At 42.3% G+C, this 72089-nt stretch overlaps 1 protein-coding gene across 4 annotated transcripts; it reads left to right on the top strand.

Moving 5' to 3' along the window:
* The first annotated feature begins 35131 nt into the window (after positions 1 to 35131).
* On the top strand, positions 35132 to 68687 carry fgf11b (fibroblast growth factor 11b). 4 transcript variants are annotated; one of them, XM_085363503.1, is made up of 8 exons: positions 35132 to 35385; positions 40340 to 40346; positions 42221 to 42246; positions 49996 to 50010; positions 54950 to 55060; positions 56168 to 56271; positions 68257 to 68455; positions 68551 to 68687. In XM_085363503.1, exons 1-8 carry the CDS (start codon positions 35193 to 35195, stop codon positions 68685 to 68687), a joined length of 792 nt encoding a protein of 263 aa, XP_085219629.1. In that variant the 5' UTR covers positions 35132 to 35192. The 4 variants fall into 4 exon arrangements, with proteins under 4 accessions (XP_085219629.1, XP_085219630.1, XP_085219628.1 ...); XM_085363504.1 differs by lacking the exons at positions 40340 to 40346; positions 42221 to 42246; positions 49996 to 50010 and adding exons at positions 37668 to 37681; positions 48999 to 49015; positions 54760 to 54776; XM_085363502.1 differs by lacking the exons at positions 40340 to 40346; positions 42221 to 42246; positions 49996 to 50010.
* The last annotated feature ends 3402 nt before the right edge of the window (positions 68688 to 72089 follow it).

The raw sequence follows: 72089 nt of genomic DNA, 5'->3' as shown, positions 1-72089 counted from the left end.
GCAAATGTACAGCTGAGTCTGTTGCTGTCGAGTTATTTTTTGCTAAACCCATGGTTCATGTGGCTAACAGTACATCCACACAGCATTTCAGCTATGTTTAGTGCAAGTCTGACACTTGCATTTTAGTCTAGGTAAACCCACCCAGGTAAAGAGTTGATTTTTCACTTGCAATATAAACTCTTAAACTCAGCTCATTTTTACCATCTATGATAACGTCACTAATAGGTTTCTTACTACTTTCCAGATTCCTCCCACTTCACAGGATTGTCAAGTAAATTTTCTTAATACAGCCAAGTCTTACATTTCTTTAGTGTGGACATTGCTCAGCTGGTTGACACAGAGATAAATAAACATGGTGGATTTAAGTGTCAGTGAGAGTCAGTCAGGAGATTTACATCCACACATCAGTCTCATCTGATAAGCTGACATAAATATCCAGTACACTCATCACCCACTTGTGCCAGTGTGAGAGAGTAACATGTTTGGAGAACACTGCTGTGTGTCTAATAGCGTGAGTGAAAGGTATCATGTTAATATTTTAAACACAGGCAGTGTCAGTGCTGTTGAGAGACAGGCTTAATTTTGTGACAGATGAGGGGTTAGGGGTAAACAAGGCTTTGGCTGTCCTCCATGGGAACTGAGAGGACAGAGTTGGTGGATTAAATCTCAGTTTTGGCCGAGAAGCATCTTGCCTGTGGCGGCATGTATGCAAATCCATGAGCTGATTACCGAAGGCATTTGCATCAGGCACAATATGCTGGTTCACTGTGCAATCTCAGCAATGAAATTTCACATTTTAGCTCAGAAATACATGTATAATGTCTGATTAATCCAACAGGATTGGAGAGAAAATTCAGTTGTTGCCACAAAAGCGCGTTTTCCATCGGCAGGTTAAAGCACAGGTGTTAATTAGTCTGCATTTGAAACCGTTTGGAACACAACAGTGGGTCACTGACTTGCTCTGTTGCCTCGCAGCAAGCTGTTTCCTCAGAGGTGAGAATGTGACTGTGATGGTGTTAATCTGTTTTAGCCTTGTGATGGACAGGCATCCAGCCCAGGGCATGCTAGGATAAGCTGTTGCCCTCTGTGAGGTAAAGGTAAGGTAGGGTTTCAAAATTTTACAACGCAGCACTATAACTGATTTATCCATCCATCCATCCATCCATCCATTCATCCATCCATCCATCTTCATCCGCTTTGTCCGGGGCCGGGTCGCGGGGGCAGCAGCCTAAGCAAAGAGGCCCAGACCTCCCTCTCCCCAGCCACCTCCTCCAGCTTATCCGGGGGAATACCAAGGCGTTCCCAGGCCAGCCGAGAGATATAATCTCTCCAGCGTGTCCTGGGTCTGCCCCGGGGCCTCCTCCCGGTGGGACATGCCTGGAACACCTCACCCAGGAGGCGCCCAGGGGGCATCTTTGTCAGATGCCCGAACCACCTCAGCTGGCTCCTTTCGATTTATCCAATTTTTTTTTTAAAAGGACCAGAATTGCACAAGTGGAAGTGGCACAAGCCTCCTATGAATTTATACATGTACAGTTGAGTTCAAATCATGCCCTGGCGTGTACCTCACTGCTTCTAAAGCCGGATTTAAATTTGGTTCACGTGAGATAAACAGCAGGCTCTGACCCCTTAAATTAAACTTATCAAGACTACTCCTGTGCAGTGCCCATTTCTGAACACAGCACATAGAGTAGAGCACATGAGGTCAGGCTGCTGAGAGTGCATTTTAAACTAAATAAAGTTGGCATGTATAATCATAAATACTTATCAAACCCAGCAAAATTAAGCGCCACATAAAAAACCCTTACCTTATATGATGAATATATGCCCTTCCTCAAATTTGTTACTGGGCATTCAAAAAGAAATATCCATAAAAAACAATAGATGTTTTCTTTAACTTTTAAGCGTCCTCTTGTGTGTTAGTTAATTGTGCTACACAGGTGGGGCAGTGCTTGTTCACTGGCTTGCTTGGTGCAGCAAATAAAAAAAATGTTTTTCCCCGGTCTCTATGTGTGTGTGACGGTGCATGTGTGCTTGTCTTCATATCACAGCAGGTGATTAATTATCATATGCCGGAGGATTTCCATTAGAACTGTCATGCTTTTTGCACGTCTTGGTGTTAGATGTTAGATTTTCAGTTTTTCAAAGCCCAGTGGCAAAATTCATGGGGACGGATGATGGTAAAGAAGGGATAGATCCTATCTAGAACATCTTCTATCAAATAAGTAATTTGCTGTTAACTTACAAAAGTTGTAAAAGCCCATAGAAAGTGAAATACAGAAATCTACACCTCATTATTTATGGTCACTCTTGGCATGACCATGTCCTGCATCAGCCTTTTTTTTTTTTTTTTTTAAACAAATATAAGATCCCATGGCATTGCCTCTGGCTGGGGCATATGCGGGGCATGACTTGTGCTAAGTTGATAATAACAAAGATCTGCATGGTCTGCTCACAATAGCGCAAGCAAGCCCCCAGCAAGAGACTTGACTGCAATATCCATTAATCCACTGCAGTTTCCCACTGGTTCAAAGGCTGTCTTGCAGCGGAGCTCTACAACATCAAAGAGAGCTCTCTTATGAAGGGTAGCAGTAAAATGTGAAACTCAGCTATCTACCAAGCTGCAGAAGATTGTTTGGAATCCACCAAGAGATGCAATTACAGCTGGTTTTGATTGAAATGACCTCTGCATGCAAAGGGTGAAGATGCTTTCGTTCTGCTCATAGCCCTCTAATGATGTCAGCAGTAATTTCAGCATTAATTTAACGGTACAACTGCCTCTCATTGAATGTGACATACGGTTGGTGATTAGTCCGAAACAAGTCTTTATATTAAGGGCCATCAGTCAAACAATACTGTTTGGTCTGGGTCTAAACAGAGCGCGTTGTGTGTGACGTCTTCTTTTGCTCGTGCGGGCCGCTTTGAGGGCCGCGAACGGTTCACACTAGAGCGCGTTTGCTGTCACATTTTATTTGTAGTGTGAACAACCAGACAAAAAAATCGGATTTGATCAAAAAATCGAAACTGAGCATTAAGACCTGCAGTGTGAACGTAGCCTTACTGTAGATTATCTGGTTGTTGGGTTGTGTACCAAAGTCATCAACAGTGAACTTGCAGTGTGCCCTCTGGTGGACAAGCTATGCAGCGTCAGTATTCAGGTTTGAAGGGTGTTTTTCCTTTACTTTTGTTATTTCATTGATCTTTCATTATAAAAGCTCACACTGATAAATCGGCAAATAGCCAATATTGGCCGATAATACTAATCAAATTTAAAGCACAGCTGTTATCTCTAACAATATGATTGTTATAAAATAGCAAGACCATCTGCAGACACTTTTCTGTAAGGAAAACGTTAACTATTTCAGCTGGTCTGTCTGACATCCCTCACACTCAGCACATTGAGAATCATGCTTTAGTTGGTGTTTGTGTGAGCTTAAGCTTGGTGATAGGACACTGTGAAAATGCTATGCTTTTTTTTTTTTTTTTTAACAGAGAGCAGTTTATAATTTGTTCTAATGACTCAACATAGCTGGAATTGTGTGCATTTAAGCCATAAATGTTCTCCACCTGTGAGTCATGCAGGCTCTTTCCACATCAGTGTTCTCCCCGATGATCCATACTCATATACCTTAAGAGAAATCTATCTGCAGTGTTTACTTTAAATAGCTTACATATCTTGCAATACATTATGTGGAGTATATGTTGCTGTCTTACTTTAATGTCTATTTGGCTATTGAGCAGAAATTAATTGATGTCTCAAACTTGAAATTGAACAAACATCATGATTCAATAATGATTTGTTTTATTCTCTACATTCATCTAATCTCTATCTCGAATCATTATCCTAAAAAAATATGCAGTTTATGCTGACACCTTATAAATGTGGTGCTGTCAGTCTAATTTAGTACAGTTCATACTATCCATTTTTTAGATCATTCTTGTCTCTTTAACGATCAGACACAATCATTTTCCTCTTAGTTTTATCTCTTTCTATCATTGCAATGCCCTTAAACTGTTATCTGTACATCTGTAAAGGTCATGCTTGTTTCATGGATGTTTTTGACATTTCAAGCATTTTACAGCTTTGTTACTATATATATATATATATATATATATATATAGAAAAGCTTTTTGTACCGTGTTTGCTAAATATGGAATATAAATTGCTTTAACTTTGAAGATAGATGACGCTTGATAAAACGAAGTACTAACTTATTGAGAGATAGGGTACAGATAAGTGGGGAAAGTGAGAAAACACTGCTTACCTCCCCCACCTGCATTACCACGCTGAGGTAGCTTTTAGCTGTTCTCATCTGCTGCAATAAAGTTACTCACTGGTGAGCAGATAAGTCTAGCTGTGCTGGACAGCCTCCAGGTGTAAAAGTGTGCAACTGCATGAGTGTGAGCGTTGTTGCTCTAATATGCAGGTATATAAAAGATTAAAAACTTAATAAGACATCTACTTTATGCCTCCACCTTGCATCGCTTTTCTCCACTCCACCCAAGGAATATCAAAAGTAGCACAAGAAATAATTACATCAGAATGGAAGGCTTTAAGTGGATTTGTTTGATGGCTGCTGTGACCACCGGATAAGTGTGACAGATGAGGCACACAGAGGCTGGAAATAGACTGTATCGTGACTCTAAACAGAAAGCTATACACCTTGGACAGAGATCAAGGTTGGAAAAGGAAACTCAGAGCAAGATTACACTGAAAAAGGCTGTGGCATGGTTAAGATAATGTATTAAAATAGGGTTCAGTGAAATAGCTCTTGTTGAAGGAAAATCTAACTTAGTTGGTGTCCGGGATTTTGTAAAGCTTTTCCTTTCTGTAATTTTAGCTTCTCAGAAGTTAAAATACTTACCTTCTTTCGCATATGGCATCGCATTTCATCATGTTACTGTCACAATTGGTTCAGACATCCCAAACCTTATAGAGCCATTGCAAAAAACATTTTCCCTGTGATTCTGTAGCAGGAGCTGAGAAAAAAAATCACAAAGCGGAAAAAGCTAAGAATAGGGTTTTCGGAACTTCAGCAATGAGTGATACTGGTGCAATAATGGATGTGTAATGTTTTCCACTGTGTTTGAGCATATTAATACCGCATCTTTAGGGCCATTTGTGCAAGTGCAAAAAATCTCACACTGACATTAATACTTTCATTAATACTTTCAGGTTTACTAAGATGTGTGGAACTAATGTTAAGCCCAAAACCAGTGCATCTGTATTTGTAGGAATAAATACACAAAATGTAGGGAGGGGCGTTTTTAAATGAAACATAAAAACTGATTTACTTAAGTTTACTGTGTACTTCAAATTTCACTATTAATTAAAGCCCCTAAAATGTGTGACTTTTGCAACACTCCCAATGGCAACAAGAACAAGTAGTTGTTCTCGTTGCCATTGGGAGTGTTAAAATATGTGGAAGGTCAATGCAAGACGTTATCAGAGCAGCTCCTAAGTGGAACAAGGAACTGCTCAAAGGTCTGAATACAGGGCTTGATCTGTGGCTTTGTTTTACAAAACATCAGGTGTTTAGTCCTCAATAGTGGTATTTTTTGTAACAAAGTAGAACTTAACAAGTACCAAAGGGAAAATATAAGATGCATACTTATTAAGATAACCTTTATTAGTCCCACACATGGGAAATTTGTTTTGTCACAGCAGGAAGTGGACAGTGCAAAAGTTATGTAGCAAAAATTAGAATATAATAAGAATAAATACCATATACAGTAGAATAAGATAGAATAAAATATACAATAGGATAAAAATAGAATACAAATTCTATATACAACTGAGTAAAAATACAACGATGCCAGAAAAAGAGTATTGCACTTAGTGTTATTGCACATGTGTGGATATGTGTGTTTGATCAGTTGGAGTCTTTGTTGTACAGTCTGACAGCAGTGGGGAGGAAAGACCTGCAGAATCTTTCACCGTGGGTGCCGCAGCCTGCCACTGAAGGAGCTGCTCAGTGCTGTCAGAGTTTCCTGCATGGGGTGGGAGATGTTGTCCAACAGGGATGACAGCTTAGCCACCATTCTCCTGTCACTCACCACCTCCACTGGGTCCAGAGGGCATCCTAGAACAGAGCTGGCCCTTCTGATCAGCCTGTTCAGTCTCTTCCTGTCACCAGCAGAGATGCTGCCACCCCAGCAGACCACACCGTAAAAGATAGTAGAAGCCACCACAGAGTCATAGAAGGTCTTCAAGAGTGGGCCCTCCACTCCAAATGACCTGAGTCTCCGCAGCAGGTACAGCCTGCTCTGCCCTTTCCTGTAGAGGGCGTCTGAATTATGAGTCCAGTCCAGTTTGTTGTTCAGATGAACACCAAGGTACCTTGGTGTCAGTGATGAGGCCGACTATTGCAGAGTCATCAGAGAACTTCTGCAGGAAGCACTGGGTGGAGTTGTGGGAGAAGTCTGCAGTGTAGATGGTGAAGAGGAACTGAGCCAGAACCGTTCCCTGTGGGGCCCCCGTACTGCAGACGACCCTGTCTGACACACAGCCCTGAGTTCTCACATACTGTGGTCGGTCGGTGAGGTAGTCCAAAATCCAGGTAGTGCGGTGATGGTCCACTCCTGAGTTCTCCAGCTTGTCCTTCAGGACCGTGGGAAGAATGGTGTTGAAGGCACCGGAGAAATCAAAGAACATGAGTTGATATGTCAGAGATGTCAGATGTCGGCCTGTAGCTGTTGAGATCCTTGGGGCGTGAAGTCTTTGGCACTGGTACAACACAGGAGGTTTTCCAGAGCTGTGGGACTCTCCCCAGCCTCAGGCTCAGGTTGAAGAGGTGCTCCATCACTCCACACAGTTGATCTGTGCAGGACTTGACGACCCTTGAGCTGATGCCATCTGGACCCGCTGTCTTCTTGGATTTAATCCTCCTCAGTTCCCTCCTAACCTGGGTGGTTGAGAGAGACAGGCTGGAGCCTTGTGTTGACCGTGTATTGGATGCTGTTGTTGGGGGTTGGGGAGGAGTGAGCAGGGTGAGTAGAGGAGGTGTGAAGTGTCTGAGGTGTCAGAGGTGGAACAGCAGCAGTGGGGGTGGGTGAGTCTGCAGCCGGTGTTGAAGACTGCCTCATGGATGAATCAAATCTGGTGAAGAAATGATTCAGTTCATTTGCCCACCTCACATCCCTCCCAGGCAGAGAGTTCTGATGTTTGTGGCCTGAGATGGTTCTGAGGCCTCTCCAGACTTTGCCAACATTGTTTTGCTGAAGCTGGTTCTCCATCTTCTGCCTGTAGCTGTCCTTCCCATTCCTTATCAGTCCCCTCAGCTCTCTCTGCACCCTTTTCAACTCCTCTTTGTCTTTGGATTTGAAGGCCCTCCTCTTCTGCTTGAGGACAGCTTTAATTTCTGGGGTAATCCAAGGTTTGTTGTTGGAGAAACACCGCACAGTCCTGGTAGGTATGGTGTTATCCACACAGAAATGAATATAGTCAGTAATGCATGTAGTAAGGCTGTTGATGTCCTCTCCATGGTCGTCACAGATCACCTCCCACACAGTCAACTCAAAACAATCCTTAAGAGCCTCCTCGCTCTCCTCAAACCATCTCTATACTGTGCGGGTGGCTGGTGGCTCCCTGCACACTAAGGGCTCATACACAGGGACAAGGTGCACCAGGTTGTGGTCAGATCTGCCCAGGGGAGGGAGAGGTGATGAACTGTATGCCTCTTCAGCATTGGCATACAGTAAGTCCAGTGTTCTATTGTCTCTGGTTGGGCATTCCACTTGGATGTATTACAAGTTATTTTTATAGTGAGAAGAGATTAGTCAATAATGAAAATGGCAGCGGGTACAGAATACTTCGTGTGTCTTTACCAGTGTTGGGTAAGTTACTTTAAAATAGTAACTTAGTTACATTACTAGTTACTTCTCTCAAAAGTAACTCAGTTACTTCAAGTTACTCGTTACTTTCAAAGTAACTAGTTACTAGGGAAAGTAACTTTGGTTTTACTCAGAATTCTCTTGTTAATGTGTTGCTTCCATAACTTTGCCAGTCTTCTAGCTTGCTTACTTGCCACAAGTGCACTGTGCCACCTACCAATAGAAAGGAAAAGATAATGTGCATATTTCCACGAGAGAAATCCCACGCCTGGACCGTCATTGACTGCTGCCATGATTCTAGCCTACGTCACAGCGTCATGTGCACCTTTTACATCCAACACAAAAACTGCAGTCGTGGTGCTTTCGATTGTACTCAGAACTCGGAAATTCTGCCTTCTGAATAGGAAGATGTAGGCAACACCAGACTGCAGATGAGCTGCATACAGGGCTGGACTGGGACAGAAAATTGGCCCGGGCATTTTGACTAGAGACTGGCCCACGATTATAGGAAAAATCATAAAGCCTTTGAATGAAAATAAACACTGTTGTGACAGTGATGTACACTGTTTTGATGGTATATATGCATTAATCTGTAACACCTGTCCCACGGTCTATTGAGAGGGGCCCTGGGTTCCTGTTGTTACTTTCCTATTGATACTCCCTTTTTAATGCTTATGGTATTAAATATGCAATAAAACTACACTATACGGAAATAAATCACACACAAACAGGTCAATTATAAAGTTAACTCCACTTTAGTGAATGCTGAACTAACAACACAAAGAAAATAAGTAAAGTCAATGAAGTTTGTTAAACAATGATAAGGTATCTACCTCAACAGAAACAAAACAATCAAATAATATTGTGGGCCCACACGCACTCTCACCAAACACACACACACACCTCAAGTGCTACAGTCTTTCTGCTAGCAAACCCCTCGTTGCAGGCCTGAGTCGTGGCTCGGGTGCGTTGGGACCTAAAACAATATGGTCGCTTCACTTGTTGCCAAGCAGTAAAAATAAAAAGCACGTGCAAACAACAGTACTCACACCTCCAGGCAGTTCAAAGGGATAGCGGGGAAACTGGGTCACGGCTACCAGCAGGCCGCGGCAGCAGCACTCACAGTCGTCCTTTCCACGTGCTCCCACGTGAACACATAACTTCAGCACACCAGCAGAAGGGACCTCTCTGACACGCCAGCAAGACGTCCGTCTCCTCCTACTGAATCACACAACTCCGCTAAATGCCAGTTCACATGCGATAACATTCAATCTTAGCATTAGCATAAGAAATAAAAACAGAGCAGAACAAGAGCTTAGCGAATATGCTAGGCTACGCTAGCGGCTATGTTAGCAGTTGTGCTAGCGGCTGTGTTAGCGCTAATCCGTTTTACACAATAACATTGGGTACAAGTGTCAGACAAAATCCACATTTACCTCACAGTAGGGTACAACAGTTCTCGACTCCAGTTAACTATCCGTCAACCCGAAAATGCGTCTGTCGCCCTTCTATGAACTCTGCGTTCACTCGACACTGTTCAGCTCTCGTCTCTCTCGCTTCCTGCAGAGTGCACACGGCTCCCCACTTACTCCCACCCCTCTACCTGAGACTACTTCAGGGTTCACTGGAGCTGTAGTACATATCAATACCATATCAAAAATAATGACATAAACCTCAAAATACAAATAAAAAGGTTGTGCATTTAACTGACACACATCACATACTTTGCAGGCATTTGTATACATTCTTGAACACATTAAACATTTGCAATTAACTATCAATATTAATGAACAAATTGAAATAATGAGCTACTTATATAGCCAGGGCTACACCCTCCCCCTTCTGAATGTCTGAATGTCCCCATCAGACCTATTTTCATTAGGCCAGTTAAAATCTCACTAAAGAGTACTGGCTAGTGCATTAACATTTAGGAGTCAGGGTCGTAGCAAATCTGAATTACCATACCTCGGTAACTAATAGTCACAGGTCTGTCAGTGGGCCTTCCAAGTTCATCATAACTGAGGCGCAAAACAGGTCTCACTCTCCTTTTTGTTTGGAGGTCATAGGGTGAGTCAGCACCCCCAACTGAGATACTAGGTGTAGGAACATCTCTGTCCTCCAGCTCTTCAGCCCCCACCAAGTCTTGGTGTTGCTGTGAACTTTCCTCCGTCTGATCTACTACTACTGAGAGTTCTTCCCCCTGTTCCTCCACCTCGGACAATTCATGAACACTGGGATGATCACTTTCCATATGGTCAGGAAGGCTCACAACCTCCTCACGTCGAGGTTCAACACTGTCGCGAAAGGCTAAAGGAGGTTCATAGTAGACACACTGTTCTTCAGACTCTGAGGACCAATCATCTTCACTCAGATGCTCCAAATTTTGTGTCTGACTTTCATCTTCACACCTTACTTGCTGTGCCCTGGTCCTTGGTCTCTTTGGTCGCGCTGTCTTTTCTGATGGAGCAGACATCCTGACCATGTAACCAATGGGCAGCAGGTGATCCCTATGCACGGTCCTCACAATACCAGTTCCTCTCTCTGGTTTTACACGATACACAGGGAGATTGGGTAACTTGGCGATCACTATGTAAGGTAGTGAGTTCCATCTGTCTTGTAGTTTGTGCTTTCCTGTGAGGCCCAGATTCCGAACCAGCACCCGATCACCTTCCTCAAGTGTCTGATTCCGAACTCTCGCATCATACAGTCTCTTGTTTCGTTCATTGTTCCTGGAAGCTGCATCAGCGGCTAGCTGGTAAGCTTTTTGAAGTTCTTTTCTCATGTTAGCCACATACTGGTGGTGCTTTAAGTCATTTTCTTCATCTGACCCCACACCAAAACACAGGTCAATGGGTAGTCGTGCCTCTCTTCCAAACATGAGGAAGTAGGGCGAGTATCCTGTGGCATCATTTCTAGTGGTGTTGTAAGCATGTACTAGCTGGCTTATATGCTGGCTCCACTTAGGCTTTTTAGCTGAATCCAGGGTGCCCAACATTGCCAGCAAAGTACGGTTGAAACGCTCAGGCTGCGGGTCACCCTGAGGGTGGTAAGGTGACGTTCGGGACTTACGAATGCCCAGCAGGGTCAATAGCTCCTTAATGAGCTTGCTCTCAAAATCTCTACCCTGGTCTGAGTGAATGCGAGCCGGCAATCCATAATGCACAAAGAACTTTTCAAAAAGGACTTTGGCGACAGTCAGTGCTTTCTGATCTTTTGTGGGAAATGCTTGAGCATACCTGGTGTAATGATCAGTGACAACCAGCACATTAGCTATGCCTTTAGAGTCTGGCTCAATAGAAAGAAAGTCTATGCAGACCAGGTCTAGAGGGCCATTACTGGTAATGGGGGAGCTTTCTGTGGGATGGACTTCCTAGCTACACACCTTCCACAGTTCTGTATGTATGTTGCAACTTCAGATGCCACTCTGGGCCAGTAAAACCGGTCTTTAATGAGTTCTGTAGTTCGTTCTGTGCCCAGGTGAACCAGCATCATCATGCACTGATTTTAGTACCATTGGCCGATACTTAGCAGGCAAGACGATCTGACTCACTTCTCGACCAGAGGGTCTTGTGGTGACTCTGTACAGAAGGCCACGCTTAACCTTTAACTTGGATTTTTCTCGCATCAGCAACACAACATCTGGGTTTGGATGCGTGGAAGCTGAAACACTTTGGTTTCTCTCAACCTGAGGTTTCACCACACCTATAACTGGATCAGAGTCTTGGGCTTCTGACAGTTCTTTCAGGCTTTGCTGTTCCAGCGGGCCCACTTCTATCTGAGTGAAGTTTGCATATAAAGCTGGAATGGCGTCTGGCGAAACACCCAGCTGGTCAACAAATCTGGTGGTGTGTTTTTGAAAACCATCTGTAGTGATCCGACGACACAAAGCTTTTACCCCAGAAGGTGGGATATCCACCCATCCATCTGTTGTGTCTTGCGGACTCCTGGACAGTGAGTCGGCATCCACATTTTCACGGCCGGGCTTATATTGAATGCTAAAATCATAGGTGGAGAGTGCTGCTAGCCACCGATGACCTGTCGCGTTCAACCTGGCAGTGGTCAGGACGTAGTTGAGTGGGTTATTATCAGTTCTCACTGTGAACTTATCCCCATAAAGGTAGTCATGGAACTTTTCCACTACTGCCCATTTCAGAGCCAAAAACTCCAGTTGGTGAACTGGGTAGTTCCGTTCTGCATGACTCAACTTGCGGCTGGCAAACGCTACCGGGCGGAGTCCTTCTGGGTACTCTTGGTTCAGGACTGCTCCTAGACCATCCAAACTTGCATCAACATGTAGGATGTATGGTTTGGCTGGATCAGCAAATGCCAAGACTGGAGCATGTGTGAGCTTGTAAACAATGCTCTGAAAGGCGTCATCACAAGCTGGGGTCCACCGTTCACCAAAAGGCTCGGCAACTCGAAAGAAGCTATTTTGCTTTCCTTTAGTGACACCCTTTTTGCTACCCTGTGCAGGAGGATATCCCTTGGTCAGTTCTGTCAAAGGGCGGACTATGGCGGAGTAGTTCTTGATGAACCGCCGGTAGTATCCACAAAATCCGAGAAAAGATCTTAGGGATTTCAGATCAGTGGGTTTCTTCCAGTGAGTCACCGCACTCACTTTCTCAGGATCAGTGGCAACTCCAGAGGCAGAGACAATGTGTCCCAAGAACTTCACCTGGGGTTGGCAAAATTGGCATTTGTCAATGGAGACTTTGAGGCCACATTCCTCCAGCCGGTCCAGGACTTTAAGTAACCGTTCCTCGTGCTCCTCCAGTGTCCTGCCAAACACAATAAGGTCATCCAGATACACAAGGACTTGAATCAGGTTCATGTCTCCAACAGCTCTCTCCAGGGCAGCACGGTGGCACGGTGGTTAGCACTGTTGCCGCACAGCAAGAAGGTCCTGAGTTCAATTCCAACATCAGGCCGGGGTCTTTCTGTGTGGAGTTTGCATGTTCTCCCCGTGTTTGCGTGGGTTCTCTCCGGGTACTCCGGCTTCCTCCCACCGTCCAAAGACATGCAGCTTGTGGGGATAGGTTAATTGATTAATCCAAATTGTCAACTAGGTGTGAATGTGCGAGTGAATGTGAGTGTGAATGGTTGTCTGTCCCTGTGTGTTAGCCCTGCGACAGACTGGCGACCTGTCCAGGGTGTACCCTGCCTCTCGCCCTATGACAGCTGGGATAGGCTCCAGCACCCCCCGCGACCCTGAAAAGGATAAGCGGAAGCGAATGGATGGACTTTGAGGCCACATTCCTCCAGCCGGTCCAGGACTTTAAGTAACCGTTCCTCGTGCTCCTCCAGTGTCCTGCCAAACACAATAAGGTCATCCAGATACACAAGGACTTGAATCAGGTTCATGTCTCCAACAGCTCTCTCCATTAACCTTTGAAAGGTTGCGGGTACGCCAGTGATGCCTTGAGGCATCCTCTCAAACTGGAAAAACCCAAGAGGACAGATAAAAGCTGTTTTCTCTTTATCAGCCTCAGACATCTCCACTTGGTAATATCCACTTCTCAGGTCCAGTACAGAAAACCACTTGCTTCCTGTCAGACAATCCAGTGCATCATCTATGCGTGGCATAGTGTACTGGTCTGGGATGGTTCTGGAGTTCAGTAGACGGTAATCAATACACATCCGCACCTTGCCATTCTTCTTCCTGACTTTGACAATCGGGGAAGCATACGGACTGCGTGACTCTTTGATTATGCCGGCTGCTAGCAGTTCTTGTAGATGGCGTCGGACATCTTCAATGTCAGCAGGTGCGATTCTGCGAGATCTCTCCCTGAATGGTCGAGGGTCTCTCAGCCTTATGTGGTGAGTGACACCTTTGGCTAAGCCGACGTCCCACTCCTCCAGGGAAAAAACATCCGCTCTGTTTGATAACTTTGCTGCTAACCTGGCTTTCCACTCTTCAGGGATAGGAGAATCTCCAAAGTCAAACAGTTCAGGGTTAATAGACCTTTCTTGGGCGGAGGTCTTTGTTAACTCAGTGACAGTGTCCATCAAGTACACCTGAGCTAGCACTGTACCAGTGGGGACAATAGTCTCTCTTTGGGACTCGTTTCTTAGCAGAAGTGTGAAACTGTTAGTGTCCATCTCAGAAGATGGTAGTACTACAGGTGGAACCAACACTCCAGCTGGGAGGTTTGTAGATTCGCCCACCTCCACCATTAGAATACTTTTGTCTAATGGCTGCTGTTGTTCCACCTTGCAAACTGCATACTGTACTGCACAAGGAGGGATAGTGATTGGCCCGGGGCCTTGCCACTTCACATGACCCACCACGCCTGTTTGTTGGCTAATGAGTGATGAGGGCAGTTCTGAGGAGAGACTATTTATCCTCAGTGAGTGAATCTCATCTTTCCCTCCTACCTCTTCACAATCTCTCAGCAGAGAATGCAGTTTCTGGGAGTTAGTGCCAATGATGACAGGAACCAGGTCTGGGCTCTTTGGATCTGGACACACCAAGGCCAAGACAGTGACTGTCTCTACAGCTTCCTTTGAGTTGGGGGGAAAACCCACCTCAACTGCCACATACCCCTTGTATGGGTAGTTGGAATCACTCAGTCCCCATATGGCGAGATCTTTTAAAGGAAGAATGGGCACATTGGGGATGAAACGGGAATACCAGCTCTCAAATATAATGGTGACTCGAGAGCCGCTGTCAAGGAGAGCTTTACATGGTTGTCCTTCTATGGTCACATCGGTCATCATGGACGGGCCAACCAATCCTTCTGGGAGTCCATCCTGTGAGGATGTGTGCACGGAACTTTTCCGGATGGAACCGACCTGTGTGGGCTCAGAAGCGCCACCTGTAGCTCCTTTTCCCCCTTTGCTCCTACGAAGGGCTCCGAGTAGCCTCTGAATTACTTTGGCAGTGTTTTCAGGAGCCATGCAGTGGGTGGCAATATGGCCATTCTCCCCACACCGGTAACAGAAGTAACTTTCTGAATCTTTTGCAGCATATGGTCTGTTTACCTTGCTTCGTCTGGCCCTCCCATCTCTCTTTGTTGAGTCAGTTTGGGTTGAACCCTGTGACACTGCCATAACAGTCAGCTGGTGTTGTAACTGTTGAACTTGCTGCTTTAACTGTTGGACTTCATTCTCCGCGCCAGTCTCAGCAACTTTCTTGGTTTGTTTCAACATTAGCTCGGCATCTGAGCGCTTGCTTGTTAACTCTTTAAGCTCAGAGCGTAACTCTTTGATCTCGGCTTTGAGCTCTTGAACCTCTGTCGATTTGGCTTTTGTCTCTTCACTAACTTTCACTTGTCTAACTGTGGTATTTGACTCATGCCTCACTCTTGCATGGTCTTCTTCTTCTCGAATCTCACTGAGCAGCTTCAGGAAAGCGGGTGGCTCTTCCTTTCTTTCTCTGAGTCTTAGCTGCAGTAACATTATCTCTGACTCAGTTGCACCCCGTATAAGCTGGTCAATACGTGCACGGTCGACTCGATGGCTAGGGAGACCCCCTCTTTGCACTACTTTGGTCAGAGAGCGTTCCAATCTTCTCAGGAAGTCTGACAGCTTTTCTCCTCGCTGTTGACCCAGGCTCCTGAAGGCGAGGTACAAGTCTTCACCTGACTCCAGGGATCCAAATGCACTTTCTAGAGACTCTACATAGCTCTCCGGGCTAGCATCAGGGTTATCTCGTCGTACAGCTTGGATGATCTCCAATGCCGGTCCCTTTAGGCTCTCAACTACTCTCCTTCGCTTCTCTCTCTCAGAGCAGTCACACTCTTCAATCATCAGGCGAGCCTGCTCAACCCAGCTATCCAGGCTCTCTTCACCTGCTGGAGTGGGAGAGTGGCCAGAGAATATCCGCAGACGTCGAGATGCAGTATTCTCACCGGTAGGTCGCATAGTTTTCGCTAACAGGTCTCCGACTGCCCGAATGATGGATTCAGGGGAGTTTTCCTGTGGGGTTTCAGTAGACAGCAAGGCACTAACATCATCAATTGTTTTGCCTTCTTCTACCATTAGTTTCTTAAGCTTGGCTGAGAAGTCATCAACTGACCTCACAGATTCAGTGAGGAGGGAAATCTTCCAGACAGGACCTCCATTCAATGGCTGTACATGTGGTGGTATGCGGTCTGGCTGAGTAGCTTGACGGCATTCACACAGCACAAGGTTATTGCCTGTCTGGGTGTCTCTTAGTCTATCTCTCACTTTTACTCTTCCAAAAGCTTTCACTGACTGAGCTGTCTCTTCAATGTCTGATAAGTTAAAATCAGAAGGAACATCATGCAGTACAAAAGCCCGGTTTGGGTCTATACCTGCTTTACTGCACCAGCTACTAAGCTCGGGTGCAATTTGAGACTCTTTTCGAGTAGTCATCATACAAACCCTAATGCTGGTGTGCTAGGCTGTGAAAATCTGTAAACAAAATACTCCTTTAAAGAACAAACTAGAAAAGTTAAGCACGGGAGCATCCCAGCGGTGCCTCCATAATTGTGTAACACCTGTCCCACGTTCTATTGAGAGGGGCCCTGGGTTCCTGTTGTTACTTTCCTATTGATATTCCCTTTTTAATGCTTATGGTATTAAATATGCAATAAAACTACACTATATGGAAATAAATCACACACAAACAGGTCAATTATAAAGTTAACTCCACTTTAGTGAATGCTGAACTAACAACACAAAGAAAATAAGTAAAGTCAATGAAGTTTGTTAAACAATGATAAGGTATCTACCTCAACAGAAACAAAACAATCAAATAATATTGTGGGCCCACACGCACTCTCACCAAACACACACACACACCTCAAGTGCTACAGTCTTTCTGCTAGCAAACCCCTCGTTGCAGGCCTGAGTCGTGGCTCGGGTGCGTTGGGACCTAAAACAATATGGTCGCTTCACTTGTTGCCAAGCAGTAAAAATAAAAAGCACGTGCAAACAACAGTACTCACACATCCAGGCAGTTCAAAGGGATAGCGGGGAAACTGGGTCACGGCTACCAGCAGGCCGCGGCAGCAGCACTCCTTTCCATGTGCTCCCACGTGAACACATAACTTCAGCACACCAGCAGAAGGGACCTCTCTGACACGCCAGCAAGACGTCCGTCTCCTCCTACTGAATCACACAACTCCGCTAAATGCCAGTTCACATGCGATAACATTCAATCTTAGCATTAGCTTAAGAAATAAAAACAGAGCAGAACAAGAGCTTAGCGAATATGCTAGGCTACGCTAGCGGCTATGTTAGCAGTTGTGCTAGCGGCTGTGTTAGCGCTAATCCGTTTTACACAATAACATTGGGTACAAGTGTCAGACAAAATCCACATTTACCTCACAGTAGGGTACAACAGTTCTCGACTCCAGTTAACTATCCGTCAACCCGAAAATGCGTCTGTCGCCCTTCTATGAACTCTGCGTTCACTCGACACTGTTCAGCTCTCGTCTCTCTCGCTTCCTGCAGAGTGCACACGGCTCCCCACTTACTCCCACCCCTCTACCTGAGACTACTTCAGGGTTCACTGGAGCTGTAGTACATATCAATACCATATCAAAAATAATGACATAAACCTCAAAATACAAATAAAAAGGTTGTGCATTTAACTGACACACATCACATACTTTGCAGGCATTTGTATACATTCTTGAACACATTAAACATTTGCAATTAACTATCAATATTAATGAACAAATTGAAATAATGAGCTACTTATATAGCCAGGGCTACAAATCTATCAATCGTTTGTTGTAAGACTCAGATAATTATTTTTTTAAAAGTGAGACATTTTAAATGAGAATAAGAAAGAAAAGTATTTATTTGTGCCCCCCCTTTCCCTGTTAATGCCCTACATGCCCCCCTGGCAAAACTTCCCTAGATCCGCCCCTGCACAGTTACCAGCTGTCAGCTACCTAAAAAAGGATCCTGGTGTTATTTGTCTCTCAGAAACAGTTCATAACTTCCCTTCAACTCACTCATGTCACCTAAAAGTTAAACCTGTTTCTCCATCACCTGTTCAGCTCTGATGATCCAGTAAGGACATCTCCTGGTTTCATCTTCATGTTTCCCTCTCACCACATAACCAAACCATATCATGACCAGCAGCTTTTTTGCAGCTGTGGCTCCAGCAAACATCAGCTGATACTAGAAATTAATATTAAATAAATTCTAACAATAGCTGATCAAGCTTAAACGTGCTGCTGTTGTTTAGCGCGACATCCGCTGGTTTCCTCTTTCGGCGCAAAGTGGGCGATAAACAAACAAGAGAGCCGATCAGCTGATCATTGATCAGTTTTCATGATTGAAGTAGAAACGGGAGAGGGAGGGGGGAGAATGAAAGAAGAAGAGGCAGCTGTGCAGCGTAAAGACACAGAATAACTCCATCTTTGTGCCTTTTTCATTGTAGCTGAATTACGGGACAAACTGTTCCTTTTCACCTCAATAAGAAACGCGTAATATTTTCTCTGAATACCAGACGGGACGGTTGGCAACTCTAATAACTTATGAACAAAATAAAGTTCAACATCATTAACTTCATAGCACCACCCAGCTGTATAGAAACTCTGTCATGCTAGCTAGCACGCAGTACGGAAAAAGTCAGAATAACGAAAATAAACTCCACCTAAACTTGGTTCATATCTGACCCAGAGAGACTGCAGGTCATAACTTCTTACCTGAAGTTCAGTTCACACTTGGACCGGCGGCCGCCTCGGGTCTCTTTTCCTTCTGCGTCCCTTTTCCTTCATCCACCTGCTGGCCTCCACCACTTGCTAATGTTACTGAATCTGTGGAAGCTCCGCGATAGCCACCACACGAAGTAACGAGTAACGACCCTATCTAAATCCCAGTAACGACTAACGCGTTCCTGATTTTGGCATAATAACTAGTTACCGTGCTCGTTACCACAATAATAACGTAGTTACTGTAACGCGTTACTTAATAACGCATTAGTCCCAACACTGGTCTTTACTTAGCAGTAGAGATGGACCGATCCGATATTACGTATCGGTATCGGTCCGATACTGACCTAAATTACTGGATCGGATATCGGAGAAAAATAAAAAATGCAATCCGATCCATTAAATATCACGAAAGTACCTCACAAAACTTGCAACACGCCGTAACTCACCTCAGAACGTTAGCACGTCGGAGCAGTATGCATCACGTGATAGAGCGGCTGTGGCATGCGGGACCTGTCGGTGGTCTGGATAGCATTTGGAGCTTCGCTAGCAACCCGGCATTTCATCTCCGACAAAGTTATCCCCGAGAGAAGTAAAGCAAGTGTGTAAGTCCATCTCTGAATGTTTGTAAAGCATTCCTGCGTTAAGCTTAACAAGCGACTGCCTCTTCTTGCTGCTACTTCAATCATGAAACTGCTTAATGATCAGCTGATCGGCTTTTCTGTCGCGAGTCCGTGTCTCTTGTTTGTTTTTGGCCCACTTTGCACCAGAAAGAGGAAACCAGCGGCTGAACAACAGCAGCACGTTTAAGCTTGATCAGCTGTTGTTAGAATTTATTTATTATTACTTTCTACTCGAGGATCTTTTTCTACGTAGCTGACGCTGGTAACTGTGCAGGGGCGGATCTAGCAAAGTTTAGCCAGGGGGGCTGATAGGGCATTAACAGGGAAAAGGGGGCACAAAGACATACTTTTCTTTCTTATTCTCATTTAAAATGTCTAGCTTTTAATAAATAATTATCCGAATCTTACACCCAAAGTTTTAATTTGATGTAAAATGAATAGAAGTCAATTACTGTATATAGTGACTATTAAGTCTAATATATATATACCCTAGTAAGCTATAGTACTTTTTCCTTTGGGAAGGTACCATCTGTGCAGTCTGCAATTTTGTTGAAGAAAGATGTTGAATCTATTTAATATTTCTTGAAAAATAATTGATTTCTGTGCATTTTTTTTCACACTGCATCAAATTAAGGTTGATTACGTCGATTAAGCATCATGAGGTGGAGCGTGAGGGGTGGTTCCCTATTTTTTATTTATTTATTTTTGTTGTTGCTGGGAGTTGGAACCCTATTAGTTAGGTTGCTTAATATTTACGCTAAGTACTCTTTAAAATACCAGAATAGGGAGGATGGTGTAGGTTTAAGTTTATTAGATTGATCAGTATTGCTGAACTATGAAATTTTTTTTTTTTGCATACAGGTATAACAGAATAGCTTTAGTGTAGTTGTTGTTTTAAACTTGAGTATGAACTTATACAAAATGCAGCAAGATATTTAAAAAAACAGTCTTGTTGATTAAAAAACACTATATCGGATTCATATTGGTATCGGCAGATATCCAAATTTATGATATCGGTATCGGTATCGGACATAAAAAAGTGGTATCGTGCCATCTCTACTTAGCAGCCAGCACATACAGAGCTCTGCAACATCAAAAATCATCTTCATGTTTTTTGAATTTCTCTGTTACCAGATCTATTGCATAAAATATTTTCAAAATACACATTATTTTGAATTTTATCTCAAAATATGTCATCTGCTGAATGTCAGTCAGAACAAGAAGCACTCTGAGAGCAGAAGGCTAAACTCACTTTTAGAAGTTGGTTGTTTAAGTAGTAGTTAAGTAGTTTTTTTTTTGTTTGTTTGTTTGTTTTTTTTGCCTGTCCCGTTTGGCTCTTTTGCCATCAGAATTATTGTCTAAAGGCAAAGAAAGATGCCCAACGGATTTACTTTACCAAATTGACCATCCCAGCCTTGCCGTAATGGTCCATTTGATTCACCTTCTATTGTTTATTTTATTTTCACTTGCTGAATACGGGACAGACTTGACTGAGGGAAAGAAGGGGAGAAAGAAAGAGGGAAAGAGAAACAGCTGAGAAGAGGGACGGGGGAGAAGGGCAAAAAACAAAAACCAACAGAATGGACAGAAAAAAAAAAGAAAAAAAATGCATATATTGATCACCCGGATCACCTGTTGAGAAAGAAAAAAGAGAACAAGCAGAAGAGAACAAGAGTAATAGAATAAACAACATCACAATGATATATGGGAATATGACAGTAAATACTAAATATTAAACATTATTGTGCAGCACATAAGATCAACAGAACACAGTGTGCTTTGAGGAAGGAGCCAAAAAGGGTGTAGTTTGTGGGTGTGATCACCCGTGTGTACACCTGTGAGCATGGACGCGCTTGTTTTTTTAAAAGGTTCCTTCATGTAATGATCTGCTAGAGGGTGTGGGGGGGCCACAGCCCCGTCCTCCAGGGCATGAAGCAGGTATGGAGGAGATCAAAACTCCAGACATCCAGAGGCCCTCAGAACACAAGAGACCAAGGAAGACCAACAGAGGGGCAGCCGCGCCACTGTCCCAGAAAGAGCTGAGGAGAGTCCCAGATGAGGGCTCACTCAGCAGCCGCGGAGCAGAAGCCAGGGGGAGTTGCAGTGACGCGCCCGTGAGCTCTGCCGGCAGCCAGCTGCGCCTGAGTGACCGAGCCCTAGGCCGAGAGGCCGGGGGCACCCCACCTCCGAAGTGGCCCGAGCGAGCCCCGGGCTCCAGGCCCCGATAAGCGGCCGCCAAGGAGTGAGCCGGTGTGTACCTGGACGCCCATCCCCAGAGACAAAGAACCACCAACGCACCGATGTCTGAGGGAGTCCGCCACTGGCAGGGGAAGTGGTGGTGGGGGGAGATAGGCCTCCAAACCTTGGAGGGCCTGAGATGTCCCCAGAGAGGTGGCGTCTGATACCCAACCTGACATATAGACACAGACATACAGGCACAAACATCCATTCCCACCCTCATGCTCTCATATGCACTTACTCCACAGAGAGTGATATTATACCCCTCTTGTCAAACTGACAGGTCATGAATTATTCATGAGCTCCGGAAGTAATTACTTCCGGAGCTCCGGAAGTAGGAAGTAATTAAGGAAGTAATAAAAATATGATATTCATAAAAATATGATATTCCTAAAAAAAAAATCATGTTCTTTGATGATCACATTACATGTATCACATTTTTTAAAGCATAACGTAGGGTGTTCACAAAAACAGTTTTATGATTACTTTTTCCACAGTGCTTGTATGCCTCTTGCAAAACTATGTACTTATCACCATATGACATAATAACTCACGATTATGCAAGACCAGCCATGAAATGTCCGTCGCTTCATTACAATCATTTGTCCCCGCTGCTGCCCTCAGACCCAGTCTTCTGTACTGTGGGGTAAAATTGCTTTTTTGGTGGTTCATAAAAAATATCTCAAAAAGCGATGTTAGTGAGGGGACCAGAAACACTGGGTTGCAGAGCAGTTGGTAAGGACTTGTATATTTCTGGAGAGTCTGCAAAAGCTGTCTTGCTCGTGCTCCTGATTGGATATGTGGAGCCCGGCTCTGATATCTCACTGGTGGCAGCTAAAGGTAGGCATGCCTTGGAGGCGGAGTTGGTCTCGGGCGCAATCTTTCAAACGAGCCTCACGGCATTTCAGGCAACCTCAGGCCGGAAACAACATCCGGTCACTCGCGGTCAAAATCCACGCAGAGCTGGTGTTTCGCAGGGATCAGGTTAACACATCTGGGTCTAAAAATATAAAGAAAAACAAAAAGAGTTTTAAAACACGCAAACTAGCAAAATATCAAAGGAGCATAACATAACAATAATAAGATGATATGAGATACCTGATGAGGCCATGATAGGTGATGTAGACATGTAATGTATAAACTTTTACGGGAGTTAAAAGTGGAGCTTATATATATTTTAAAGTGTATTGTACGTGGGATAGGCTCCAGCGCACCGCGCGAGCCTGAAAAAAGGATAAGTGGAGGCGAATGGATGGATGGATGGTGTATTGTACCTGTTACAAACCATTGTGATATTTATTTATTTTTTTAAATGAAAGGATTGACAGAATGGTAAAAAGGAAAATGCAAAAATGTAGTTAGAGAGGAAGATTAACACTTACCGAATGATATGCGGATAAGGAAAGAGACGCAAGTTGCTGTTGAAATCGGCCGCTCCCTATGCGAACTCGCAAGCAGTCTGAGCGGTTCCAGTTGTTGATATGGCTGAAGGCAGGGGTCTTCTGGGAGCTCGGGGGTAGTCTTAACCTGAGCGGGAGATCATAAAAATCGGACCTGGAGCGGATTGGCTAACCGGGGTGCGAAGGGAGCGGTGCAATAGTTATGTGATTGGCAGCGGGGCGAAGTAAGGGGGGGAGTTGGTCTCCGGCGCAAATTTCGAACGAGGTAAGCAGCGCATTCGGGAGCAGAGCGGGGAGCGAACAAGCAGGAAAAAATTGTGCTCTGCAAGAAGTTGTGGATCGGAGATTAAGAGCGAGGTAGAACTTAGAGTGTGCGTTGAATTTTAGAGGTTGCTAGTAAGAGGGAAGTTTTTGAAGAAAAAAGACTAAGGATTTTCCCTGTTATCGAATATAAGGTTTTGGGAATAGAGGGGTAGCTAACAAGTTATTCTAGGGATTTGGAGAAATCGCGGAGAAATTTCTTTTAAAAGGAGTTTTGGCTTTGTTTGGCTGAGCATGAAGGGAGCCGCGGGGCGCTGAATTTGAGAAAAAAGACTAAGGATTTTTTCAGGATTTCCCCTGTTATCGAATATAAGGTTTTGGGAATAGAGGGGGTACCCTAACAAGTTATTGTAGGGTTTTGGAGAAAACGCGGAGGGTTTTTTAAGGAGTTTTCCCTGCTTATGTTTCTAAGGAGGGTTAGGGTTAGGGGATCGCGAGTTTTTTCTGAGTATCAAATCAAATCACTTTTATTGTCACATCAGTATGAGTTTTATTCTAAATCTACAAATGCATATAAATCGAAATAAAGTTTTCCCCCAAGGCATGCAGCATGTGTTTGTGGCCATACTGAACGTTACAAAAGCACAAGTTTAACTAAACAATTTTAATATGGTTTAATACATTTTTAAACACATGAGCACGGAGCCCGAGAGAGCACGGTCCGGAGACACGGGGGCGCCCCCGCGCGCCCAGACACACAGCCTCGGGCGCGCGCGCGCGCGCACACACACACTGACCCGCCACCAGATGGCGTTTTTTGAGCATAAAAAAATAAAAACAATTTAATTGCTTAAAGAAATAAAAGAATGCTATTTTGATATATAAGAAACTTTCTAAATAATCAATTATATTTTTATGAATATCATATTTTTATTACTTCCTTAATTACTTCCTACTTCCGGAGCTCATGAATAATACATGACCTGTCAGTTTGACAAGAGGGGTATAATATCACTCTCTCTCCACACTCAACCAACGTGGATTCCAGACCGCAGTCGGACGGCCAACTCCTCCTCCTAGCCCCCCCGCTCCAGCAGGCCGCAGAGAATGAGGGTGAGAGTAGACTCCAAACCTCCCTCCACCCGCTCATTGTAGTGTTGATGCATGTGTGTTCTAAGGTGCATTTAAAACCCAGGAGGGCATGGAGCTACCTGCCAGAGAGCAGCAGGTAAGCGCATGGTCCCTCCTGCTAGCCCTCAATGTCTACGTGTATTTAAAATTGAGAGGTCTGCAACGACGCCAGGGGTGAGGTGTACACCCTGATGGTAATTTGGAAACCGTGTATCGTGCCCACCCCCAAGATCCTATATGTATGTGTAATGAGAGTCTGAGTAATGTGAATGTCCAAGTTGTGGGATAAAATTGAGGCAGAGGCAGCCAGAAGGGGACGGGGGGGGGGGGGGGGGGGGGTAGCCTCCTCTGCACCCTGGTGACATACCCCTACTCCAAGGCCCTGCTTGTGTGGGTGGTTGTGCTGGAGCGGGAAGAGGGAGGCAGCTGGAGATGGGGAGGGAAGGAAGGGAGGGGCAAGTGACCCCTCCCTGGGGCCAGCTCCCCCGCTGACCCCAGTAGGCACCCCCATACTCCGCGACCCGCCAGGGAAAGGGGGCCCAGGCCCATCCAGACCGGGGCCCAGTGCAGCAGCGCCTCCCGGCCCCACAGAGCCCGGGACAGTCCACCCAACCCCACCACAGAGAAAACTGCACCCACCCCACCATCCACTCATCTTCCAGACCACATAAGACAATAGACACCCAGGCTGAGATCTTCCTCCACCTCTCCTGCATCTCCCCCTCCTGCAGAGAGAGTTCCTGAAGAACGGAAAGCTCCTGCAAGATGTGACAATCTCCCCCACCAGTTGAAGAGCCCCCCAGGTGGCTCGACGCACCGGCTGCACCCTGCGCCAGGGCTGGGCCCCCATGCACCCACCTGCCCACAACCCCGGCAACACACCAACCAGGACCCAAGCCCCCGAGGCTTGGCCAGGGCCCCAGCCCAGAGACGGAGCGCCCCCAGAACCTCACGCCCATCCCGGACCCACCCAGGGGCAGCCAGGCTACCAGGTCAGTAAGTTAAGTCAGTAGTTAAGTAGTTGAGTAGTTTAGTTGGTAGTTAGTTAGACAGTAATTAATAGCTGTAGCTTCACATGGCATAGAAAAAGAAAATACTTAAAATTTGCACATGTACACATGTGGCACAACAACAGTAACTTCATTAACTTACAAGCTGATCAAACTCTGTTGTAAAAACTGTTTTTCATCCCACAAGTTCACAATTATACACAGATTTCAGGTTTATTCAGCAAACTTGTTTCTAATGAAGCAGCCCTTCTGTGGGTAACTCTGGCATTCTGGGATGATTCATCAGTCTCAAACAGTTCCATCAGTTTCTAATAGAAGAGTTCACCCTCATATCAGAACACAGCAATTCTCCTTCAGGTGCCACTCATTGATCTGAACTGTCATGCTGTTTAGTGCTTCAAACCTGCACTTACACTGTTATTTTGATAAGTACACCACTTTCTCCTTCATCAAGTCGGCTCATTTTAAAATTTTAATAAGATTCATCATGTGGGGTTCTTGAATATTGCAAAAAAGGCAACCCATAAAAATTCTCAAGATATTTCATTCTTAACCAAAGTGCTGGAACGATATAGCCATCCCCGGAGTTACTAATGCACTTAGCATTTTCCTGCCATATTTCCTTATTGTTATTTTTTGCATTCTTAGAAATACAGTTATAAAGAAAAGGTATTTTCAGTTGATTAAGGAGGTGGGGTTCGTGCTCTTCACACTATGTCTGTAAGCAGCTGATATAGCTCTGGCTCCATGTGTGTTTGGACAAAATGTTCAAGAACCATATTAAGTTGTAGATCACCCACATCTTGGCAACCTTCAGAGCCCAACACAAATCATTGAAGTTATCAGTGTAGCAGAAGGAAGTAGATAAGGAGGGTAGAAATATGCTTCAACTTCATCAGCATAGCAAGTCAGTGAAAACATTGGATGGCATGTCTAAGATGAGCAAAATATGCTTCTTCCTATGAGACATAAATACATTAATTAATATGTACTCTGTGATTTTTATACACCCCATGTCTGCCTGCTTGGTGCTTCATGGCTCACGATGCAGTGTGGTTTGGGCATTATTACTCTTGAGGACTTGCTTATTAATACCATAAGTATGATTAGAAAAAAACAACATCAACAACAAAAACATGAGATAATCAGCACTGCTATTTTGTACAGTAGTAGTATGATTATATTTTCACATATATGCCTTTTTAATGAGAATAAAGAGTAGAGAAGAAGTGCTGCCGTCTGATTTTACATTTGAAGAATATTTGTAATAATAAACAGAACAATCTACTGAAACTGTGTTGAGAGCAGGTGGGGTGGTCCTGGTTAGTTTAGAGCCTTCTAGAGACGTTATGATCCTAATTCATTACATCTGCGATGGGAGGTGCCCATCTGACATGCCAGTTTTCGCCTACCGCTTCTCTCCTCAACCACCTTAACTGGATGTCTGAATCACATTCTTACAGCTAAATGAATAATGCTGGTTACACAGCACTGTGTGTAAATCTATACCAGCGTCACATATATATAAGGTCATTCTAGTTTTGGTGAGTCAATCACAGTGAGTTATTCTCAGAATTTGCAGTAAGTGTTGTGTAGTGAAATGCCAAAAAAGACTGATGGGACACTTGAGAGATCTCCAGAAACATAAAGTCAATATTTATATTGAACACACAGCCAATCTCAAAACCCACTTATTCGACCTCATTTTGCTGCCATTTCTGTATTCCTACTTTGAACTGATTCTCTGTGAACGCTCTTCATAAATGCGAGAACACGCAATAAAAATAAATAAATAAATATCTGCTGTATCACCTCTGGTCTGTAAACATGTAAACACACCATGATTGCATTTCTGAGCCGTTTGTGTTCACTAAAAAAAAACCCAATCCTTTGGGGATGATGAGAATCGGCTGTAGCAAGACTGGTTCATAAATCAGGAGTCTTTATTTAAACCCAAACGTTTCATTTCCATTCCTGAACCATGAAATGAAAGGTCACCCTAATCTGGTCTATTTCTGTTTTATAGAAACTGGAGGATAAATATTGGCAAGCAGGGAAAAAGAGAAGTAATAATGATCCCCAGCTTGTATTAATGACACTAAAATATTGCTGTTGCATGCGAGCGGTTAAATTCATATTCTACCAACACATTACAGTGACTGTAAACAAAACAAACAAAAGCATTAGAGATGTGTCACAGTTAACTGGTTTAAAAAAAATATTATTTATAGACTGCATCTCGCAGGTCTAATGCTCACTGACAGAAAATTTAGTTTGGGGGAATTAAACAACATCTCACTTTGTTCTGAGTGCCCTGACATTCAGATGAATGGAGGATTAAAATCAGACACAGAGAATCTCCTTCTTGCTTGGTTTTCTTTAAAAGTATCCAGAATTAAAACTGTAACACTTTTTATATATCTCAATATTGCAAACACAATGTTCCCCCTGCAAAAGCTTTATAACCTTGCTGTTAAGTACCTATCTGGCCTCGTCCCACCCTGTACTCCATCCCAGTGTCTGAAGTCCTTGGACAACTGAGTGGTACCTACCATCCCTTAGAATTCTCCCCCTGCATGGACCTACTGTCACTTGCAAAAGACTCCCACATTGCTACATTTTTTATTCTAGGGCTATATCTTCTGCCTCTCTTTCTATATGCCCAAAGTTTCTTGAGTCCCTCAAAAGTGGGTACATAAATGCAAATTTGCAGCACTGTCAGACTCAGTATGGAAGGGGATCACACAGGACAAAGGGAAGGGCTTTAGTGTGGTGATGGCTGAACAAGCTGTGGTGAGAGCAAACTTTAAACACAGAGGCTTTCCAAAAATCTATATTCATCATGAAATCTTTACTTACTCTGAAAAAGTCAAGCTTAATCTTACAGATCTACCTGCTAAGACTTCACCTCAGGCAACAGTGTAGACAAAGACAATGAGAAAAACATCACGTACAAGTACAAAGACTATGTAGAGAAGATGGGTGTGTTTTCCTTTTTGTTAATTCTTGTGGTTTACTGACACAAAAAACTTTAGAAAAGTTGAATGTTTCAAAAGAATTCTAAGCAGGATTTGCAATTCCTGTAAAGAAGTGACGATAGTAATAAGATCAGTAAGATCCGTGTTTCAAATAATATTTTGTAGTCTGCTTGGAAACACTAGTTTGCTGTGAGAGTGTTCATGAGGGGTGCAAACAGGTTCAAATAGAGCCTAAAGATGGCAAAATTCTCTGTCTGCATGGCTCTTGTAACTTTAGCAGCTTTATAGATGGACAACATAAATTCTGAATATGTTTTCAAGTAGCTGTCCAGTTTAGCTAGCTACCTGATACCCATGCCAGTGCTGAATTAGCATGCAGAATAAAAGAGGCACAGTTATTGAGTGAACACCATAGAGAAACATGGATGTAGCCAACACACTTTGAGCATTTTGCCCATTGCCAACCAGCAACTAGGAAAACACTGCAAAAACACACAAAACACGATGAGAGAGAGTTGAATAAAATACAACAGAAATAGAAAAATATGCTGCAAGACTTAAAAAAATATATATAAAAAATGTAAAATCATGTAACAAAACTGACGTTTTGTTTTTTGGGAGACAATATGTGACGGAAAAGCTGCAAAGTGACAAGTAAACAGTAAATGGCTAATGGCAAGAATGCCTCTTCAACATGTGATGAAAACACATTAAATTACATTGTTTTCTTTCTTACAGCACTGATGAATCCTCTGTTTCTTTTAAGCCTGTTTCAGTGCTAGTTTACTTTGGTTTCTGTTGCTTTCGTAGCTGGTCCGTCACATTGCCGTATCCCCAGAAACTCTTCTGTTGTGTTTTTTTCTATTTCTGTTGTGTTTTGTGTGCTTTTGCAGAAAGTTGCACCAAAGTTGCTTTCACCATGTACATAAGGTAAGCACCTTTCTCAATTAAGAAATTGGGGTAGGTGAGTGTTATCATTTTGATATTATAATTTATGGTTCAAACTTTTGCTAGGTAGCTCCAGTATTCTGCACATGTCCTCACTGAAAGGGGATCATTAAACTCAATAATGTTGCAGACTGTTCTGCCCACAAAGTCATGAAATGTTTCCATTAACACCACACAGAGATATTTCTGTCTAGACCAGGACAACTGAATGACAGATTGGCCAAATGACAGGCCAACTAGACATATCTAGAGCCATGGCATTAGCATGGTTACAAAAACATTATAAATAGATACATCTAAGCACACGATGTATGTAGAAATAAAATTTTCATTAACACAGTCACACAATAAAACATACTTACACTATCCCCAAACCATAAGCATAATACAATTCTGAATAAATACATAATAGCCATAATTTATCAATTATAAACATAGTAAAGTTGTGGTAGTCATACTTACATTGTTGTGTTGATGATTGTTCTTGTGGGAAACTGCATAAAGATGGTACTCTATCTGATAACAGACGACTGTTTCCTAAATAAACTTTCTGTACACTGGGAATATATTGGAAACAAAATTATCAATAACATAACTACTTGAATGATTTAAAAAAAAATCAGCATAACTAGCTTTAATTAGAAACCAGGTGTCTGCAAATGAAACTCAGGAGGTGTTGTACATAAAAAACGAGATTCCGTATCTGTCCGAATAATCAGTATTAAAAGCTAATTACCAGAATGGTCTGAACACTGTTAAAAAAAGCAATGAAACTGAGAATGATATGTGCAGCTCAAAGCTAATGGGCAACTCACCCGTGGGTCATGGACACAGGAAAGAATATTTCTGTATGCAAGAAGCGGGCCTCGGATTCTACATGGTCGCATAATGGAGGGGGATTACGAAGAATACCTCCTGTCATCTGTGGACAGTATGATGAGCTGAGAGAGGATTGAAGGAGAGAGAGTGATGAAGAGAGGAGGGAGAAAGAGACAGAACTGGGCCAATTGTTTTGATGTGCTTAATTCTTTCTGGCTGTGTGTGTGTGTGTGTGTGTGTGTGTGTGTGTGTGTGTGTGTGTGTGTGTGTGTGTGTGTGTGTGTGTGTGTGTGTGTGTGTGTTAACATAAACATGGGCGCATGTCTAAAGTTCAGGGTAGCTATACTCCATCACAGTTCAATGAAGCAGCGTTTTCAAGGAGCACCTTGCAGCAGCTTTACTGTCTGTATTTCCATCCGTATATAAATCCCTGTCAACATTTCTTGCAGTTCTTTAATAAATAACCAATCATCAATTAAATAATTGCTTTGGCGTTATCAAGCTCACTGCTTTTACTCGGGTCTGAAAAAGATCTTGCAAGACAAAGTGTCCGATGAGCAATCATACGTTTGAGGAAATGAACAAACATCTTATTTCCAAATAACTTTTATAATCTATACTGATAAGAAATCCAAAATGTTCAGCTGGGATGGAGACTTCTGTCACAGTCTTCTGCTCCTTGTCAGCCACCACAGTGTCTGGTTGGTTAGCCAGCATCTGGTTGTCCGTCTGGAATTTGAAGTTGTTGGTTATTTTCAACCACTTTTAGATATGTGTTCCATCAGGACTTTGGGGCTCCTACACAAATGTGGCTATATGCTATGCCATCCACCTGGCTAAGGCTTTCAGGGTTTGTTTTGTCTTACACTCTGTTACAGTGGACAGAGTGGACAGAGAGATAGCTGGACTATCTCATTTGGATCACCACATTGGGTTCTGGCTGCTGTGCTCGACGCCTGCTTCTGCGGATCTGGTGCTTAGGACTTGTTCTTGTGCTGTCGTGATCCGAGACTCTGTGCTATTCTTCAGGGTGGCCTTTTCTATCCTCTGGAAGAATATCTTGATGTCTGCCAGTATCTGCAGATGATGCATTCATGGAGGGGCTGGGTCTTCTATTATATTTTATCTTCCTCCTCCAGGTCATCTGTCTTCTGCTGCCTGAGGCAGTCATATAGCAGTTCTTCACAGAGGGACATTTTGATGTATTTTTCTTGTTTCGTTCTCAGTCGTGATTGTGACACACACTAATCCACATCCTCCCTCTTTTGATTGCACATAGACCCTCTTCGCATGGAACAGTGAGAAGTTTTCACGTCTTGGCGTCAATCTATTACCTCTTATATGGCCAGCTTAATTAATGACTGATAGGACTTTTTATTTGCCCTTTCTTTGCTATCATATAGATGTTGGATGGATTAGTGTGTCAAATGTCTCATTGACTCTTGCCATATGGCTTGATGTCATCCATGTAGATGGCTGATGGTCACTTCACTTCTGCAATAAGGTGGATGACATGTATGGGGCATCAGTGATAGGGTTATTTATAGTCAATCAAGGCACTGATTATGTTGATTCCCCTATTAGCTGGTGCTTTGATCTCCTGGCGTTGCTTCCAGTGCCATTCTGAGCTTTGGGCATGTGTCAGCTTATGTGCCTACTCAATTTACAGGAGATTCCATCCTACGGAAAGGCAAGTTACGCGCCAGTAGCTGGAAGTTACCCTTGTGTGAATCCTCATCAGCATTGTTCTGCTCTGTGTTGGCAGGTCTGGGTGTGCCTATTCTTTGTAGCTCATACAATTGTTCTGCCAGGTGATCACAGATATCTGTTAGGTGTTTCGGCCAAAAGGAGTTGGATCGTACTTGGTCCAGGCAGTGGACCACCTTTGTGATCTTCTTATTCTTGGTAGCTACTGTATATCTTAGCTCCATCCACCAAAGCCAATGGTATTGTGTAATGTCTCTTTCTCCCAGATATCCTTGCATCACTACTTAGTGTCATTTATGGATGTTCAGTCTTTGTGCTGCTGTTCCCTTGGAGCTGGGAGTAGGCTCTTTATGACTCCTTGGACAACATTTGCAGACCAATTATACTCTTGTTCTGATGTATCTTTTCTGGCAGCCAAGCTATCAGTTTGGTAGTTTCAAGAGTCTTACTTATGGGGTTTTTTGCAACCTGGTGCACTTTTATTAGCCAACTAATAGCTGTCCAAGCTACGTACTTTTCACAACTGTAATTACTTTTCAGGATGAAGATGGATAAACAATCCCTCCTTTCCATCTATCTTTCATCCATCTGGCTTATCTAGGGAAGATTATAAAAGACTGTTAAGTAACATGGAATGTACCAAAACCTGAGAATCATTATCCTTGGAAAAACATTTCTGTATAAAGCCCTTTAAAAGAGGATATGCTGTTAATACCCCCCGTTTCCATGTAATTTGATATGCATGCAGGGATTGTGCAATGGATTGCTTTTAGCAAAACATAATTTAATCCTCTTTTGTATATTATTCAGATGATGAGAATTTATACATGTACATTTGACAGAAAGCTCATTTGCTATTTTTATCATTCTTACTTTCATTTAGATTTACTGTTTCTTTCCTTCCTGAATAAAACATCCTAAGGCTGGCAGAGTCTCCTGTGTGAGCATTTGTGGGTATAAGAACCTAGCTAGGTGTTTGAGGCAAAAGTGATATGGTAAGTAATTGACTCTAACCAGGATATTAAAGTGTTCTGGCATAATGAGTGTTTATTTTTTTTTAGTTTGGTTTTGTGCTGATACAGTAGGTCTTACAAAGAAATTTAAAAATGCTGGGTCTTAATGAGTCCTCTAAGTTTATAGCGTGATATTTCATTATAATATTGGACACATTTCTTAACCTTGAGACAGTATAATGTCCCAAGAATCCCTACTTAGCTTTCTTTTGGTGTAACTTGGCATGTACTTGTGACTGGGAAAAGCAAAAAGAAGAACAACCTTTGGCAATGTGTGCAATGCAATGTCCATTAGGAGATTGATTCTTAACCCAGAGTAAGACTAGGGAGTGGCTGGGGATTGTTGGAAATGGTGGGGATTGTTGGAAGGGAGGGGAGGATCATTAGAAAAAAAAAAATCCTTTTTATGTTTTCACATCAATACAAACTGCATTATCTCATGCGTGGTTCTCTCTCCTCTGCCCCAGGCATGCCCTCGTCCGTCGCTGAGACTAAACATCTGCTGTCACTTGTCAATCAAGTTCTGAGAGACAGTGACCTTGCGTGGCATTGTTAGAAACGATCTGAATTGAGCTTGCATTTTGAAGTCGCCTCTACTGCTGGTTTTCCCAGCGACTGGCTTGTAAAAAGGTGCCGTGTCAAATAAAACTGGATTGATTGCCAATCAGATAAGTTAATTTATTGGCTCTGAGTCTGAGGGGTTGGGCCAGAGATGTCTAGTGTTTTTATATCCAGTTTTGCTACAGATTCATTGATGGCTTTTTCAAATTATGGCCCAAATCTTTTAAGATAATTTATATATATCTACTTTTACAAGCAAATTCATGACATTTCGTGTATAAATGCAGTCAAATGCATGGGTTGTTTTCATTCCATTCAGTGAAATAAAGGAAAAACTTTAATCAGACCTGCTCTTTTTCTAAAATTTCAAACATAAAGTCTGCCTTTGGAAGAGCAGGACAGTATGTGTGTGTTGGCAGGGCTAGCTGTCTTACTCAATCTGTCCTAACTCATGTTTCTGTCAGGGTTAGTGTAAGCCAGCAGTCGGCTATGTCAGACACTAAATGTCAGTTTCAGGGTACAGAGACACCCCCCCCCCCCCCCCCCCCCCCACTCAATTGTATATGTAAAGCTGAAGGAAGCAAAGAAGAATATGGAGATTACTATCATGTAAGTGAGTTTCAAAGAGGGAGATGAAGAAAAACACAGACTAGAGATGAGCAATTATACAGCAGGGAAGGCTCCATTACAAAATATGCTGATTTGCTCTGTGTGTGTGTGTTGGGTGTGTGTGTGAGTGGGTGCATGTGACAGGAAGGTAGCACGTGGTGATGCTGCTCCTCTCGAGGAGACAGAGAACTGTCACAATCTGCACCTCCAGCACTCTCTGGTGTCTTTCTCCTACTCTGGCGCTGTGTCCCTGTTTCAGGGGGGCTCTAGTTTGTTTTTTTAGGGGGATGTTTTCTGTGAAATAACAAAATTGTAGCCTCGGTGAAGTGGCTGTTAAGACGTCCTTCTCCCACATTTTCCTCCGTCTTCCCCGCCAAGCTCATTCTTACACATCACAGCCTCTGCCTCCCCCTCCCCTCCCCTCCCTCAGTCTCTTTTGCTGTCTCTCGCTCCCCCCCTTCCTTTCTCTCTCTGTCATGAATGTCACCTCTACTGATGGTGGCTGCTGGAATTCACACACACATACTCTCACAACCACTCGCTGACTTTGGATGGGAGGAGGAGGGGGGAGGGGAGGAGGAAAGAGGGGGGTTTTGGTGAGGTCTGTGGGAAAGAGGCATGCCATTGGAGGCAGAAGAGGAGTCTCTGCCTGTCTGTGTCCATGTCTCTGCTCCGTTCCCGGCTTCATTCCGACAAAGACCGTCAGTGTCCCGCCTGCTGTGCTACCTCTGGATTTAAGTCAGCTGGATTACTGCTTGGACTCTCGGCTCATTATTCCACGCTGCCACATTTAAATGGGAGGCAAAGTTGGACCGCCATGGAATGCACGAATGGTGAAAAACAGTTTGGTTTTTCTTGCGCTTTTAAGAGCTTCCTAGCATTCAAAATGAGCCCACTTTTCTTCTTTAAAAGTGTTTTTATACGTAAATTAATTTGAGCTCTTTCTCTTCTGTATCGCCTGTTTAAAGTAGGTTAGTTATTTTGCAATATAACATTTTGTACTTGGCTGCCAGGCCACATTTTGATGTGAAAGATGAGTGGGGAAGCGGGATAGAATCATGTCTCGAGCGTAACCTTTTGGAAAAGTCTGTCTTTTTAAAGCTGGTCTCAAAGTTTTACATTGAAAATGTGACTGTATCACTTTAAAAAAAAATTTTTTCCTGGGATCTGTTACTGTCAGATTTTGATTTTTTTTTTTTGGTCCATTACATTGGACTGCATGTGAACTTGCATCTTATCCAGTTCATCCCTCTCCAAGGGAACCCTCAAACTAAACTCTTCCCTGTTAACCCACTTAGACTCCCGATCTCCCCTGTGGGGTTTAACATTCGTCCTATTCTAGTGTACTGAGGAAAGCAAAAGCCAAACCAGCAAAGGGGGTACCGGGAAGGAAGTCACCCCCCTCCCAAAGGTGAGAGGGGGGGAAGATGGCAGCTCTCGCCAGCTCTCTCATTAGACAGAAACGGGCGGTCAAGGACGACCAAGCCAACCGACCGGTAGCCAGCAAGCGCAAGCCCTGTCCTAAGAGCAACAAGTCCCTGTGCCAGAAACAGATCCTTGTCCTGATCTCCAAAGTACGGCTATGCGGAGGTCGAAAAGGGCGAAATGACAAAAGACCAGGTGAGTCAACTAATATCATTTCCATCTTGCTTCTCTGTTCACCCATATTTTGGGATATTGTACCAGAGGTGAGAGCTACACCTGTTATCTTAAAACTGGGCTAAAATTACTTTTCACACTTCATGTAAATGGAAAATTTACCTATGCACTAAAATGAGATAAGTCACTTTTATACAAAGTTTTCCAATTCAACGTTCATTCTGAAAGACACTCACAGGGTTTTGTTATTAGTCCTTTTTCACATTGTTTGGTCCTCTTTTATTCCCTGTCCAAACAATGATGATCAACACTTCAACAAGATGCCTTGTAGCTCCGTTCGCACTTGATCATTGACACTTGTCAGTGTAATATTTGAGTTTTACATTAGCAGTTATTCTCAGTGCAGCCGCCTCCTGCATCCTCGCCTCTCCCAATGGTAGCCACAGCTTAAGGAAATTTTGCTGAACAAACATCATTCATAAAGAGGGCACATACCTTCATGGCTGATTGGAGAAGAAACTGTGAATTCAGAGTGAGAAAAGTGATGAAAAGTAAAAATTGATGAGCAGAGCTTAATGCTTGATGTGGACTTTCATTTCATTCGGAATGCCTTTGTTTGCATATGTCTATATTGCGTCAACGTGATCCTCATTGCCAAAAGGTTTATTTACTATATTTATCATAGTTCACACTATTTACTACATTTGGTTGTTTTAAGTCTCAGAGCTTCTTAAATTTTGCCGCTGGTATTGTTTGATAATAAGAATTAATTGTGCTGGATCAATACATTTAAGCCCCCATATCATTCAAAAGGAGTAGCTTCCTGCTAGTCACACACACACATTTTAGTGCAAAATCAATGACAAAGTAAGCAGTTTTAACGCATTTGTTTGTTTACTAGTTTAAGAGTTCTTTTTGTCAGTCCTCATTTATTTCTAATGAACAGTGAAGCTCACACCCAACCATTCACACTTGTCATTGTCATATCTGAGTTTCAAATTAGCAGTCATTCTCAGCTCAGCCACCTCCTGCATCCTCACCTCTCCCAATGGTCGCCACATCTCTCAAGTCTGCATAATAAAAATAAAACAAGTTTTTAGTCAGACAAAACTCTGACATGAGTTTACATGCACATAACAGAGCTTTTGCATCTCCAGACATAATTATGCAGACCTGCACAAACAATAAATTGTCAAAATAGCTAAAAACCACTGCAATCCCAGTGCAGGCTTAATTCTGTCAGGTTGTCTGATATGCTTGGTCTTTGAAAGCAGAACTTCAGCTCTGAGTCTCTGAACAGAGATTCGTGTGATGTGATGCTAAGATTCCTTTCTTTCTTACCACTTTAAGGATGCAAAACAAAAGCTTTGTAGTATTAGTGCTCATAAGATAGTGCTCATTATATGATGGCTTGCTATTTTTTTAACATTTCGTACAAAGTAAGCGTCTTTGCTTTTCCTTATATGTTTACCTTTGTGTGCTTTAATTCAGGAGAAAAATCATGTTTTTTTAATTTATTTTCAAAGTACTTTTTTCTTCTTTGGTGTGACTGCTGCAATGAATTGATGACTTCGAAATGTTTAGGCTCATTGGTGCACAAATAGCGACAGTAGTATGCTACAGAATATGTTGCTGAACAAACATCATTCTTAAAGAGGAAACATACCTTCACGGCTGATTGGAGAAGAAACCGTGAATTCAGAGTGTTTCCCCCACATGAGAATCAAAAGCGAAGAGCAGTGCTTCATGCTTGACGAGGACTTTCATTTCATTCTGCATCCCTTTGTTCACATATGTCTACATTGCTTCAACGGGATCCTCATTGCCAAAATATTGCTTTGCTGTATTTATCTTAGTTCACACTATTTACTGCATTTGGTCTGAGCATCTGAGTGTTTTACTCTTGGAGTTTCTTTAATTGTGTTGGTGGTATTGTTTGATGATAAGATTGTACTGGCTTAATACATTTAAGCCCGCATATCATTAAAACGGGAATAACTTCCTGTCAGTCACATCCAATGAACTATTCAGAAACCACGTCTGTTTTGACAAGACATTGCTAAAATTTTCAGATTTAACAGATGTGACATAACAATGAAAAAAATATTGCATCCCTAAATTCCCCTCACTATGCATCTGTTCAGTGTAGCCTAAACGATTCCTGTTTTCTATGAAATGGGTTGTAAATTGTTTACATAATGAGTTGTCTGAGCTGCAGTGGCTTGTGATTTGATGTGGACATGAATGAACCGACTATGACCACATATAGTACAGTTAATCGTGTTTTCAGGGAAAATCACCAGATATCCCATCTGCTGTTTGAGCTTTAAGCTTTGTGTGACATTCAGTGTTGGGGTCGTCATACAAAAATAATGCACATAATTATGAGTTAAAAATGTAAACCTGAGAGTACAGAGCCATATAAATCCCTATGCTAATGAAGGCGCACACATTTTCTTTTAGTGTTGAAGTATAAACACAGAACCAGCAGAAAAGCTGGTGAAAAACAGCCCAAAGAATACTTCTACAGTGACAGGTATGGGTAAAAATGGATGCTACATAGCAACAACGCTTATTACTGCTTTTGTTACCTGTTGACAATCAAGCTAGCTTTGTGTTAGTAGTAATAACAGTTGCTTGAACAGTAGCAATGTTAATACAGTTAGTACTGTAATGAGGTAATATTAAAGATGTAATAGAAAAATGTAATGTGATGGAAAGCGTTACAATCCACCACCACTTTTGGTGGTTTGAGGGTTTTTTGACATAAAAAATTAAAACTCTCAGGAAGTAAAGCAGCTCATCTCCCCAATCAGAAGGTGAGCTGTTCGACCCCCGGCTCCTCTAATCTGCACGTGATTCTTATCCTTGGGCAAGATACTGAACCCTGAGTTCCCCTGATGCATGCATTGTAGTCTGACTGATAAGTTAAAAATAGTACTTAAAATGCATGAACAGGGCTTGTATAGTGTTTTGAGTGCTCAAAATGAGTAGAGAAATCCCATATGAGCGCCATCGTCTGATCTCTGGTCTTTTTGTGCATTTACATTTAAACAATTAAAATGAATAAGAATGACAGGAGTGCTCAGAAATAAGGCCAACATAAAATGGCCACATGGTGGAAGCATCAAGATTTCACAAAGCAAGATTTTTCAAAGATTTGATGAACAGATAAAATGAGAGTAACTCTTAATGGACCAGATGAAAGCACAGTGGAGGGTATTGGTATTGGTTGCTTCCTTTAAGGATGAGCTATTTGGACTGCAAAAGTGTATGCAAATGGACTGGGGGGAGGGGAGATAACAGGCCTTTATATAGCATTGTGTGGACCATGGGGACATTGGAAGGATATGCAATGTAAATATCTTATATAAGTTCTATGGATTTAAAAAAAGGCTTAGAGATTGGAGATTAAACTTCCATTATATAACACAAGTGCATATCTTTTAAAAACATGTACATATAAAAGCCATTTGCACAAGTTAATACTCTGATGCCAAAAAATATAATTATATGTTTTCTGTCTCCACATGTAAATTCTCTTCCTGCAGTGTTTTTGAGCCGCGAATAGTTTCAGTTGTCATTTTAGCATCACACCAGCAGACACAAGCTAAATTTATTACTGCTACTGCCCACCACTTGTAAATGTGGCTGGCACAAATCACAGAAAGGATGATCATCTACCTGATTTTACTGTGTAATCACCTTCCTCTGGGTGTCCTGCATAGTCCCTTACTGTACAGAAAACCCTTTCAAGTGGTTGCCCTGTCAGGGATCTATACTCCTGCCCTTCTTTCAGATCAATTTGGCTCATTAATGTATAGCAATTAATCAATAATCTCCCTCTTGGTTTGTTCAAGGTTGAATCTGACTTGAAAAGTGAAAGGATATCAAACTCCCTGGCCCTGCAGATTAACTTTGGTACCTTTTTTCTAAGTTAAATCAAACAAGCACACGGACAACAGATCTGGAAAAAACAAGCACTAGCAGGTAGGTATAAAATGAGATACAGAAAAAAATTCAGATAAACCATATATCTTGATTTTGGTGGACGAAAAATGTTAGTAGGCTTCAGAGAGGTTTTACCATAAACATATTAATACACATTAAAAATAGTAACACTATTAGCTGAGTCATTAGACACTAATGCATGCAAATATAGTGCAGACCTGGACATCTTGTAGCATTGAAAATGCTGTTTGGCATGGAGGTGCAGTAGTATGTTGTAGGTGTAAGCACTGGAGAAGCCAGTCAACAGTTGGAGCAGAAATGTAGGGCCTGGCTGGCAGGCAGCAGACCGGGTTACAAGGAGAGATCCAGCAGAGGATAGCATTAAGCTGACCCCAAGAGATCGAGGCTGCAAACTCGCTTACTCAACAACACCTGATCAGACAATGCAGTGTTAGGTAGCTTCTCATCAGAACTTTACTGACTGTGACAGGGGTCAGAGAGAGAGACAGAGAGAAAGAGACAGTGAAGCAGGGCAAGTCTGCAGAGGTAAACACAAGCTTAAAGAAAAGAGTAGAAGATATTACTAATGCCACAGAAAATTGTTTTTGGGGGTGGATGGTGATGACGGGGGTGGACTCAGATCCAAAGATCAAAAATGCAGAAGAGTAAGGAGAGATATTGGTGGAGAGATTAAAGGGGAGGCGGGTGGGACAGCAGAGAGCTGTGAATCAGACTGTCATAGCTGCAGCATGTGGAGAAGAAGATGAGATGGGAAACCATGGGGTTGGATATTAAGTGCCACTGCAAAACACTTCTTCAGTTATCCTCTTAATCTGTTTAGAGAGTAGTCAGTCATGGTTCGAAAGTTGAGCATCTTTCCTAAATTGGAATGAAGGTTTGCGGGCATTGTAGTGGGTTAAAGGTGGTTTTCAGTGTGGTATGGGTTAAATGGTTGATCTTAGTGGTAACCACAGCAATTTATTTTATACATTATTTTCTCTCTCATTCACACTATTGGTGTCAGACCATCCGTGAAAGGTGCTCACCTGCCATTGGGAGCAACTTTGACTTTAGCAACATGCCCTGGCTGTCAAACAAACCCTCAACCTGGCAATTAGAGGACAACCTGTTCCACCAGCTGAGCTCCAGCTGCCTGCTGCTGTTGAATAAGAATCCTGTCACTCGGACCAGGGATGGGAAACAAGGACTGATATAACTTGGTCTTATGCCAGACTGGTCAGTACCAAACTTTTAATAAGTGCCAAGACAAATGCTGTTGCTACAGTAATTCATTCTGACATGCAGAAGTTAGAAACTGCCTCCTCATAGTGAAGCTGATGGTTTCAAGTAATCTTGCCCTAGATTAGATTTACTTCCCGTAGGCTCTCTTCCTCTTCTTGTCCTTAGCGGGTGACCAGCGGCGGTGGTCTGCCGCACAACCAGTACGCTGCTGTAGGTGCCGCAGGTTCTCTTGCTTGACCAACAATTATCTTCCACGCTTTTCTAAGGCGATGGTTCTTGCCTGCTCGAGGTCAAGTCGAAGGGCCTTCAAATAATCCTGGATTTGTTTCATCCATGTCTTCTTTGGTGCATTTCGATGCACCCTCCAATCGGTGGGGCGGGTCAAACAGAGTAGGCCATGGGTGTAGCGGCTCGGGTCCATTCGAAAACTGTGGCCAAACCAACGGAGTCGGTGGCGCTGGATTAGGTCGCCGATCGTCAGTTGGCTGCCGCAGCTGGTGAGGATGGTGTCATTCGAATGACTCAGTAAGCTCACTTTACTACATGTGTTGAAATTGCAGGTAAAGACAAATCGAAATGGAATAAAAACAGCAAGCTCAGTAGAAAAAAAACAGCATCTTTATCTGAAGCTGTGCAGCAGGTTTGAGTGCACCTGCTATACCGGCACCATCAGTGCATCCACCCGGCTCCCAGCTCTGATATTGATGGGATTTACTAAAGTTAAATAAAAGAAGAAGAAAAAATGCAACTGTCCCAACCTCAAGTCACGGAAACGTTAGCAATCGTCATCAAATTAAACCTGTAGTTATTAACTCTGGGCACCGTTTGCACTGGGGCTTTAGCACTTCTTTAAATGTTCCTAATTAGTTTTTGGACAAGCAGCAGCAATAGCTTCATCAGTGGAGAGCAGTCACACACTCAAGTCAAATCCCTTCTTAATTGCTAGTTGAGGGAAAACAAGGAGTGTTGGCAAGTTTATTTCAGATTCAATAGTGTTACCATGTCAGTATTATGCATGTACACAAACTGCAAGATTTTTAAAAAACACTCAGTGGAAGTTTAAACTAGAATTTACTGTCCTGACATTACGAGGTAACAAATGCCTTACTTTCTTTAGTTATTAAAACCTTTACCTGCAAGAAGATTGCTGTACATCCAACCCAGAGGCATAGTACCAAAAACTATTTCCTCCTCATTACGAATTTGAGGTGAAAATATCATTGGTGAGTGTCACAATGTACCTAGGTTATAGCTTATTTTGTGCAAAACTTGTAGAATAACATTAATAGGTTTCATTAGCTTAATGAGTTTCAACAAGACTGGCTACTGACAAGCAGGATCAATAATAGCACTCATTTCTAACTGCCCAGCTGTTACCAGATACATTATAAGTGTCCTGTTGCCCATTAAGTCTGGGCAAGAACAGAAAACTCAAGACTTACTTAAGACTTCTAACCCTATCTATGTTATTAGACAGCTATTGATTTAAATTTTAAAGACGAAATTAAAATTTTGCAGTAGAAGATTGTTTGTTTCGCATCATTGCAGGAAAGTTGTAATAAGATTAGTATTCATCACAATTTGACATATTTAGATGAGACAAACAGAAGATTAGTCGTTGGTTGCTGATGAGGTCATCCCACCAACGTCAGGAGATTTCCAGCACGAAAGAGCCCGCGGTATTCCACAGCCATCTAAACTATCTGGCACCAAATGGTGTGTCTTGAAAGAAAAAGTTTTAAGCTTTAATCTTTTGCAGTTTCTTGTGTAAAGTAAAAAACACCAGAGATTAAGAGATTTAGTTATTTTAATTTTGATGGTTTACCTAACTTTATATCTTTAAGTTACCTATGTCTAACAAATAAAGTGAGTGGACATGACAGACTGATCTCTTTTACTTTAAAGTATTATTACAGCTAGAGTTTAGGAGTTGGCTTGTGGAAAAAGATCCTGCCTTAGAGAGCTTGTTGACAATGGCTTTAAATCTTATTCAAAGTGAGGCAGGAGGAAGGATGTGTGTACAAAAAATGCCTCTTTTTCTTCCTGTCCTACTGAAGATGCCACCTTAACCTCCCACACATGCCTGCTAAATTGAATCTGTGGGTGCTTTGATTAAAGCTGACAAGGGGAGATTGAATTTACCTCTAACAAGAGAAAAACTGAGAATAGAGGACACCTACTGTAAAGAGGTAATGATGAGAAGACAAGTGGAGGGAAATTTGGAGAGTGTAAGAGGAAGGCGATCATAAATGGAAGACAACCATGGGATACTGCGATGGGAAACCAAAAAATATATATTTTAGGGACATAAAAAGAGACCTATTACGCAATTACATACTTTGCCTCATATATATTGTTAAACTAGTATATTCCAGTCGCTTCGGACTGCTCTTTTTTTTTCTATTATTGGCTCTACAATGTCACGGAGAGCAGATATCCCTGGTCATCTCAGGCACACGGCATGAGCTGTGAGTGAAGAAGCTCTCCGTCCCATGGTGTCAAACCCTTGAGTTTATAAGAGACAGCAAATGAGAAGAAAGTTGACTTATGGCTCAGTGACTGATTGCTAGTAGTTATAGTGACCAAATGGTTGCCCAGTGGTTGAGCTTGCAACACCATCAGAATCTGGACAGCAACTTTCGATCACAAGGCAATTGTTATGGTCACCTGGTGGGAGGTAACCTGTCTCCAAATAATGGCGGCCCATCTTAGGCTGACGACCATCACTATCACACAGGTTGGTGAAAGTCTGCAAAGAGCTGCAGTCTAATTTATAAGCACAGACAGATTACCAACACGTTGCAATCAATCTGAGTCAGTCTGTGGCGATATGCGCAACTCGTCTTGGCACTTCTCTTTACAATAGGAGACTGGACTCAGCTGGTTGCCAGTTTTCTGGATATGTTCCCATATAAAACCAAGGTTGTCCAGCACCTATATAATTTTGCAGTTAAATTGCCATCTTTTTTCTTTTCTCCAACAATTGTTTTACCTATTGTGATTAAAGAGAGAGGGAAGTAGCTAAAAGGACTTGTTTCAGACGATGAACTAAGGGACTGCACCAAGGCCCAATGTAAGATATCCATCTATCCATTTACAATCACTTATCTGGGTTCGGGTCATGAGGGCACCAGTCCAAGCAGAAAAGCTAAGAGATAGGACCAATGAAATGATAATGAGGTCTTTAACCTAAAATAGCTATTATTTCAATTACATAACAGAATTACTCGCAATGGAATATATACAATATGCTCTCCTAGTATTTTGTCTATGATAATGTGCAATATAAATATGGTACTGAAATGTCACGAGTCTGCCATTTCTGATACCTTACATGTTGCTTAAGCATCAATACTTAAAAATGTGAATAGAGACTGAGGAGAAGCTTCTTCCCGCAGGCGATACGGTTTCTCAATCACACCACCACATAGTACTGACCCACACATATGGTTCTTAAACACACACTGGACATTCTGGACTTTGTTTATACTAATTCAATTAGATGCGTGGTCATCTAATCGAATCACTTCATCACTAAATCACTTTAAGCATATTTGCACTGCACAAGACACTTACAAATGTGGATTGCACAACACTGGACATTATATTTCTTCATTTCCATTTAATACTTGTACAGCTGCTGTTATTGTATATATATATATTTATATTTCTTCATACATTCTTATATATTTCTAGACTGTGTATTTGTGTATTGTGTATTTTGTTGTACAGTTATTTTATTTTCAACTTTAATTTATATATTTTTATCTTATTCTTCCCAGTTAAATTTACCCTTTTTAATTTTCATATTTATTTCCTATCTTATTCATACCCTTATTTATTTATTTTTTCTTTAAGTCACGAGCACTTGTGTAAGCATTTCACTGCATATCGTACTGTGTATGACTGCGTATGTGACAAATAAAATTTGAATTTGAATTTATTTGAATACATGCAAATTATTCCACTGGAAATGTTTGTGGCTGTTTCCTTGTTTGTATATTCTGTCAGGGTCTTTTCTATTTCCTATTTAAATGCTATATGTGTGGCAGCGTCTGCTAAAGTTAATCTCAGTCAAAGCTTGGCAGAAAATCTACAATGGGTGAGAAGCTGCCTTTAAGCATCTCTATGCATGACTTTCCTCTGCTGTGCGGGGACCTCATCATATAAGTGGTTCAGTAAAGAAAAACACTGCAAACCACACCTTTAATGTGTAAATCCTTTCCTGGCCCCAATCACACTGTTTAGCGCAGTCGCATGTTCGCTGGCATGATCATCACACATTCTGACAGAGGTCTGGACCCCTGTGGGAGTTCAGAGGATGTTTGTCTTTGTTTGTTCTGCATATATCAAGTGCCTATTTGTGTCCTTGCTGGCGGGTCAATTGGAGAAAAAAGGATAGGTGAGGCGTGAGCTTGAGCACTTCTCCACTTGTGTCTGTGTGTGTTTTACGTTTCAACCTGAAGAAACTTGCAGCATGGGGTCTGCCCCACATTACTCTGAATCCCCTGAGCTGAGCATGTTGTTAACTGTCACTGATACGTTTCTGTCATAATGCTAATGAAGCACATATGTGAATATTGAATGTGTGTCAGGGAAGCGTTGTGAGTCCTATTTGCTCGTGCTCGTGTGTGACATGCTCTTGTCAGTGCCATTAATAACAAGCAATAACTGTGCCTCACTTATGTGAATCGCTGCCATTGTCACAGGAAATGATTTATGAAGCCTTGAATTCAAATTAAGAGGCCACTCTTGAACTCGCTGCTGATGAGATACACCTCATTCGTTCCTATTCTTTCTTTAACCTCGCCCCGTCCTCCTATCCCTCTTCTACAACATCCCTTCCGGTGCGTCTTCCCATCTCTCCTCTCCCTCCCCGTTATTCTTGTCGCATCTTTTTGCAGCTCCATCACTCCATCATTGCCCTTTTTTGTGTCGCACTTGCTGTCCTTATCTCTTTTATTTCTGGACATACACAGAGCATTCCTCACTCTTGTTAAAGTTGTTAGCTGGGTACCATGACTTCAGGCTTCCAATTCTCCTTTCCTTCCCTTCCCTCTCCCTCCTCTCTTTCCACAAGGTTGATAATTACTAGCAGCACTGTACTGTAGACCTGGCCCAGTTTAGAAAACGAGAAACTGTATTCTCCTTTTATTACATGCAGAATCAAACACACATGCGGGAGGCTGACTCGTTCTTTTATGTGTAAAATACAGTAGAGTACATGCATGCAAAAACACAGAGTGGAGTATTTTCACGCAAAAGGTAAGAGCGAATCGGGAACTCCTGCAAATATAAGCCAAGGAAAACCCCCGTTGTTCGATTGGGTCAAAGCAGAGGAAAATGCCCTTGGCTGCTCAGTCATGCAGGCCCCCAGTAATTACCTCCAACCTTATCGAGAGGAGCTCGCCTTTGGGGAGATCAGCCAGCAACATACTGAGCTCAAATCAAGCCAGATAAATACATTAGTGTAATGATAACCAACACTGAGACATACACTACGCTGATTAGAGATAAATCTCAACCGCTGCTTATTTTTCAGAGCAATTACACAGCAGCGAAGGGTTTAAGTGTCCTTGATGGCAGCCGGGATGTATGAAGTGATTACCTTGGGTTCTTATGTGCATTGACCTCATTTATACAGAGACCCACATAATTGCTGTGTGTATGGTTGAACTGGAGGGCTAGGCTCCATTCTCCCCCGTGCGATTCTCAAAATGATTATCGATGTGGAATGCAAATTGATGAGGGGCGTCCCGGTGTAAACCTAGCAGCGGCTTCTGCTGGGATTAGAGGAAAAGTCAATTTAATAAACAAACTGCTCTCGACAACTTACCTAACTTAATAATGTCTCCGTCTCGCCGTTTGAAAACTGCGTTATACTTTGTGCAGCAAACGTGGGACTTGTGTTGTGTCACATTTATGCGGCGTCTTTTAAATCCACATCTCTTAAGGGGAGACTCGCTACACACTTTCTTTTCTGCTTGTCATATTTCCTCTCATGTGTGGAGAGGTCACTTGAAAGTGGGCCGGCTGATGAGTCAACATGTTGTCGGGTGAGCTGACAACACCTGTGTTGATGTACATAAACAGACAAGGAGCTCTCTTTGACCCACACTCCACTGACCTGGATCAGCGAATGTTTCCTGTCACTCAAGCCCACACATGTCCCAGGAGTGATGAATGTAGTCTTACACACACACACACACACACACACACACACACACACACACACACACACACACACACACACACACACACACACACACACACGTGCTTCCTCTCCATGGGAAATACCCTGGACGGTGGAAGCTGCACGTTGTGCTGCTGGCATATTTAGAGAAAATTCTGCAAGGCAGATGTAGGTGTGTTCACCCTGAAAGAATGTGTGCACTGCCCGCTGCTCGTGTAACTACAGAACAGGGTTGCAACTGACTCTGGATGAATCACAGCAGATAAACATGGTAGGATTAATGATGATCATGAGCTTTTTTTTCTTTTTTCTTTTTTTAAATATATGGTCACGTTTGAGTGCAGAAACACTGATTACCAAAAGCTTGTGTTCCATTTTCCAGCACACTTTCAATGTCATGCGTCTGGTCATGACCCAATGAAAAATACATTGTTCTTCTTTTCTACAAAAACAAGGCTGGTTTGATTAATGGCCTCAGTTTCACTCCATTATGCAGTACTTTGACTTAGAGGACCATAAAATGGTCACTGTTTTGTCCCCTGCAATAAATCAAATATGCTTTTACTGTTTTAGAGCAAGTATGCCCTGTTATGCCAAAATCAGTACACATGACCTTTGATCCAGTAGCTCTCCAAGTTATCATCTTCTCTGTTTACCCCTGTGAAGCAGAAGTAGATACTCAGTGTGCACACTAAGCATGCTCATGATACAAACACTGGCTTTTTGCTCATGTAAACAACTCTGTGTGCTTTGCTAATCCAGAGGTAGACTGCTGTCAGACTGTGTCACTATCTATCAGAATGCTCCTCCAGGGCTTATAAAAGCAGGAGAAGTTGGCTTGCCTAATAATGTGCGCTTGCTATACTGTGGCATGTACACAAACTAGTTTAGGGGGTAAAGCACCATTTGTAACTTTAAAAAAATGAAGTCAGTTTAGTTAAGTCACTCAGTTTTCTGCAGATACAGATTCTGCTCATTTATTCATGTTATTGTTCTTCATTATATCGCAATATAGAATAGAATAGAATAGAATAGAATAGAATAGAATAGAATAGAATAGCCTTTATTGTCATTGTACAGAGTACAACGAAATTGGAGTGCCACTCCCTTGGTGCAAGTTTCAATAATAAATATAAATGTAAAATATAAAAGGTACAAAAAAACAATCGTAAGTACTCAAACAATAGTATGTACAATATATACAGGATAGCAGCATTAATATAATGACAGTATGAATAGCAGCATAATATAATGACAGTGACGGTATGGAATAGGTTCAATTGTTTTTGTGCTTATTTACTACGGTGATAGCTCTGGGAAAGAAGCTATCCCTGAATCTGTTTGTCCTGGTTTTATGTGACCTGTACCGTCGGCCTGACGGTAATAGTTCAAACAGTTGGTTGCTGGGGTGAGAGTGGTCCTTGATGATATTGCCAGCTCTGCTGAGGTACCGAGAGTTTGCAGTGACCTCCAGGCTGGGCAGAGAGCAGCCAGTGATCTTCTGGGCTGTGTTGATGACCCTCTGCAGTACTTTCCTGTCTGCAGCTGAGCACCCTGCATACCATGTTGTTATGCCGTACGTTAGGATGCTCTCTATGGTGGCTCTGTAAAATGTCACCAGCAGCCTCTCCTCTAGGTTGTTCCTCCTGAGCACTCTCAGAAAGTGGAGACGCTGCTGGGCCTTTTTAACCACCGCTGTAGTATTTGCAGTCCAGGAGAGGTCATCAGAGATCTGCACGCCCAGAAACCTCATGGAGTGTACCCTCTCCACACAGCTCCCGTGAATGTAAAGTGGGGCCGGGTCTGCTCTGCCCTTCCTGAAGTCCAAGATAAGTTCTTTAGTTTTCGTGGTGTTCAGTTGGAGGTTGTTAACTGAACACCACTCAGTCAGTCTGTTGACCTCATCTCTGTAGTCCGACTCATCCCCCCTTGAGATGAGTCCAACCACTGTGGTGTCATCCGCGAACTTTATGATGGTGTTTGAGAGATGGGTAGGGGAGCAGTCGGATGTGTAGAGCGTAAACAGGAGGGGACTCAAAACACATCCTTGTGGAGACCCGGTGCTGAGTGTGATGGTGCTGGACCGGTGGGGGCCGAGTCTGACGACTGTGGTCTATTTGTCAGGAAGTCCTTGATCCAGAGGCAGATGGGGGTGGAGAGTCCCAGGTGAGACAGTTTCTGGACCAGGATCTCCGGGATGATATGATTGAATGCTGAGCTGAAGTCCAGAAAGAGCATTCTCACATAGCTTCCTCGGTGCTCCAGGTGACTCAGCGCAGTGTGGAGCGCTATGGTGATAGCGTCCTCGGTGGAACGATTTGTCCTGTAGGCAAATTGGTGGGGGTCCAGAGTGGGAGGCAGACCGGCCCTGATGTGCTGACAGACCAGTCTCTCAAAGCACTTCATCACTACAGGTGTAAGTGCAACAGGCCTGTAGTCATTTGGGCTGGCCACAGCTGTCTTCTTGGCGATGGGGATGATGGTGGAGGTTTTGAGGCAGGGCGGGACGGTGTTTGATGACAAGGAAAGGTTGAAGATTTTAGTGAAGACTGCGGTCAGTTCGTCAGCACATGCTCTAAGAACCTTTCCATGTATTCCATCAGGACCTGCCGCCTTCCTGGGATTCACTGACCTTAGAACACACCTCACTTGGTGCTCCCTAAGTGTTAGTGTGCCAGTGCTGGGGGCGGGTGAAGTGGTGTGGCAGCTGAGGGCTTGGTCGTCTCAAAGCGGGCGAAGAAACGGTTTAGATCCTCAGCCAGTGAGGCATCAGTCCTAGATGTTGCCTGGTTATTGCTTCTGTAGTTGGTAATGTGATTGATCCCCTGCCACATTTTTCTGGGGTCGTTGTCAGCAAAGTGATCTTCAATCCTCCTCCTATAGGCAGCCTTAGCTTTCCTGATGCCTCTACTCAGGTCTGCCCTGGCCGCCCTATACGCAGCCCTGTCCCCTGACTTGAAGGCAGTGTTGCGGCTTTTTAGGAGGGATTGCACTTCGCTATTCATCCAGGGTTTTTGATTTGGAAATACCCTGACCCTTTTGTTGACGGTGACATTGTCAACACAGTTCCTGATGTACGAGAGTACAGTGTCCGTGTACTCCTGGAGGTTGTGGCTGGAGAATAAATCCCATACAGTTGTTGAGAAGCAGTCCTGCAGTTGAGAAAGGGCTCCTTCAGGCCAGGTTTTTATTGTCTTTGTCTGGGGCTTTGTTTTTCTCAGCAGGGGGGTGTAGGTGGGGGTGAGGGACATGCAGAGGTGGTCAGATCCAGCCAGGTGGGGGAGGGGTGTCGCTCTGAAAGCATGCCTGATGTTTGAATAGACATGGTCCAAAGTGTGTTCTCCTCTCGTAGCAAAGTCCACAAACTGGACAAATTTAGGAAGCACAGTCTTTAGGCACGCTTTGTTAAAGTCGCCGGCGACAATAAAAACCCCATCGGGGTGGGCAAGCTGTTGTTTGTTTATGGTGTTGAGCCAGAGGCTGAGAACCGTGCTAACGTTAGCATCCGGCGGTATATAAACAGCTATCACAATAACTACTGTAAACTCCCTCGGGATGTAAAAAGGTCTGCACGAGACTGCCAGAACCTCCAAATCAGGAGAACAGTGTGTGTGAATGATCCTGCTGTTACAACACCACTCGTTATGCACGTAAACACATAGCCCCCCTCCTCTGCTTTTACCTGAGTTGCTGTTTCTGTCATGCCGGTGTAGCGTGCGGCCTGCTAACTCGACTGCAGCGTCGGGAATCAGCGGGTGAAGCCACGTCTCCGTAATAAGAATAATGCTGCAGTTACGTGCAAAGCTTGTGTTGGCTATCTGTAGCTCCAATTCGTCAAGTTTGTGGGTGATGGATCTGGCGTTCGATAGGAAAAGGCTCGGAAGTGCTGGCCGGTGTGGATGTTTGCGTAGCCTAGCGTCTGAGCCCGACCGGCATCCCCTCTTCTGCTTTCTTTCCCTCCGTCGCCTTCTACGCTTGCTGGGCGGGCAGACCATCCACGGTGACCCTGGCGGTCTCGCTATCTCCACCAGGATGTTGTGTGTTCGCTGATAGTCGCCAGAAACAGACAAACTATATTTAAAACCTAGGTCAATTAGGTTCTGGCGACTGTAAGAGATGGCGGCGTTGCAAACATTCAAAAATATCCACATTAAAAGTAAAAACGAGCACCAAACTGGAGAGCTAAGAGCCGCTGCACCCGTGCGCGCCGCCATCTTGTTGTGATAGTGAGATAAAGTCAGATAAAGTCAGATGGCAAAAATGGCTGTTTATACACACCAGATAAATTAATAATAAATACATATATTTTTAATTTTTCTTCATTCCCATTGATTAACAAGTCTAGGAGGAGTTAGGGAACAGACACGTGTGCATTTGATACAATCATTATAGTAAGATATTTATTTAGTTTAAGCCTTTAATCTAAATTGTTCTATTTAAATGAAACAAAAATCTCTCAGTAGTGATGCTGGACAATGGGCAGAAAATAAGATTTTCAGGTGTTTCTAGTTGACTCTTTAACAAAGTGTTAAATGTTCTTTACATTTACAACACAGCTAGCTTATTTAAACAGGTCAACATCAGCATATCAGAGTTGTATAATAACGTAAACATAAACAGAGATAATAATGTAATAATGTTCCAGGAGATATTTTACTATGTTTTCTAACCAAAGATGTAAATGCTGCATGTGCATATTTGACACAATCCATATATATATATAAGTCTATAATCCGCATGTAGTAATATGAAGAATTTGTCTAACATGTTACTGTTGTCCTCTTTACATGATTTAGAAAGATATATTTATAAAATGAAAAAAAAAACATTAATAAAAATACATTTAAATGAATCTTCAATATCAAGAATGTGGACTTAAATAAATAAAATATAAATAATTTCAAAATAAAATGAAGGGAATTTTCCTGTATCTTCCACGTTTAATATGTAATGATAATATTCCCCATCTTTAATGAGCAAAATAAGAAAAATTATATTTAAAACATTTGTGACATCTGTAATCTTTCTTGAATAAACAATAAGTTCTTACTTTTACCGTTTGCTCAGATTTCTTCTCCTCATGATTTTGTGAATTTCATTCAGTTTGCTGTTTAAAAAGACTTCAGATTCCAATTTGCTTTAAATCCCAGTGATATATTACACTATCCCCTCTTTTTGGACGGTAAACACAACAACCTATTTGCCATTCTCACCATGTTGGTCTGAAAATCTAAATGTTTGGCCAAACTCCTCGTCTTCATTGTCCTTATGAAGTCTGCTTTTTTTTTTTTTTTTTTAATCCCTGGCACAACCATCCTCTTTTTTTCCAGCTTATTTATTTGTCTCTCCAATCCATTAATACAACAAGCAACTACAATATGGCAATAGAAAACATATTTATTCCTTTTTACATAAGCCATTGGTGCCCTATAAAGAATTAGCTACCCAGTGAAATTCTTCATAAAGCCCTATTTCATCAATCTTAATATTGCGAGCCCACATAATCAGAGACCTCTTATTACCGGGAAGAATTCAGACACGAAAGACAGGACTATATCTCATCACTGTCGACATTTGTTGTGCGGATTTGGCCTCAATTGCTCCACTAATCTTCTTTTGGTAAAAAAGAATTGAAAAGAAGAAACTGCACTACCTCAGCTTGAAAATAGCCAACCAAAAAACAACTAATCAGTTCAAGGCTGCAGCTAATTTGACTAATTAATTATTAATCAATGGATTACTTCCTTTATTAATTCATTCTTTTAAAAATATGACAAGAAAAAATATTCTGGGCCAAAGTCAGAGAGTGAGTGTCTATCTGCCTGAGTTTTAGACATACACTGTACATAAAGGATGCAAGAAGCAGTATTATTATGCACTATTGTATTCAATAAGATTTAAATGTGAGTGCAAATATTTGTCACCTGTCACCCTATGCTAGTTGGGATAAGCTCCAGCCCTCTTGTGACCCTGAATTGAATTTTTGCAACTGCTAAAATACTTGCCATTGGAAAGAACTGGAAGTTATAAGCTAACATGCTACTATAGAAGTTTAAGTCACTTCCATATTAGCTTCACTCTTTTTTTACAGAGTCTTTTATTCTAGAGCAGAAATATCTTTGAAGATCAAACAAATTTTTACCTAAAGATCCTTACATTTCTGCAGGGCACATTATGTCAGCGTCTCACATCCTCACAAATGGTGACGTGTGCCAGAAATGGTGGGACATTTGGTTTAAACTGCGCTTTGAAGATACAAGAGTACGATTGAGCTGGTTTCTGCCAACATTTCAGTGACACACCATTGCAAAAGCTCTGAGATTCCCATATTGCAAGAGGAAGATGTTGCAACAGCTGGAAAATAGGAGACTTCCTTGAAAAACTTTTACTCCCCCCCCCCCCCCCCCGAGTTCTGACACATATCATTTAGGAGACTATTTCAGCAATCTGGTGCCTTGATCACCAGTATAAATGGTGATGGGACTGTGGTGACATCAGTGTTTTCACACGACGTGACCAATCCGCTGACCACAATGAACCCTCAGTGCAGCTGTGGTAAAATACAGCTGTCGTGTTCTTTCCTGGGAGCCTGCTCTCATTATGCTGGATCAAAATCTAATGTGTGCTGGTGCTGTGGTGAGGACTGTGGAGTCAGAGCCAGCTCTGCTAAGTGAAACATTAGTTTTAGTGCGCCTGACACCAAGCATGGGAGTTTTGATTGCAGCTATATTGCACAAGCTGTCTATTGAATTTCTGCCTAAATGTGCTTTTTTTTTCCCCCTCTCCTGCACATACAGCTCTTCATGAAATGTCAGTGTCATCTCATTCACTGTTCCCTCGCTGTCCCTCTGCTCGTTTCTGTCCTCCCCGATCCTCCCATTTCCCTTTCTTTCTCTCTGTCTCTCATCTCTCTCTTTTGAATCTGCGGGGACAACTAATGAACGGCTTCCCTGCTCTGATTGGATGATGCATGATGTTATTAGGTGGGATGAAAGCAAATATAACTCAGAGGGTATGGAATGGAAAAGGAGAGGAAAGTGAGAGAGTGGAGACAGAGAAATGTTTTGACAGGAGGCTTTGAAAACAAAAGGACGTGCATGCGTGTAACAATGGGAGTAGGTCACAGTTTCACTGACGTTTCAGCCCTGGCACACTTCCTCTGGGAAATAGTCCTACAGATCTCATCCCTGTATCCTCTGCCTCGCTCAGGCTCCTCGCGCTATAGTGTGAAGAAGACGGGCAGATTGCGCAGTGCCCCAGGTCATTCCCAGAGGAGTGTGTGCGAGTGCATGTGAGGAGTATAGTGGAAGGGGAACTCCCAGATGGCCCTCCAGAGGCTCCATCATAAACTGCTCCTTTAACCATCTTTCATCTGCCTTATTAAAGCTGGAATGAAGGGGGCTGATCAGGTCACTAGTCCTGACTGAATAAAGCACTCTGCTACAAGCAAAATCAGGGGAAATGCAGGGTTATCCTTGTTGTTGGAGTAGCACGACATTAAGGTGCTGAGCTCAAAAGAGAAATCACAACAAAGAGCCTGGTGCTGCAGAGATTCAGTTTGTTAAATGGACACAGAGTAGGCTGTGGGGACTCCGCTCATGAAACATTCAGCTCCTCTAGTCAGTCACATTTAGCACCCAGTCCCCTTGAATATATTGTTTATTTAGCAAGAAGGAGACTGTGAAGTATCTCACTTTACTTTATTTGCTCATGGCACATGGCTAAAGAAGAACAGTGAAACAAACTATGCACTGTATATAAAAAAGATGGATGTTACCAGCATGACATCACCCACTGGTTTCCCTACAGAGAAATCACTGTCTTGTACAAAAAAATACATAGCCGTGTAATATTCTTACATGTTATTGCAAATTGCTTTAAGGTTGTACAAATATTCTTCTATTATAATATTAGAGATCTTCCACCGCCAATAAAAGTTTATAAATGTGTAATGCTGATGCCCAGTTGCCCTTCAGCATACATGATCATTTTAAATTAGTTCATAACAGAAAATCATTAAGGTTACGTCGCACATAAACCACATTCTAGCTTCATATAATACACTTCTTAATTTTTCTCATTGGTGCCTTTGTTTAAAATGACATATTTGACTAACCATTCGGTTTTTTTTCAGGGCCATTAAATTAGTAAATGTCACATCTGTCTAATGCCACGCTGCTTTCTGGTCCTCCCTTGCAGAGCCACAGCTGAAAGGCATCGTTACCCGGCTGTACAGCCAACATGGATACTACCTGCAGATGCAGCCTGATGGCACTGTCGACAGCACAAGGGATGAAAGCAGCTCATTTTGTGAGTATCAGTGTACAGATATCATGCTTATGTTGTAAGTTTTTAACAATTATTACAAATCTAGCCTCCAGCATTGCTTCTACCCACTTATATATATATATAAAACTGGAAAATGGAAATGCTCGTAATTTTTTTGCCAAAGTTAATGCTGTAAAGAACTTAACCGAACAACAGCAGGTGTCGTGCTGTGCTGTAAGGGCCTATGGCTGAAGAGTGGAGGAAAAAGTTAGGATTTTGTCAGCTCACCTGTCAAAATTGGTTCAATTAGGACTGTTATTTTTGTCTCTTAATAGGAAGCACATCATGTCGCAGTGCCTGTCAAACTTTGGCAATTTAGTGTGTTCGGCTCTCGTGCAGAAACGCTTGGATCACAGATTCTGATTGGATCTGCAGGTCACTATATGCACTTTATAAACCAGAGAGAGCAGTGACATATTACAACCGTTGAGACGATGTGAATGTTCGTCCTGACCTTTCGCAAACTAAATCTGGCCATCAGAGCGGAAACTATGCAGTGCTCTCTTATCATTTCTTTGTTTTTGACCTTCAAGAGTCAGACACAGGGTGGCTGTGGCTACAAAGTAGCTTGCCATCACCAGTGTGTGAATGGGTGGATGACTGGATATGTAAAGCGCTTTGGGGTCCTTAGGGACTAGTAAAGCGCTATATAAATACAGGCCATTTACCATTTACATAGGCCTTTTTTTAAAGCCGAAGTCTGAATGTGGCATTTTATTTACTCTCGATGTAACATTACTTCTTGGTGAACTGTTAACTAGCTTACTAGTGTATTTTACCAACACTGCGTTGCTGTCTTTACTCTAAGCTGCAGTTGGCATGGCAGAACATTTCCATTATTGTTCAGTTTTAGTGGCAGCACAAAGCTCAGTGAAGGTGACAGAGTGTTATGTTTCCATAAACATAAAGTAAGAGGTCACTGCATTTGGGCTTAAGAGAGAAACCGCAGGCAGCACTGACACTGGAGCCATTCACCCTGCAAATATGAATACAGAATAGCAGAATGTGTTGTGATATGGTATTGCAGTTTGATTTTCTGACTTTTTCCTTTCCTTCCTTCTCTATCTCTGACTTTATTTCCCAATTTAGCACAGTTCAACTTAATTCCAGTGGGGCTGCGGATTGTGGCAATTCAGGGGGCAAAGACAGGGTTGTACCTCGCCATGAATAGTGAAGGATACCTCTATACATCAGTAAGTATACCCATTAGGCTTATACAAACAAAATACTTCCATTTCATGACATATCTGAGATATGTTGCTGTGACACTAAATCCAAGATGATTGTTCTGCTTTTGGATTAGAATGCATCCATTCAGGTTTGGATAACAGCTGCGGGGTCCTGATATCTTTCCTACAGAAAAGCTAATGCCTACTCACATCACTGACAAGGAAATCAAAAAGGAGAAAACCAATCAGGGCGTTATCATCAACTGTCATATTGGATTTAGAGGTTCAGTTGTCTGTCACTTAGACTTCAGTTTACTGTCTCTTCTATTTCAGCATAATTTGCATGACATGGGTCTGATGATGTATACGTACATGCATCACAAACCTCGCAATGCATGTATATACAGAACTGTAAAAATGAGGGTAAATTCAAGATATGAGCCCACTTACCACAAAAGCTTGCATATTTTTTGATTCTTGCCTCGCTTATTTATTGCATTGAAAACATAAATTCAATTTTAAATCATTTTTCTAATTTATGAACTTAGAAAGGTGTAAAACAGAAATAAAGTAACAAAGAGTGAAAAGAACAATATATTAGTATGGGTATTAATATAAGTTGATGTATTACAGTTTGTAAAGCTATTTGAGCACACACTACTAAATAGGATGTCTATAAATAATGACAATTTTCTCCCTTTGGGTTGCATGGGGTTGGTCAACTAGATTGTGATCTTGTATGCTAAAGTAATCTTCAACGTCTTAATCACAGCTATGTAGATAAAAATATTCTTTAGCTATAAGTTCAAGCACTTCAGAAAGGACCTCACAAGTATGAATGGACCATTTTCCCTACTGCCATTAGTGTACAGATTACAATCATAAGGTGGTCGATGTCTGTTGTGACTGCAGTGAGCCCAGAACCAGAAAGTGGACACAGGAGATGAGTCCTGTCAAGCCTGGATAGTTTAGGAGGCAACTGACAAGTACTGGAATGCTAAGCAAAGTGTGGTTCTCACAGTAGCAGAAGCAAAAACTGAAGCCACAGAGCATGACTTTCAGTCAGCCTTGAGGTAATTCTAGCAAACTGTCAGGTGACACAAGGAGAAAAGCAGCTTCCAACTCACACTTTATTCAGTGGAGATGGAGAGCTGCTAACTTCAACAGAGGATATAGTCAGATAGTGGAGTACTTCGAGAATCTCTTCAATCCCACTGACACACCTTTTGTAGTGGAAAGAGAGACAGTGAAGAGAGAGGTCAGGAGGTAGTTAAAAAACATTTTGGTGGCAGGGCACTAGGGGTGGATGAGCTTCACGTTAAGTTTCTTCTGCATTGCAGCTATAAGGGGATCACACTACTCAGCTTGACCAGTAAGGTCTATGCCAGCATACCTCAGAGGAGAGTTCAACCATTAGATGAATCTTGGATTCTGGACAAATAATGTGGTTTTCATCCTGGTCATGATATTTGAGGGTGTATGGGAGATTGCTCAACCAGTCTACATGTGTTATGTGGACTGGGGTATCCTGCGGGGGATGCTTGTGGTGGTATTGGGTATCAGGACTGTTTTTGGTCCCTGTAAAACCATAGTAAGAGCTTGACTTTCATTGCCAGCAATAAGTTAGCTTGATTCTAAGTGGGCTTTAAATTCAACCAGGCCTTCTGTTTGTCACTGATTAAAAAGGGAAGGGAAAATTCGATAAAAAAGTCTGTTTTGGGCTTTTTTATTTCTAGGTGCAGCCAAGGGGTGGAAGGTGTCGGGCTCAGTGGTTTCAGGTTCTCATCTCTGCTTTTTTGGCTTCACCGAGTAAATGACCTTCTGTTTGCACTGAGGTGATTTGCACCTATAAGTGTGAAGTGACTGGGATGAGAAATAGTGCCTCAAAGCAGGGTTTTGCTGTCAACTATCATTCATTGATTGTGATAGTAAGCGCAAGAACGATCCTTTCTGAGCATGCCTAGATATACAGCATTATTCTGGTCACTATTGTTGCCATTAAAATGTTCAGTCAGTCTATGGCTATACTGAACAAAGCTAAATAATTGCAAATATAGACATTGATACTAGACACCTTACAGATCATTTGTACCAAAACAATTTAACCTATCTTTATGCTGCAGTATTTTAAAAAACATTAATTTGGGGACTTTGATGTAATCATCTTCTTGTCCTAGTACAGCTAGAAAATAAACAGCTCTGGTCAAGTGAGTTATGCTAAACAGGTTACGCTACACATATTTTACTGAGATAGTTTATAATTCAGAAACATCTTTAGAACCTTTTAACTGTTGACGTTTTATTTTTTTTATTGCAACCAATAGAATATAATGAGTTCCGTACTTGAAACAGGGATAAAAGCCTGAGGTATGTCAAATTACACAAGAACTGGACTGAAAGTCAGAGGTACTTGGGTCTTAAGGAGTGATGAATCCAAGTTAAAAAAAAAATTGGTTCAAGTTGTTGTCAGTATGTACAGTGGAGGTCAGGAGAGTGGTACAACAGTGAGTATGTACAGCCATCAGTAAAACACGGTGGAGGCTTTGTCGTGTTTTGGGGATGAATTTCAGCCAGTGGTGCTGGGGATCTTGTCAAAACTAATAGAAATATGAAAGCAGAAAAGTTCCATCAGATTGTGATCCACCATGTAAAACCATCTGGAAAGTATCTGATGGCCAGCAGCACAAAAGTGGCCCCACTGATTTGCCTTCTGTAATGGAAGGAAAGTCTGGGAACAATAGGGAGTGACCTCAAGAGGCCAGACCTCAAGAGGCACCACAATGGTTGGTGGAACCCTTCAAGGACCACCACATCTCAAAAACTAGTGGTTCCTTTATTCAAGAAAGGGAACCAGAGAGTGTGCCCCAACTATTGGGGGATCATACTCCTCAGCCCACCTGGGAAGCTTCATGCCAGGATACTGGAGAGGATATTTAAGCGTATATCAGAGTTAGCCCCGCGAGTTTATGTGCCTTGTGACTTACAGAAGGCATTCAATCATGTCAATTGCATGGTAAAATAGCATCAGGAGCTCATTCATTTGGAGTACACCCACCATTCGACGGGTGTCTAACTTCAGTCCCTACTCCAAAACAGCTGAATCAAATGATTGGATTTTCTCTTCAGCATGCCATCAGCTTTGGCAAAGGCCTGGTAACAAGCCATTCATTTGATTCAGGTGTATCGGAACAAGGATGCATCTAAAAGGTGCAGGGCAGTAGCTCTCGAGGACTGGAGTTGGACAGCCCTGCGCCATTTCTTCACATTGAAAAGAGCCAGTTGAGGTGGTTTGGAGATCTGATTTGGATGTCCAAACCACCTCCTTCTAGGTAAGGTGTTATGGGCATGTCCTACTGAGAGGAGGGCACACTGAGAGTTTAAATCTCTCGATTGGTTTAGAAATGCCTCAATATCCCCCGGTAGAGCTGGAAGAGGTCAAGTCATGTTTATTTCTATAGCATACTTAAAAACAATTGCTGTACATCTAAAACAATAGCCAAAGAGTGAGGTTGGGGTTACTCTGCTTAGACTGCTGCACCCCGCAACCTAAAGCCAGATATGCCACAGCAGATGGATGAATGAATGAACGGATGGATGGATGCTCTATTTACAAATTTCAATAGATTGCTACACCCTTTTCCAATTTTCCAAGTTATAATAAGAGATAGCTCAACACTTGTACAGTTCTGTAGTTTTTGCTCCATAGTAGTGAAATAAGTCATCAGATCCTTAACTGACGTAAAAGTAGCAATACCACACTGTGGCAATACTCCACAACAAAATAAATATCCTGTCAACTTAGAATATGTGAGGCAATGCTTAGTAGCAAAATACAACAATTTATTTTTCAGAAATGTGTCCCAGGTCTCTGTTTTATGTATATATTACATTTTACCACTTTAGATATTTAAGTATTTATTTGAAGTCATTTATATTCTTAAAAGTCGACCTTTCACTGTTTAAGAAAATAAAATGTTCAGGCTTTGAGACCAAGCATATACAGTACCAACTCATCTGGGAGTTTTAACTAAATAGTTTATACTTTAAGAAGTGAAGGAATGGACAAAAAGGGCAGATGGATAGTTCCAATGTCGTCTGTCTCAGAACACTTGACTCTTTCAGTCAGCACCTTGGACAGCTTTGGTGTCACTTCAAGAGGATAAAGTCTGATCAGCACTCTGGACAGTGCTTGCAATACTGCTTACATGCGATTAGTGTCAAATCACTTAACCATGGCTACATGCTTAAAAATTTATGACTACTACAGGAAATGTTGACTCTTTACACCTTACTGTGACAACTTTGTTTTCTATGAAATCCTGCATGAGATAAAAAAAAATACCAAGGTGATAAAGTTACATTTGTTGCTATAAATAACAAAGACCAGGTTATCTTAAAGTCACTAGAAAGTTAGACTGTGCACAGCTGATCATTTTTCACCTTGTGTCAATATCCTAGCTATGAAAAAGTACAAATATTGAATCACTCATGCACCCATTTGTAAAAACACATTTATTTATTCATGTATGTTGTATAACTAGGATCTTTTCTCTCTACTGGTTATATGTGCTGCTTTCAAGAACAGAAAATTACATGCAAAATCAGTGAATGCAAGTGTGCATCGATGCATATAAATGCGAGAGGACCATCTGTGCATAAAAGAGTCAAATCTTGAATATTGGCATATGGACTGCAACATCTCTTATTATCTTCTCAGCCCCTGATTAGCATGCATTAGACTTTGGTGCCTTTCCTCTGTGCGAAGAGGAGAGAAGGGATTTCCTCAGCAGCAGTCGATAGCTGTAGTACATCCCAAACTGACCTCTTTCGGAGAGATTCCTCTCTTTTACACACAGTTATGGGCTCATATAGGTGCAGTACAACAGAACATGATTTTCTTTTGGCCATAAAGCATGTTCTAATTTCTGAAACATTAGTAGTCTCATTTTATTTTATTTAATCTTAGTTCTTTGAGTGAGTGCATTTGGCAAATGTCTACACAACTTTGTGCTGTGTTTAAATGTAAATCATCTTTTTCATTTAAAAGATGCCAGATTTTTTTTTTTTTTACTCAGACAGCGTTCTATGTGATACATATGCTTTTGGCTGTCACAACAGAGCTGAGGTGGCTAACAGAGTGTTTTCTCACTGCTTGTTCTGCCACTTATGTTAGTTATTAGAAGGTTTTGCCTCTGCATGCTCAAGGGAAAATTTTCTCATGCCCCTGCCTCATGCATATACAGCAGTGTGTGGCTGTTGAGCCAGACTTGGAAAAAACAGAGGAAGGAAGTCAACAGTAGCGTTGTCTCAGACATAAATCTCAACCTCACTACCTGTGGGTGACAACAGGAAAAGGCTGGTTCCGATACAAAAATAGAGCTTCGCTTGTTCCTGCCCCATTTTATAATCTATGTGTTCTGGAAAAACTCCTCATGGACACTGAGAAAAAGAGAGAGAAACAGTGTGTGTGTATGTGCTACGGAGAGAGAGAGAGAGAATGAGAGGGAGGGAGAAAAGAGCTTGTGTTAGTGAAGGCTAACATGACCATCAACAAGCAAGTTTTGGCCAAAGATGTGCTGGTCAAAACTAGTCAGTACACACACACACACACACACACACACACACACACACACACACATATATATATATATATATATGCAATTAAATAGTGTGGTGTCCAAGTCTTTTAATTAATTAAAAGATACTAAAGTATTGATGGGTGTGTTTAGAACAGACCGGCACCAAAAGAGACGAAACATAGACAGACACAGGAAAGGGAGAAGAATAGTGAAGAAGGTATTGATGAAAACCTGTGTCCTTCTTATTCTTTTTCATGAAAGGATTACATTGAGATGCAGGACAGCACCACTGCTTGATAGCATCGCTTTTATCACAGGACAGGGGAAAATGTGGACATTAGAAAAAGCAGCAGGGAGAATAATTGGCCAGAGCCAAAGAAAAGAGGCAGAGTGCAGAAATGTAACAATAAAGCAGGACATTTTTCCAAGGCAGCCAATTAGGAGCACTTAGGAAAGGCAAAAATCCTATTCTTTGTGATGGATTCATGAGCCGGCCTGTACCGTGGCTCTCCTACCAAAATAGTCAGGATACATTATCCGATTTGCTACTGTATGGAATAGGGCTGCCACGATTTGTCGACTAGTCACGATTACGTCGACTATCAAAATCGTCGACGACTGATTTAATAGTCGACGCGTCATTTGAAGCTTTGTAAGATCACAAAAGACGCAGGAATAAGTGGCAGGATTTAAGAGTGTAATAACGGACTGAAACAGAAGATGGCAGCATTGCATGTACAAGGATGTCAGCTACCGTTAAACCCCGAAGAAGAAGAAGAAACAGCTGTGTCCCAGAATTCATAGCGCGGCCCAGCGCAGTTTCCAACAATGGCAGCAGCTAGTTAGTTTTAATGTTACTCTTATTATTCTTTCTGGGTCACAAAATAAACGTTTAACATATTTTCAGGCGAGAATGTAGCTGTGTAAACCTCAAATATCTGCTCAGTTTATCAGGACACCACATATTTTCAAAAGCGCTCCGACGTTTTCGGAGACATCTGTTACCCACTAGCTCGTTAGCGAGCCGGGGGCTAGGCTCACTAGCGCCGTGAGAACACCGGACTCCCCGCAAATCGTTTTCAAACCCACTGCCGTCTTTCGCTACTCAGGTTAAATATATATGAGTCACTTAGATAACTTAAAATGTTATTGTTTGGCTTTTTTTTTTAGTATTTTATTTGTTCCTGAGTAAATCAGTTTGGCTGAGATTAAAGTTATAGTTTAATCACAGCTGAATAAACGTCAAGCAGACAGCTGATTATCAGAAGTGTGAGATGCGGGAGAATTTACTCCAGTGTCCTGTTATATTTTAGATAGCAAGGAGTTCATTAAACTTCACCGAAACAATCTGCAAATTTCATTAAAATTTAATAAACTATCATCTTGTCTTTATTTTTAGTTAGCACATACCTTAAACACTTAAAGCTGTAAGCTAATGATAGTTATATAAGAGCAGATGCTGCTGGTGCAATAAGCTGTAGTTTTACGTCCAATGGATGATGATCTGATTAGTCGACTAATCGCAAAAATAATCGGTGACTAGTCGACTATCAAAATGATCGTTTGTGGCAGCCCTAGTATGGAATAGCTATTAACCACAGTGCTGCGTCCCAGAATATTTAAAGCAGAGGGTTTTCTGATAAAGGCAGCGGGCAGTGCGGAACAGTCACCGCTGTCGCCGACGGTGGAAGAAGGGAATGTCAGCGACAGCTCCACTCTCAGCAGCATTATATTGACAAGGGACTTCCAGCTATCAATCAGCACTGCAGAGCCACGAGTCTCAGCACATTATCATCCACTCTATTCTTGTCATGTGAGCTTCATTTCTCCCCGGACTGCATTAGGGACAGATCATACATGTGTGGTGCTAGACAGTATTCTCATCCTCTCTGAATCCCTCTTAATAAGCTTCTGTAGTCTACTGACTTATGTAACTCGTCGTGTCATAGTGCATCCACATCTGGCTTGACAAACAACATCAGCAACATGCCCTGCTGGGGAGGGGGAGGTGGAAGGCTTCCTGAACGCAGAGAGCATGTATGTGTGTGTACTAGGTGAATGTTGCATGGATGAGCTTTACATTTCATGTTGTCATGTGAGTGGGCTGCTGCAGCAGTGATGCAGAACTATGGGAATGTGGTGGGATTACTGGAGCTGGGCACATTTCACAGTTTCCCATAGATTACACAAGGAGTTGATGGGCCGGTTAATAGATGCAGGAAGCCTGCATGACACTATGACCCCTGCTGTCTAAATGGGGAACTGCAAATGTTTTAACATGATAAATGCAAATGATGTTTTGGTTTACAGAAATAGAGCTATATTTTCAGGGGCATCAGTTCTGATTTCATGCTTGTACATGCATGATGAAATTAAAGTGAACAAGATATTACATATCATGCATGGAATTACTCTCTCTAATTAGTCACAACCTCACTCCTGTCCCCTATATCCTAATTATCTGCAGGGTAAGATTAGGGAACTCTGCCCTGTGAGTGTGTGAGTGTGGCTTGATGCACTTCCAGAGTATGGTCGTGGTGGAGAGCAAAGCTTACTGAAGCAGGTAGAACAGATGTAATCACACACAAGGAATGAGGAAGGAGGTTGCGTGTGTGGGCGGGGAAGGTCTGGATGATACTCTGCATCATAAAAAGGTTCTACCCATCTTAGGAATTCTCCGCACGGACCCTACATATTATCTTTCTCATCTGCTTTCATTCGCATTAATTTTTTGGCTTGCGACACATGAAGAGGGAAGCTAGCTAGCCAAGTCTCCGAATAAGTCACGGTTAAAGAAGGAGATTTTTTTTTCGTTTTCAGTCCAAGTACCCACCACTTAGATGGAAATATTCCCTCATTGCTCTTTAAAATGTGCAACGCTCCACACATCATTAGCAATAATTCATCTGCAGACGTTGGTGGCTTGAGTGATGTTGTCAGTGGGAGCGGAAACTATTGTTTTGCTAGGGTCTAAAGGTTACCTCAAGGTGAGTTTGAGAGATGGCGATAATTACATTAACATATTTGTATCCATTAGGGAGAGCAATAGAAGCCACTGCGGTAGGTCATCATCAAAAATCCTTGTATTATAAGGACATTTTTTTACTGTCCTGCCTGCTCTCGCAGAATGGTTTTTCTTTAGATCTTCTGAGACTACTTGAATGAAGTACAGAAAACATGAGTTCTATCATTAGACTAATTTCAGGGGCGTGATTATGAAGGGTAATTATAGGATGACTTGGGAGAGGGGTTATCACTGGTGTCATTTCAGAGGTTGAACTAAGGGGCATTGCGCTGTAGTAATGGGTTCTGTTTCCAGAGGAATGTGAGTGTTAGATTGTGGGGTGCTGACGACTAAAGCCCTTGTCAGCTCAGCGTGCGCTCCTTTTGGTCCTGGGGGATAATAGGGATCTCCCTTTCTCTCAGTTCTTAATCTCCTTTATTACCCACCAACCCCTCTGTCCTCTCTGAGTGATCTTCTGCTTTCTTTCCTGTCTCCCCTACCTTTCCCCTTCTGTCTCCCGCACTTCCCACCCTCTTGCTCTCTGGTCTGATTAATAATGAATGAAGCAGATCATCTATCGATCCCATCCTCTGTGTTAGCACAGCAGAAGATATCAAACCTGTCAGTGGATCTTAAAATAGCTCTGCAATGTGGTGGTAGCAGGAGTGTTTGTTGAGTTAAGGGTAGAAGCTTATTTTCATATGGTAGGAAGGTGGCAGTGAAATGGACATGAACATTGGTGGAGCAGTGGGTCAGAAATAAATGGAGGGAGGACACACAGTCCTGAAATACCTTGCTAAAGGATAAAACTCCCCTATAAAGCAGAAAGTTGATGATCTGTGATAAGTTTGAAACTGAAGGTCTCTTATGTCTCTTTATTAAAACGTGTCTACGCCAAGTTTGATGCTACTGTTTGTCCCGAGTCTCAGAAATTCTCCACTCAGCCATTTCTGGCCTGCTGCTCTCACTTAATCAATCCAACAGATTGGCTTTGCTCTCTGACAGGGGACAGACTCTGTCCAGACCCTGATGGAGACTAAGAGTGATGTATATCTGTCACAATTGGTTAATCTCACCAGCCAACATTATGCAGTGTTCAGTAGCCCTTACACTGAGTACAGAGAGAGGGAAAGTGCTGCAGGGACATGATCACTTACAAAGAATGGTTTAACTGTTGGACATGATCCAAGTTCTTCTAATTTGATTTTCTGTTGTCTATACACATTTGGCCAGTCACGGACAATTGGCATTACATGAGAGTGGCCTATATTAATAATCTCATTTAGGGGATTGCAGGGTGAAAGATCTTTCTGTTGTTTAATTTGAGTCTGGAAAAAACCAACAAAAAAACCCCAAACATGTATCGTAAATATAAATGTAATACTAGTTTGTGACCCTTAAAATCTAGTTTGTTTTCAACCTGTTTTTCTAAGATTTAGAGGTCCTATAGATGTGAACTTTCTCACACCTCAGCGTTGACTCTGCCCCAAAAAATGTTTTGTTTTAAGTCAATTCATTAATTTGGGCCACTGAGAAACCACCCCTTGGTTTGTCTGTGAAGGTTCTCAGTCATCCAGGTCATCGTAGTCAAAGGAGCTTGCAAAGAAAAGCGTCTGGACTTCTTTAAGTTACTTGAAGACGTTTCACCTCTCATCCGAGAAGCTTCTTCAGTTCTAAGGTCAAATGGTGGAGAGTCCCAGATATAAACCTAGTGGGAGTAACCTAGTGGGTTACTCCCACTAGGTTTATATCTGGAAACGTCTTCAAGTAACTTAAAGAAGTCCAGACGCTTTTCTTTGCAAGCTCCTTTGACCACCCCTTGGTTTAAATGCTCAACTTTGGTATTTTGGCTGTGCCGTTTCTTTGCTTGTTTCTGCTGTAGCTAATGCTAGCAGTGTTATAGCCATTATGTTCTATGCTCAAGAAATGGCACTCAATATATGTCAAAAAGAAAATGCTATATTGTTGTCACAACAGGTTAAATTTAACTACAGAAACAAAAACTATTTCCACCGGGCCTTTAACTAAGGATGTTATTGGCAACTAGTCTTCTAATTGTCGAAAAAGATACAAAATCCTGAGAAAAGATTTGAAGGTGAGCATGCTTTAAAAATACAAAATTAAATATTGGTCAAATGAGTATTCAGTCTGCATTTTAAGAGCTGAAACTGTTAAACACGTTTATCGTTATGTCCCAGTCTAGCTGTCCCCAGGCGCAAAAGGGTGTCCCCATCCCTGTCCCCAAAGCCAGACCTAATAGCTAATATAACGTTACCGTTGCTAGAAGTGTCGCTGAAATGTGCAGAACTTCAGATTAGTTTGGCCTCTGCAGTGCTAGCAGCTGTAGCGTTAGCTTCTTCCATGCTGGCGTTCACGTCCCAGTACAGAATATAGTTACACTTGACTTCACTGATTTTTATTGTATTTTTTTAAATGAAATTCAGCCATTTACTTTACATCATGTTACAACATCTAATTACAAAGAGAGCAAAAAAGAGGGTTTAAAGAGAGGCGGTGGTGCAGCCATTTGTCAGGGCTGAAATTTTGGGTAGCGGATTGTGGCTTCGTAACATCTTTTAACTAGTAACTGCCACTGTACATTGATAAAAAAAGAATAATAATTTTAACCAACTGCAGTTGGGTAATTTCCACATAGGTGTCTACTTTTTGGAAACTGTGGTGTTTGGCTCTGCAATGGGCGTCTCTGTCTATGTAACTTTTATTTAACCAGGAAACACATTAAAAACAACTTCTTATGCATGTCATAATTATAAGCTTAACACAAATTAAATGCGGTATGCATGTCATAACCAATTATGGCATACATATTGCAGAAACAGTGATTCCAAACACTGGTAAACTTTACCAGTATTATCCTCACCCCTATAATCATCCCAGGCTCAGCATATTGTGATGTCTCCGAAGCAGTTCCTGCACTTTGATGTCATTTATATGTACACACAGCAATGTATGTGTGCACACTGCAGTGTGTTGGTGTCATTGTTTAGGTGTCTTTCATCTTCTTTTTCCGTCTATGCATTTTCCCTTTGGGTAGTTGTTATGTTTAGCAGAGATGTTAATGCTTTTTCTCACATCTATATTATAGTCTGCACCTTTTCTTGCTGTTCTTAAAAGACCGGAACATCCACGCTCTCAAAGAAACACAAGTTCAGATCTAATTCTATCCTTCCTTTCCCTCCGGAAACAGCCACCTCATTAATGTGTTTCACAGTATGCATCCCATATTTTTCTTTTTGTTTTTTTTCTGTTTCCTTTTTAGTCTGGGCTGACATGCAGTGTAGTCCAAGTTCAAAGACTTGCGATAATTTAGAAATATTCTCATCACATTTGCAGATTACTTTTTCTTGTTATGTTCAGTTTGACAATATGAATGCAATTCTTCTCCTATTCCATATCTCGTTTCAGGAGCACTTCACTCCTGAGTGCAGGTTCAAAGAGAGCGTGTTTGAGAACTACTACGTTACGTACTCCTCCATGCTCTATCGGCAGACCCAGTCTGGCCGCTCCTGGTATATCGGTATCAACCGTGACGGTCAGGTCATGAAGGGCAACCGGGTAAAGAAGACCAAGGGAGCGGCACACTTCCTGCCTAAAGTTATAGAGGGTATATTTAAAAAAACTATACTGAAATAGTTTATTTCTCAGTTATTAATCATTAACCTAAATTGCTAACTGACGACTCCTATCTTTGTTACACAGTTGCAATGTATAAGGAGCCATCGCTACACGAGCTAGTCAGTGAGCCAGTGAGCCCACCTCGGAAGACGGTGAAGACATCAGATTCGCCGTCCCTAAAGAATGGACAGAAAGAAGCTCCCAAGGCTGAGGCCTCATAGCACAGGAGAATGAGGGTGGGACAAAGGGTAGCAGTGACACTTGAAACAAAGTTGCCCACTATGCACTGAGGGTGGCTGGGGGAATGGTGCTCAGCGGCCACCTCATTCCAGAAGTGCACTCCAAGATGCTGAGGGATAAAGAGTCAGCAGTCCATCAGCAGCCAAGAAGACCTAAGAGAGGAGTCCCCCCTCACCTGAAACCAGTGAAAGGAAAGCCCAGGGTCTGAGCCAGAACTCCTACCACCGCCACCCCACCCTTTCTCCCAGTGTCACTTCTTTCTGTACCTGTTGTGATTTGCTTACGTGCAGCCCCATTTATTTCTCCGTCAGGATCAAGCTTCTTTGTCTGCTGACAGTTTCATCTTTTCTCATATGCCTTCCCCATCATCAGCTCTATTGTACTGTATAGTCACCACACACACACACACACACACACATCCAGCACTGACTCCGCAGGATAATCCTCACCCATGGGCTCCCTCTTGAGCCCTAAAGTTGGTGACAGTGTGGCTCAGCCAGCTTTCCACCCACCATCTGCCTACCAGCTAATCACTAAGGTCAACTAAAGCTCAAAGTGAGATGATATGGCTTAGAGACGAAAGAAATCTGCAGGAAGCTTGGGTCGGGTCAGGTCAGCAGCAACTAAAAACTAATCCTTTTCCTCTTTTGTTTGCTTTCTTTGCTAGCTGTGATAATAACCGGATGATGCTAAAAACCTTATATTGAATAAGCAGAGAGGTGGGGATGGTTGCTTCAGTCCTGCTGGAGATAAGAAAGCGGAATATTTGAATTTCACAACAAATGCTATAAAGTTCAGGAGCAAGGAACTGCTTGGTGTAGGTGTAAGCAGTGGTTCCCAGTAAAATAAATTAATAACCTGAAGCAGCTACTCTTCTTGGGAAGATGAGCCATAAAATATAATTTACTTTCATGTATTTTTGTTTTTGTTTTTCCAGACTCTAATGGAAAGGGTCAAAAGGCTTGAGCAATATTTATACCAGCAAAATCAAAAACAGGGGCAGCATAAGTAAGTGAGACAGTGCATGACACCCTCTTTCTACTGCAGTAATCTCTAACGGGTGATCGCTAATTATGGCGCTCGCTCATTAAAGGCTACAAATGAAACAACTGGCTCATATTTTAAACCCAGGGTGGATCAGTCACCTGAAAAAGCACGCCAGTGTACACTTTGCTCGGCATCTGCTGTCAGAGTAAAGCCAGGTTTGAAGCCCAACATCAAAGCCGAAGGAGCCTCTGAGTTGGAGCACTTGTTATTCTGAGGATGTCTGGCAGCTTATCCACTCACTAGCTTTATCAAATCACCTTGGAAGAATTGCCCTCAAAAATGTAGTTGTCTGAGTGAACGTCTTGCTGTGATTGTATTTTAACCCCCTTATGTCGCTGTCTTTTAGAGTATAAATGTGAGGTAAGATTCTCTGTGAATGAGTGCATGCACAGAGGATAGAAAGAGAAACTGTGGGTAACCTCTACTATGTCCTTCAGACACAGCACAATGTCTTTGACATGTCTGTGTCGTGGAATAGGTGATACTTTGTACCACTCATCACATCTTTTGTGTGATGTGTATATATTTTAAATGAATGAGTGTCCTCAAAGGAATCTTCATTAAATGTAACTTTTTTTTTTAGTTTCAATTAACCGGTATTTTGATTGCATCGAGACTGAACTGCATGCAATTTTAGAATTGTATGCAACTGACCTGATACAAGGTGTCTAAATGGGAGATGTCAGGGATATTTCAGTAATGGCTGCTGTTGGGTGCTGTCTGCTCTGGTAAGTCACTGAGGGGAAAAACAAATGTCACCACAATGTTCAGTCAAAGTGAATGGTGCATGGATACTACCAACAAACACAGACAGCGTTAAGTCCCTTGCTATGACAGGAAAGAGCAATGTTGGGAGATGGGGAAGCCAAACGGGAAAAAAAAATGCCTATTAGATGGCTGCTAAAAATTCCCCGATAATTCTAGGAATTTCTGTGCATTGGCAATAGAGTTTAATTTGAATGGTCACATAATGTGCAAATGTGCAGACATGCTACAGAAAGTGAAATAGAGGCTTTACGAATGTGCCGTATTGAGGGTGAAAAGTAAGTCGGAAATTGTGTGCGGAATTGTAAAGAAGTCATCACACGGTGGCGGTTATTTAGGAAGAGTGACGGATTAGGAGGTGTATTCTTGAGGAATGTTGATAAGGAATGTGTGCAGTAAAGTAAGCAAGAATTTTGGCAGGATTGCGCGCGGCATGTGGGTATGATAATGAATGTGAGACAAAGAGGCACTGTGTGCTATTTAGGACAGAGGGTCTATGGAGGAAATTAGTTGGAGGGCTTTTCATTTTTTTATCAAGTCTTTCATTTTTCTGGGCTTTTCCAGAGGGAGCTTCACTCAGTTTAAATTTGGATATTTTGTCCTTGCATTGCAGACCTACAAATATCTATTTTGGAAACCCAATGTTCTGCCTCTCGGAGGAGTCTGGTACAGCCTTGTATGGGTTCTAACCATGCATTACTAACTACTGCATGATATAAATGTGTCTGCATAGCAGGCAGCACACGATTTTGAATTCTGAAGTTGATCACAAGTTCACTCTATGAAAGGGAAGTACTTGAAGCCCAACGCAGCGAATGACTGACAGGAAAGGAATGAGATGTAATAGCTTTTTTTTTTTTTTTTTACCAGACTTGCAACTAATAGGAACTTTAAAAACACAAAGGAGTATAAAAATGTATATTTCTGAAGCTCCAGTTCATTTTTTAAAGAAGATTTTAAGAAATAACCCTCAGCACCCTCTGTCGCTTGATCCAAATTCTTCCGTAGATTCCTTAGTCCCAAAAGCCAATTAGTCCTCACCTCTGTAGTAATGACGAATGCCACAGTAAGTTGTCTGATGGTGATACTGCAAGTAGACAGCCTAGATCAGAGAATGTCAGGTCTGACGTGAAATGAAGAACAAAGTTGAATGCTTTACCAGAGGGGCTAAATGGAAAAGTATGGCTTTATGGCCATGAAGCAATGTTCTGCAATGTAGAGAAGTTAAGCAATGCAGCTGTTAAGTGAAACTAGTCATGCTCTTGAATGGAAAAGTTAGGAGAGGAAAAAGACATGGTGGTCCTAAAAGTAGAAAAGCTGTTAAGAGGATCTTTGTTATTGTAGTTTAAAGTCTGAATTGTTCTGCTTTGCAAGTGAGAATACATTTATGAATACAGGTCTCGCAAAGCTAACAGTAAGGTGGTGACACGGAAAATTAAAAAAAAAAAAAAATGTTATAGTCTGCGTGCCCACACATGAGAGGTTTAAAGTCGTAATCCCTATCCCACACAGATCCCTTAACCGAGTACCTACAGCCCATTAAGTTTCTTCTCAACATCACATTGCCTGTG

This window comes from Diplotaxodon limnothrissa, linkage group LG10 (genome assembly GCF_057381915.1).
Source record: "Diplotaxodon limnothrissa isolate DT_005_m linkage group LG10, D_limnothrissa_male_GT1.1, whole genome shotgun sequence".
In the NCBI taxonomy this organism is placed as follows: Eukaryota; Metazoa; Chordata; class Actinopteri; order Cichliformes; family Cichlidae; genus Diplotaxodon; species Diplotaxodon limnothrissa.
The sequence above is the reverse complement of the archived record's forward strand: the minus strand, read 5'-3'. Positions and strand labels throughout refer to the sequence as shown.

Coding starts and splice junctions, on each gene's coding strand:
- fgf11b (XM_085363503.1), top strand. CDS start 35,193: ATGGCAGCTCTCGCCAGCTCTCTCATTAGACAGAAACGGGCGGTCAAG. Junction 55,061..56,167: donor GGATGAAAGCAGCTCATTTT/GTGAGTATCAGT, acceptor TTCCCAATTTAG/CACAGTTCAACTTAATTCCA. Junction 56,272..68,256: donor AAGGATACCTCTATACATCA/GTAAGTATACCC, acceptor ATCTCGTTTCAG/GAGCACTTCACTCCTGAGTG.